Source organism: Hibiscus syriacus, unplaced genomic scaffold, assembly GCF_006381635.1.
Source record: "Hibiscus syriacus cultivar Baekdansim isolate YM2019G1 unplaced genomic scaffold, ASM638163v2 tig00110813_pilon, whole genome shotgun sequence".
NCBI classification, from domain to species: Eukaryota; Viridiplantae; Streptophyta; class Magnoliopsida; order Malvales; family Malvaceae; genus Hibiscus; species Hibiscus syriacus.
This window is the reverse complement of record NW_024062871.1, coordinates 1,117,835-1,189,923: the sequence shown is the minus strand read 5'-3', so window position 1 is coordinate 1,189,923 and position 72,089 is coordinate 1,117,835. Positions and strand designations below refer to the sequence as shown.

General features: G+C 35.3%; 3 protein-coding genes and 2 pseudogenes across 8 annotated transcripts; 2 read left to right on the top strand and 3 right to left on the bottom strand.

The window, feature by feature from the left end:
- The first annotated feature begins 1,139 nt into the window (after positions 1–1,139).
- LOC120141704 lies at positions 1,140–2,157 on the top strand (annotated as a pseudogene).
- Positions 2,158–18,833: 16,676 nt separating this feature from the next.
- On the bottom strand, positions 18,834–37,332 carry LOC120141701. Of its 5 annotated transcripts, XR_005517793.1 has the most exons (6): positions 26,425–26,718; positions 25,706–25,793; positions 25,549–25,613; positions 24,802–24,850; positions 24,422–24,471; positions 18,834–18,924 (listed from the first exon to the last, which is right to left on the bottom strand). XR_005517793.1 is itself a non-coding variant. In XM_039156496.1 (5 exons), exon 5 carries the CDS (start codon positions 22,412–22,414, stop codon positions 21,569–21,571), a length of 846 nt encoding a protein of 281 aa, XP_039012427.1. In that variant the 5' UTR covers positions 22,415–24,471; positions 24,802–24,850; positions 25,549–25,613; positions 25,706–25,793; positions 26,425–26,762; the 3' UTR covers positions 19,416–21,568. The 5 variants fall into 5 exon arrangements, 4 of the variants coding, with proteins under 4 accessions (XP_039012427.1, XP_039012430.1, XP_039012428.1 ...); XM_039156496.1 differs by lacking the exon at positions 18,834–18,924 and having other exon boundaries at positions 19,416–24,471; positions 26,425–26,762; XM_039156499.1 differs by lacking the exon at positions 18,834–18,924 and having other exon boundaries at positions 19,416–24,471; positions 26,425–26,759.
- Positions 36,092–39,196, top strand: LOC120141705 (annotated as a pseudogene).
- A 94-nt stretch (positions 39,197–39,290) lies between these two features.
- On the bottom strand, positions 39,291–42,537 carry LOC120141703 (F-box protein At5g67140-like). 2 transcript variants are annotated; one of them, XM_039156501.1, is made up of 6 exons: positions 42,524–42,537; positions 40,655–40,773; positions 40,431–40,577; positions 39,873–40,008; positions 39,687–39,785; positions 39,291–39,594 (listed from the first exon to the last, which is right to left on the bottom strand). In XM_039156501.1, exons 2-6 carry the CDS (start codon positions 40,741–40,743, stop codon positions 39,394–39,396), a joined length of 672 nt encoding a protein of 223 aa, XP_039012432.1. In that variant the 5' UTR covers positions 40,744–40,773; positions 42,524–42,537; the 3' UTR covers positions 39,291–39,393. The 2 variants fall into 2 exon arrangements, with proteins under 2 accessions (XP_039012432.1, XP_039012431.1); XM_039156500.1 differs by lacking the exon at positions 42,524–42,537 and having other exon boundaries at positions 40,655–40,826.
- Positions 42,538–42,578: 41 nt separating this feature from the next.
- On the bottom strand, positions 42,579–43,786 carry LOC120141700 (mitogen-activated protein kinase kinase kinase 17-like). Its single transcript, XM_039156495.1, has one exon. The coding sequence runs from the start codon at positions 43,708–43,710 to the stop codon at positions 42,646–42,648; it is 1,065 nt and encodes a 354-aa protein (XP_039012426.1). The 5' UTR covers positions 43,711–43,786; the 3' UTR covers positions 42,579–42,645.
- Positions 43,787–72,089: the final 28,303 nt, after the last annotated feature.

Genomic DNA, 72,089 nt, shown 5'->3' with positions numbered 1-72,089 from the left:
AGAAGCGAAAAAGGAAATTCAAGATCGAAAAGGAATTTGGGGTTTAGAATAAAATTGAGGGTTGTGTTGCAAGTTTTAAAAGTTGGGGGACCTAAATGTAAGCGCCTGAAAAGTTCAATGACTATATTACAAACGTACTAACGGTAGTGTAACGACAATGTAACGTCGTGGACCATATTGCAAACGGACTAAATGTTGGAGGAATATATTACAAGTTTTAAAAGTTGAGAGACCTAAATGAAAGCTTTAGAAAAGTTCATTGACGATTACTATACTTTACCCTTAAATTAATTATTATAATAAAATATTACATATTATTTTTTAAAGAAACCGACTTAAAATATTAAATAAAAAATCAATTGTTTTTTTATTTAGCTAAAGTTGATTAACAAAATAGTATATGTTCTAATTAACTTCAATTATTTGACAATAAACGCGCAACAGCCCTTGCAGTTGATGGTGCTCGAATATATAACCTCTAAAAATAATAATTCTTTTGATCATTGAGATAATAAACACTAAAATTCATACTAAAAATTCCTTATTTTTATTTGAAAATTTCACTTAAAAATATTTTTAAAAAGACAAAAGAAGCCAAAAACAAATCAACATAAAATTATATTATTGTTAATTAAAAATGCTTGAGAAAAACAAAAAACATTTCTTTTTCTTTACCTTTGAATCCCACTCCACTTACCCGCAAAACGATAACTCCCCATCCGCGCCTGCTAAATACATAATTATCATATTTGATTAATTAATTAATTTATTTATCAAACTATTTAAAATAGAAATCTAGTTAAACAAGAACCTCGATGACAACTATTTAAACTATTACCGATAGTTGTATTATTTATTGATATAATACTCAAATTTAAATTTTAAAAATAAAAAATGTAATATTTATTAGTATCGAATGATTTAATTTTATTATAACGAACTAAAAAGTCATGATGTATACATATAATTTTAATATAAATATCAATTTTATTTTCTGAATTTGAAGTTTATATTGAATAAAAAAATAATACAACCACATTTATTTTTTTTTAAATTATGATGGCCTTACATATCACATACCTTTTGCCTATTACTTATTATAACTCGCTTGCTTCACACAGATTTGTGTCGGTGAGTTTGGATTTTCTCTCTTTTCTTTCAAAGTTCTCAACATATACCTTGGTAATGTCTGGGAAAAAAACATTTCAACATGTAACGTAAAATTTAAACACACGACATGCCATCTCTAGAACTCAAACCTTCCCTTTCTTTGGTTTTATAGTTCTTCGTTCCCAGTTCTTACAAGAGAGAAAAAGAGAGAGAGCCAGAAACAGACCCAGAGCTGAGAAACATTGGATTTCTCGAATAGAAGCGATGGATAATGGAAGGGGGGTTGTTGGTTCAAGGGAGAGTTCCAGGAAGTCGACGGAGAGGCTGTACAAAGGGATAAGGATGAGGAAGTGGGGGAAATGGGTGGCTGAGATTAGGGAACCGAATAAGCGGTCCAGGATTTGGTTAGGATCTTATTCCACCCCGGTTGCGGCGGCCAGAGCTTACGACACTGCGGTTTTTTACCTGCGTGGGCCGTCGGCTAGGCTGAATTTTCCCGACCTTTTGGCGGGAGAAAAACTCGGTGGCGATTTGTCGGCGGCTTTTATAAGGAAGAAAGCAATTGAAGTTGGTGCTAGAGTCGATGCTCTCGAGTCAGCTCATCTTCATCATCGTCATGGTCATAATTATAATCTTAACCTCAATTATAGTAGTGGTTATGGCGATGAGTTGAAGCCAAGTGGCGGGTTTTTAAATCGGGTTGACTTGAACAAGATGCCCGACCCAGAGGACTCAGATGGTGAATGGGAAAGCAAGTAACAGAAAAAATAAGAAACAAGTTGATTCAATCATGTCCCTCCAAGTATTATGATTTACAAAGCTATAATTTTTTGGTTCTGGCGGCTGGACTAAGAGAGGGGGGAGGAAAGTGAAAAGTGGAGGAGGTGGCTGCTAACATGCACGGAGGGCAGTAAAAAACGAGCGCCGGAATGGAGGTAATGTAAGTTTAAAAAGTGACGGCTAAAGAAATGAAGTCTTTGTATTAATATAATCCAATTTAATGAAAAATCCTTGATTTTGCCAATTGGGATTCTTATGGTAAAAAAATTTGTCACCCTTTAATAAAAAAGGGTGACTATAAATTTGGCACTAATTCCCTTTTTTTTACTCTTTTTACTACTTTGTTCAAATAATTGTTGGGTGGGGTTTGCCATTTCCCCGCAAGCCTTTGCTTTTAGACGGGCCGGAGAGACAGAGAAGATCCGAGTATGATATCATATGAATATATTTGTGATAAAATAGTATAAGGTACTTGCAAGCTTATATATATGGAATTGGGAACATACAGGTGCAAGTGAGGGGATTTTCTTTTGGGGTTTAAAGCTCAATAAAAAAGATGTGATAAACCGACCATATGGTACAGTAATAAAAAATTCGTAAAAATAAAGTCTTTAATTAAGTTTCAGGTTCCCCTCCTTATGAAAGAAAAGGAAAAGAGTGGAAGTGGGGAACAGGGATGGGCCTACACAACCCAGTAGTTGGTGCAAAATGGGAAGGGTAACCACTAAAGTTATTAACAACTGAATTGATAAGATTTCTGAGTTAGGTATTTTTCTGCTTCCCCACTGTGTCTGTGGATGTGGGTCACCATTAATCAAAGCCCTGGGAAGGGGACTGCCGTCCTGGAAGTGGACGATGATGCCCCCCCCCAACTTGATCGGGGTTCCTTCAATTAATTATGTTTTGGGGTCATTTAGAACCGATATGGATAAAGAACTTGAATAATATTTTGGGATTGTTGGACGGAAATACGTTCCAACTTTGATTTAGCTTTGTAAGAACCGATCGTGATGACCTTTTTTTTAAAAAAAAAAATTAATCTCTCTTGAAATTGTATATATTCAATAGCAAAACGATTGATTTTTCATGCATGAAGTTCAATCTGTAGTTTAAAATATTTATTTTTCCCAAGATATATAAATATCTCAAATAAGAAATGAGATTATGGACTAAATAAACGTATTACAATCGGCGGCCCTTCTTGACAATACAAAAAACAAAGTGAACAGCAGAAGCAAAACAACAATAAGATGAAAGGCTTTTCTTTCTTTTCCTTAAAAGAAGGGGACTTGTTTGGGTGTTTAGTTAACAATTTGCAGGTCCCAACTTTTATTTCCCAAAAAGAGAACAGGACGCACACAACTCTAAAAGAGTACCGGCCTCAATCAGCGGGAAAAGGATTTTGTTTATTGTACACTTAACAACGTATTCTGAATAATCAATGCGCCCCCTAAATTGATCTCTTTCTCATCTGGATGCTGTATTGTTATACTATTAACCGTTTATCAATCAAAAGCGGGAAGGTCACAACAGATATTTGCGTTACGAAACAGTTGTACGAAAAAGTTCCGAATGAATACACATTACTTTTTCCATTTTTTATATCCATGGGAAACTAAAATAAGAAACAATCATTGTTGCACGAACTAAGTTATTTCATTAGTTAAAGATATGATTATTATTTTTAGAGATTTCAGCTTCGAGCGCCAAAGGCTATAAGAGTGTTGAGTTTTTATTGTCAAATTGTTAGAAATATTTAGAATAAATATTACCTTATAATCACTCTATATTAATAATAAAAAAAACAATGAACTGTTGCCGGCTGGGCTATTACAGCATACAATCAAATAAAGAAAAACGAAAACCAAATAAAGCACAAGACAAAGAAAGGACGCAGTTCATATACTATGTTCAATGAATCTAAGAGTTCCACGTATAAATCTACAAACATAGGTATCACTACGAATGAGGATATTTTTAAAAGTCCAAGTAATATTTGACAACAATTTCTGCTCCCATCCCCAGGTGTTAATCCTGGTATAACTGTAATAATGTTAAGAATGTAAATTGTATATAATATTATACAAAAGCAGGACAGAATTTGACCATATAAAGCACGTAATCACCTTTCTCCAAGCTTTTCCTTGACAAATGGAGAAAGGATTCCTGCACTGTCCCATCCAACGCCTAAAACATCATTGAATGATAAATCTCGAGGTTTGAGTTAAGATTTTCCTTCAATTTAACGCTTTATTTGAAGGGCAACTCTAACCACATTTCCTGTTGTGATGATACCCACCATTAGAAAAAGAAATGATGGCTTAGCAAACGAAAGAAGAAACCATAATAAACCAGGGAATTCTTTTTAAATGCTTCTCGACTTACCATCTACATCAACAACTGGAATTTGTCTCAAGCAATAATCTGGAATTTTTTATTAACCAAACAGAGAATGTTTGATGGTTCAAATGGTGGGATAATACAAACGAAAGTAAAGATTTTAAATTTGAATCTAGACACTTCCCTATTGTGCCAATAAATGAGAAGACAGAGGAAGCATACACTATGGAAGTAGTAAATAAACATATGGAAAAGCATGGGCAAGACAAGTTTAACAGACCTAGCAGCATCCTCGAGGTTAATTGTTGTAGACGCACATTTTTCGTCCTTACATAAAAAAATTATATATATATAATTTATTTGTTATTTTTTCTCTTCTTTACAAGCCTAAATAAGAAAGCAAAGCCCGTAACACAACAACCATGCCCACATGTGCCAGACCCAACACAGATCAACTAGGGTTCCCAAACCCTAACAGTTTCTCGTCCAGTGCCGTTTTCAGAACCAAGCCAGCAAGTCCCCATGCCCCACGTCTCTGGCCACGTACGCAATCGTCACCGAATTTCACAGCAACCATCAACAACCCCCCACAAGCAAACATGAGAGTTAGAGTTTGATTAGGACTCAAACTAGGCTAAAAATAACATGCATTTTTTTGTATAAATAATCATGTAATCTCATGGTTAAAGGGGACGGTTGATACGGAATACAAAACACAGATTACACAAAAACTACGAGTAATATCGGGTTGAAACCGAAACATTTTTCAAGATTCTCGAAAGTAACATAAGGTAAAGTCTATACCATTTTCGTTTTGAGGCTTGCATGCTTGTTGTTTTGTTGTTCTTAATTCGAAAAATACCAAAGAAAACTGTTTTGGCTGATGAACTTTTAGGGGAAGGATCGAGACTTTGATCTCAGATCTACCCTCCCCCGAGGCCTATTTCGAAAAACCAGTTTAAGATTTGGGTCGAGGGCAAGAAGAGCTTTCGAAAAAAGCCTACCTTTTCGTGTTTGGTCGTCGATGAACGACGGCCGCCGCGGATCCACGACGGCGGCGAGGCGGAGGAGTCGCCGGAATCTGGGTTCCCATGAACCCCACGGCGGTGTGTTCTTCGGTTTGGTGAACAACCGAGAGAAAATATGCAGGGGGATTTTTGTTTTGAAAAAGAGAAGAAATGAGAGTTAAAAAAATTTGTTGGCCTTTATAGTTGGCTCATCCGACCCGCGTCTCGACCCGACCCTGTTCAGGGGTCTGCGTGTTTAATAAATTTGGAGAAATCACCCTTTTCGTCCCCTTAACTCTTTTAAGAGCCTAATTTGACCCCAAATCAAGCTTCCTCGTGTTTGTTTTATTCAGAATTTGGCACCCAACTTGTCTATCTCCCAATTTGGTCCCTTTCCCTGTAATTCCTTTTTCCAAATATTATAATATATTTAATTATATATATATATATATTATTAGCATTATTTTTATTATTATTATTATTAATGCACATATTCATTCCTTATTAATTATTATTATGTTACATTATCTATTATATATATATATGTGTACGAATATTTCTTATACCTTATTTATATATATATATATATGATTAATTTATATATTTTTTTAATTGTTTTGTTTGGTTATTTCCTTATTTAAGTACTATGTCCTATAATTATATATATATTTCTATACATTTTTGGTTCTTTACTATTATATTATATGATATTATTTTATTTTATATAATTGTTTTATTTTATATTATTCTATTTTATTATTTTGTTATTTTCGTTTTTACCTTTATTTATACATTATATATATATATATTTTTTTTTACTTTCATATGTAAGTATTTATGTCTTTACTATTATTATACTTGCCTACATTTTGTTTATTTCATTTTTTTTCTCTTACCTTATTTTATTCTTTATTTATTTCTTATTTATTCTACTTTGTTCATTTATTCCATCTAATACGTTTCTTGACTTTTTAAGGATGATTTCAAACTGATCTAAGGTAAGCAATTTCGATCGTTGTTTTACCTTTTAATTTGAAGTTACGTTTTTCTTAACTAAAGACAACTGGAAATTATATAGTACCGAAAGGGCAGTTCAAGGGTGCTAACCCTTCATTGACTGTAACCGACTCCCGAATCCGACACATCTTTGGGAAGATGCAGATCAGGTAAGAAATAAGGTATCCGATCAACCCATTTTGTTTTAAATAAATGATCGGTGGCGACTCCAATCCACATTTTTCAAGTCGAAGCCCAATTCCGGGGACCCACCCTAAAGACGGTTACGACAGCTTGGCGACTCCGCTGGGGAAAGGTAAGTGAGTCAGGCCAAAATTAATTTTCAGTTGTCTTTTTATGCGAAAATTTTAATTTTAATTTTAAATTTATTTATTCGATTCCAATTATTTATCTTTGATTATTTTGTTTCAAATAAATAGTTGTACTGATGTTTTTTAATGATTTCAGATTTTTTTCAAAATTGTCATCTCTAAGCTCTAAACCCGAGCTCCGAACCCGTTTTAAGTGGGGGTGAAAGCGACGCATTCGTGTGAATTTATTCACCGCATATGCCTAGCAAGTAGCCTTCGGGATTCATATACCTTATGTCTTCGTGTGAATTTATTCACCGTGCGGGCATAAGGGAATGTGTCCTCTCGAGTTTAACTTAGTCCACACAAGCTTGTAATAGGCTTAGGACTAAGGGTCTGGCAACCCCTTTTTAGAACCTAAACCGGGAGAGTGCAGGGAATTAGAGCTCACCCCAAGACCTCATTCCAAACCCTAGGATGCTTTGTTTCCTGCTTTATTTTCTGTTCAAAGCATGCGAACTAGACAAATATGCGGCTAGGATTTGTTTGAAATTAGCATGCGAGATAGAAATCATGTCTATTAAGCATGTTCGGGTAGATTATCATGTGGGGTAGGATTTTTTATTATTTTTTATTTTGATTTACCTCACTAACCCCTTTTATTTTTTGTTCTATTTCATTTTGTTTTCATCATTCCCATCATTTAAAACTAGGTGTTGATCCACCAAAAATGTGTTTGTTAAACATGAATAATCTACATTAATGGACAAAGGGATTATAATACAAAGAGATAAAAAGCTCAGAAGCCCAGTCGTGGTCAAAGAATACTCGGAGGCAAAGGGTGTAGGGGCAAGACGAGGAAAATGTTATTGACCCTGTGAGTCCTTTCGAAAACTGTGAGATCAAGATGGCGAAACCCTAGCTAAGCTGGAGATCATTATTGATAAATTCTAGAAACAAGCCGATAAACTTTGGGTGGAGGGCTCCAATGGCACTTTCGTTTGGAACAACCCGACGATGCAGCCCTTTGAGACCTTTTGGAGCAAGCACAGCGAAGGGTGAGGGCCCGAGATGCAACCATCCGAGATTTCCTAGATCAAGTGCAAAAAGCAGCCCGTCATCTTCACGGCCTAGCAAGGGAAGCTGGAGTGGTTCGACAAGGCATTCAACCAGTAACAGATGAAGGCAGAAGACTCGTCAACCTACTAGAAGCCGTTCGGGGTCTAGAGGATTTAGTCTGAATGTACCTTTAAATTGTTTTTATGTCTCTAAAAAGATAAAACATTTTTGTCTGAATAAGGATTATTTATAATAGTGAACACTTTTCTGGATCAATGTCTCCAATTGCATACATCATACATTGCATTTCTTGCATTTTATATTTCATGTTTGTTTATTTTATATTTTCCATGTTTTTACATTCGTATTAACTAACAGAACATGTCTCAGACACCGAGCTTACCACCGCAAGCATTAGATACACATCACCCGCACAATACTCGAGCAAAAAAGAGACAAATGGAAGCCAGAATGGAGAAGATCGAAGAGAACATGTCAAGACTTCAAAAGGAATTAGAAGATAAGATGGCTCAGAATAGTGAAAGTACTCTGGAGTCCATAAAGAAAAATCAGGAGTCCTTGGTCGACCAAATCGTAGCCAAGTTGTCGGGTCTACAACAAGCTAGTGCATCAGGGGGCATTTCTTCCGAGGGGGTGGCCATACCACCAACCCCGCAAGTGGTTATCTCACCCGGAATATTACCCGGGGACGCATCTGCTACTAAAGGGAAAACAGCACTACCCGGGGACTCATTCGTTACCAAAGCGAAAGTTGCACCTACTGTGAAGATACAAACTTCTACGATCACCCCTGACGATCATCCGGATGATTATCATGTCCCAGACTTTGATGAGGAAGATAAAGCCAAAAAGATGGAAGAAAAGATAAAAATATTAGGAGATCAAATAAAGATGGTCCAGGGAGACCATGATTATTATGGAGTGGACGCAATGGAGCTGAGCCTAGTTCCAGAATTGGTGCTTCCACCAAAGTTTAAAGTTCATGAGTTTGAGAAGTTCGACGGGAACAGCTGCCTTTCAGCCCATATCACTATGTTCTGTCGAAAGATAACAGGATATGGTGGGAATGACCAACTCCCGATCCATTGCTTTCAGGAGAGCCTGTCCGGTTCAGCTATTCGGTGGTACAACCAGCTTAGTCGAACTCATATCAAGACGTGGAAAGACTTAGCCAAGTCTTTCTTGGAGCAGTATAAGCATATCAACAATATGAGACCAGACCGGGTTATGTTACAAAGCCTGGAGAAGAAACACAATGAGAGTTTCCGACAGTACGCACAGAGATGGAGGGATTTATCTGTGCAAGTTCATCCACCCTTGGATGAAAAGGAAACTAGAAAGCTGTTTGTACAGACCCTGAAGGCACCTTACTTCGGGCATTTGGTAGCAATCACGTCGGGGAGTTTTTCAGATTTAGTCATGGCCAGTGAAATGATCGAGTTGGCCATTAAACAAGGAAAGATTGAGGGATGAGACTCCAGTAAAAAGCCTCCCATGAAAAACAAAGAGCGAGAGATCAACAATGTGAACACCTACAACGTCAACAAGGGGGTTACGATCTCAAGTTCAAATTCCACAGCAACTGTACTATCCGGTACTTCTAGACAAAACCAGAGGGACCCAAGAAGGGAAAGGGAAAGGGAGCAGTTTGACCCCATTCCCTTGACGTATAAAGAATTATACCAACAGCTCTTCGACACTCATGCAGTGTCGCCTTATCCTATGGATCCAATAAAGCCCCCTTACCCGAAATGGTATGACGAGAGCGCTCACTGCGAATACCATGGTGGTGTGCAGGGGCATTCGATTGAAAGTTGTCTCGCATTCAAGAGACTTGTGCAACGAATGCGTAACAAGAATTGGATCACTTTCAACTTTGGAGCACCAAACGTCGCCCAGAATCCCTTGCCCAATCATCAGGAGATAGAAATCAATGTCGTTACTACCGAAGGGGGCAGGAAAATTAAATCGAGTGTTTCGGAGATCAAACCTCCTTTGGCTTGGGTATGGAGCCAAATGGTGAAGGCAGGGCTTCTTGCACCATGTCCAGATACGACAGAAAATGAAGATGGTAACCATTGTTGTTACCACAACAAGGAAGGGCATAAAGTGCAAGATTGCCCAGAGTTCAGATCGTTAGTCCAGCTCATGATGGACCAGAAAGAGCTGGAGTTTTATGAAGAAATTCAAGAGTCCTTGGAAGCAGATGTTTGTGCCACTGGAGAATCATCAGACAGAAGATTTGGTAGAGGTAGTCCTTTGATAATTACCCCTAAGGCAAGCATGACAGTAACAACACCAGCCAAGGTGGTAATCTCAGTACCTCGGCCTTTTCAATATAAGGACAATCGGCAAGTGCCATGGAAGTACGAATGTCAGGTGAGTACTTCCGGAGGATGTAATAGCAAAGTGGGGCAAAGACCACTTGAGCCGTTCAAAGAAGATGTGCTAGTTGTCAATGAACCTATAAAGGAGGAAGAAGCTAAAGAGTTCCTCAAGATCTTGAAGCACAGCGAGTACAACATTGTAGAACAGCTCCACAACTTACCTACACGTACTTCAATGCTAGCACTATTTTTAAGCTCGAAAGCACACCGAGAAGCACTGTTGAATGTCCTTAATCAAACGTTCGTGCCACAAGACATACCAGTCAGCAAGGTAGATCGACTAGTGAACAATATTCAAGCTGATAATCTCATATCGTTTTCAGATGATGAGATTCCATCCGGAGGAAGAGGCCGAACAAAGGCGTTACACATTACTACATACTGTAAGGGGCACGCTTTACCAAGTGTCTTAATCGATAATGGTTCGGCCCTAAACGTGATGCCTTTGGTTACATTGAAGAGGCTACCAATAGATACCTCTCATATGAGAGCTTGTCAGAATGTGGTACGAGCATTTGATGGGACCAAAAGAGAGGTAATCGGAAAGATCGAGGTACCATTGACCATCGGACCAGCCACATATGATGTTGAGTTCCTGGTGATGGATATCATGCCGTCCTATAGCTGTCTTTTGGGAAGGCCATGGATTCACCAAGCCGGTGCAGTACCCTCCATGTTGCACCAAAAAGTTAAATTTGTTATTGACGGGGCCTTAGTAATTATCAACGCTGAGGAAGATATCGTGGCAAGCGTGACCACGGAGGCTCCATACATCGAAGTAGACGAGGAAGCGGTATAATGTTCGTTCCGCTCCTTGGAGTTTGTGAATGCCACATTCGTGGCGGAAGGAAAGAAGATTCCAAGACCCCGACTCTCCAAATGCACAAAGATGGAGATCAAGCAAACCTTGGGCCGAGGCGCCAGGACTGGAAGAGGTTTTGGGAAATATTTGCAAGGAATGATTAATCATGTCCTTCCGATTTCAAAATTAGACCAGTTTGGGCTCGGTTTCCAGCCCAGTTATCATGAAAAGAGAAAGGAGATCCAAAAGAACCGGGAGAGAAGATTAGCCAGATTGATTGGAAACGAACTCCAATGGAAGCCTATGACATTCCCGCCGCTTTTCAGAACATTCAAGTCAGGTGGTTATGTGTTTGAGACCACCATATCCGAGTTAGAAATGGCTCTGGAAGATTTGAACATCAATGCCGTGACCACAGAAGATGTTGACAACGGAGATAGATCTGGGATATGCCCTCTGCCACATGGGTTCGTGTCTAGCAGTTGGTCGGTAGAAGAACTACATGTGGTTTACAAGAATCTTTCAGAGTAATATTCGAACTATCCCTATTTGCCTATACCCGGGGCAATAGGTGATCTTTTGTAAGGGTAAATAAACATTTTGTTTAAGTTTAATAAAAGATGCATTTTTCTTTTCCATGGCAAACAAAATTTTCTTTTATTTTTGAATTCATTAGCTATCTCCTTCATTCCAATACTTCATTTCCAGTTACTCTCAAAGTTAGTTCTTGACCGTTCCATGTGGGATATTATCCTCTCACACATGCACATCTTCCTCCTTTCAGGTCCCTAGATAACGATAATGTGGGCACTGATGATCCTGATCCGGAGGTGGATTTTGAATCAACCATTTGTCTTGGGGAATTTGATGAATGCGATAATGAAGAGGAGTACAACTTGCCTACCGAATTATTGAGAATGATAGAAAGAGAAGAAAAGCAAATACTGCCACATAAGGAGGCGATCGAAATCTTAAATTTGGGCAATTAGGAAGATCAAAAGGAGGTTAAAATTGGCACAACTCTTTCGACTGAAGCAAGAAAAAACCTGATAGTCTTACTTTAGGAGTACGAAGATGTGTTCGCTTGGTCGTATCAAGACATGCCGGGACTAGACACAGATATGGTAGTTCACAAACTGCCAATCAAACCAGAATTCAAACCTGTGCAGCAAAAACTGAGAAAAATGCGACCAGAAATGCTCCTTAAGATCAAGGAAGAAGTCAAGAAGCAATTTGATGCCGATTTTCTCCAAGTAGCCAAATACCCGGAGTGGGTGGCCAACATAGTCCCTGTGCCGAAGAAGGACGGGAAAATACGCATGTGTGTCGATTACCGGGACCTTAATAAGGCAAGTCCCAAGGACAACTTTCCTCTGCCACACATAGACACTCTGGTGGACAACACGGCCGGGAACGCCTACTTTTCATTCATGGATGGATTTTCGAGGTACAATCAGATCAAGATGCATCTCGAAGACATGGAGAAAATCACTTTCGTCACAATGTGGGGAACTTTCTGTTACCAAGTGATGCCTTTCGGATTAAAGAATGCTAGGGTAACATATCAGAGAGCTATGGTAACCCTGTTCCATGACATGATGCACCAAGAGATCGAGGTTTATGTCGACGACATGATTGTCAAGGCACAGACCGAGAATGAACATGTCGAGAATCTGAGAAAGCTCTTCCAGAGATTGAGGAAATTCCGGTTACGACTGAACCCTAGCAAGTGTACCTTCGGGGTGACATCCGGGAAACTATTAGGCTTTATAGTCAGCAGAAAAGGCATTGAGGTTGATCCTGATAAGGTTAAAGCTATCCAGAGTCTACCTCCTCCACGAACATAAAAGGAGGTCTGAGGTTTTTTAAGAAGATTGAATTACATAGCCCGGTTTATATCTCAGTTAACTGACAAGTGTGATCCAATCTTTCGCCTTCTCCGAAAAAATAGCCCTGGAACATGGGATGAAAACTGTCAGATTGCATTTGAGAAGGTAAAAGAGTACATGTCCCACGCTTCTATCCTGATGTCCCCTATCCCAGGAAAACCTCTGTTCTTGTATCTCTCCATATTCGAGAGCTCCATGGGGTGTGTCCTAGGTCAACATGACGAGTCCGGGAAGAAGGAAAGAGCCATCTACTACTTAAGCAAGAAGTTCACCGATTACGAGGTCCGATATCCTCCTATGGAGAAGGTTTGTTGTGCTCTGGTCTGGGCTACAAAAAGACTCCGACAATACATGTTGTATCACACCACTTGGCTGATTTCCAAGTTAGACCTATTAAAATACATGATGGGTGTACCTGCTCTATCCGGAAGGTTAGCCCGATGGCAGATGCTTTTGTCTGAATTCGACATCGAATACGTGAGCCAAAAAGTGGTAAAAGGCAGTGCCATATCTGATTTTTTGGCAAGCAGAACTGATGAGAGCTATGAGCCGATGGACTTTGATTTCCCATATGAAAACTTGATGGCCATATCTTTAGAAGAAGCAGATACTTTAACAGACAGCTCCTGGAGAATGCATTTCGATGGAGCATCAAATGTATTAGGACATGGCATCGGGGCAATCCTGATCTCTCCGGAAGGGAGTCATTACCCATTTACCAGCAGACTAAACTTTGATTGCACCAATAACATGGCTGAATATGAAGCATGCGTCTTGGGAATTCGGGCTGCATTGGGGCAAAATATAAAGACTTTGCGGGTGTATGGTGACTCAGCTTTAGTAATCTATCAGCTCCGAGGAGAATGAGAAACTAAGGATATAAAACTGTTAGAATACCGGAGACTAGTGTTGGATCTACTCGAAGAGTTCGACGAAGTCACCTTCCACTACGTGCCTAGAGAAGAAAATCAGATGGCTGACACTTTAGCTACATTGGCAACCGCATTCAGGGCTGGTGGAGAGTCTGAAATGATGCCAATTAACATGCAGTCGTATGAGTACCCAGCTCATTGTTACCAAATTGGAGAAGTGAAGACACTAAGCCCTGGTACTACGACATTCTGCAGTATATCAAGCATCGGAGTTATCCAGAAAAAGCCACCGAAACCGATAAGAGAACCCTTAGAAGGTTGGCAGCTGGATACATCCTTGACGGAGAGGTTTTATACAAGAAAAGCCATAACCAAGTTATGTTAAGGTGCGTCGATGCTGAAGAGGAAAAAATGATAGTGGAAGAAGTACATGATGGAGTTTGTGGAGCATATACAAATGGGCATATGATGTCAAGACAAATAATGAGATGCGGATATTTTTGGTCCTCGCTGGAAAGCGATTGCATCAACTATGCTAGGAGATGTCATAAATGTCAGATTTATGGAGACAAGATAAATGTTCCACCCCATCCGCTTCATGTAATGACGTCACCATGGCCTTTCTCTGTGTGGGGCATGGACGTTATCGGGCAAATCCATCCGAAGGCTTCGAATGGTCACCGTTTCATTCTCGTAGCAATTGACTATTTCACGAAATGGGTAGAGGCTGCGTTATATGTCAGTGTCACTCAATCCACTATTTGCAAGTTTCTGAAGAAAGAAATTATATGTCGGTATGGTCTACCTGAAAGGATTATCACCGATAACGCAACAAACTTGAACAACAAGATGATGAGTGCTGCTTGCGAACAGTTCAACATAAAAATCACAATTCCACTGCTTACAGACCAAAGATGAACGGAGCAGTAGAAGCAGCAAACAAAAACATTAAGAAGATAGTGGAGAAAACGACTGAAACTTACAAAGACTGGCATGAGAAGTTGCCTTTTGCTTTGTTCGCTTATCGAACCTCGGTACGAACTTCGACTGGGGCAACTCCATTTTCATTAGCCTATGGAATGAAAGCAGTGCTACCCATTGAAGTCGAGATTCCGTCTCTCAGGGTCTTGTCAGAAGTCAAACTGGATGATGCATAGTGGGCACAATCCAGATATGATCAGCTTAATCTGATAGATGAAAAAAGACTGAAAGCCATTCATCATGGTCAAATCTATCAGAAACGAATGATCCGAGCACATGACAAAAAGGTGCGCCCAAGAATATTCCGCGAGGGAGATCTGATGCTAAAAAGAATTTGGCCAGTCCAGAAAGATTTCCGAGGAAAATGGACGCCAAATTGGGAAGGACCTTATGTCGTGAAAAAGGCTTTCTCCGGAGGAGCCCTCATCCTGGCTGAAATAGACGGACCTGAACTGCCACATCCCATTAACTCGAACGCAGTCAAGAAATACTTCGCTTAGGATGAAAACCAGAGAGGGCGTCCTAAGTTGAAAAAAGAAGAAGAAGAAGAAAAGAACGTTTAGGGTGAAAACCCGAAAGGGCGCCCTAAATTGAGAAAAGAAAAAGAAAAAGAGGAAAAAGAGAACAAAAGAAGAGAAAATAAGGTGGGTTCAAGATGAAAACCCGCAAAGGGCGTCTTGCAACCAAGGATGAGTCCAAGTTGAAAACCCGGAAAGGGCGATTTGGATATTAACAGTGGAAACATCCCGACACATGAATCTTCTACGAACCCAACAAATCGGAGAAATGTCGCACTCTCCCAAACGTTGTCGCATTTTCAAAAATCCTTTGGCAAAGGCTGCATTCAAGGTCACCAAACGACTTTTCAGCTCAGAAGTGCCCACATTATCGAGATCTAAGACGTTCATTTACACATCGTTTTCTAGAATGTTTGCCATGTATTATTTGTTTTTCTCCTCCCTTATGAATAAAGACAATCTTTCCTCTCGAGCATCTTGAATTAGATTTAAACCTAATGATTTATTTATTTTTGGTGAAAAGATAATCGCATATTACTGTACAAGGATTCATTGAAAAGTACAGGTACCCAGAAGCCGATCAAGGCTCATGCACATACTTGAGATGGTTGAGGAGCATCTCCCAAATCAAGAAAAAAACAGAATGTGCACATCAGATTTAAACATTTGAAGAATTCAAGATCAGAAATCGAAACTTCAAGCTTTCAAAATCAAGAGTCAACAACAACAGGCCACCGGAGATCGAGATTTCTCTCCAGAGCCCAGGATAACATATGTTGCATATACATTTTAGGCATACCTAAGAGCATGACATCCATAACATCGCATATATGCATATCTTTGCAGGTCCTACCCAGAGTCAATTTCAACTTCACAACGAAGGATATTGGACTCCAGACAACGCAAGTTCAACTTCACGACGAAGGGACCGCTGGTTGTCAACAAACATTTCTCAATTTCAGAGCCAATTTCAACTTCACAACGAAGGATATTGGATTCCAGACAACGCAAGTTCAACTTCACGACGAAGGGATCGCTGGTTGTCAACAAACATCTCTCAATTTCAGAGCCAATTTCAACTTCACAATGAAGGATATTGGACTACAGACAACGCAAGTTCAACTTCACGACGAAGGGACCGCTGGTTGTCAACAAACATTTCTCAATTTCAGAGCCAATTTCAACTTCACAACGAATGATATTGGACTCTAGACCACACAAGTTCAACTTCACAACGAAGGGACGGTTGGTTGTCAACAAACAATTTCCCAGTTCCAGAATCAATTTCAACTTCACGGCGGAGGATATTGGACTCGGAACAATACTACTCACTTGGATTTCAACTTCACGATGAAGGATATCCAATTCCCAGGCTCAACCTCACGACGAAGGGGCCATATACAATTCCAACTTCACAAACAGATTGACCCAACTTCACGACGAAGGAGTCATCTGTAACACCCCAACACCAAAGTCTTCAGGTCAAGTTTCACTTTCGCGATGAAGTATCTTGAGCCAGAAGACGGTTCAGAGGCCACTTACCAAAAGCTTTGAACTCGTTTTCAACTTCACGACGAAGGATTTCGTGCTCGAAATATTCCAGTTTTGACTCAACCTCACGACGAGGGAGTCATTTCGTGATTGACAAACCAGTTTCAGCATCGGGTTTCAACTCTACGACTGAGGATAGTCGATGTGGACGAAATATGTGTCTTTTAATCTTTGCTCTATTTTTGTTACACGATAATGAGCAAAGAGGGGCAGCTGTAGACGCACATTTTTCGTCCTTACATAAAAAAATTATATATATATAATTTATTTGTTATTTTTTCTCTTCTTTACAAGCCTAAATAAGAAAGCAAAGCCCGTTACACAACAACCAAGCCCACATGTGCCAGACCCAACACAGATCAACTAGGGTTCCCAAACCCTAACAGTTTCTCGTCCAGTGCCATTTCCAGAACCAAGCCAGCAAGTCCCCACGCCCAACGTCTCTGGCCACGCACGCAACCGTCACCGGATTTCACGGCAACCATCAACAACCCCCCACAAGCAAACAATGAGAGTTAGAGTTTGATTAGGACTCAAACTAGGCTAAAAATAACATGCATTTTTTTGTATAAATAATCATGTAATCTCATGGTTAAAGGGGACGGTTGATACGGAATACAAAACACAGATTACACAAAAACTACGAGCAATATCGGGTTGAAACCGAAACATTTTTCAAGATTCTCGAAAGTAACAGAAGGTAAAGTCTATACCATTTTCGTTTTGAGGCTTGCATGCTTGTTGTTTTGTTGTTCTTAATTCGAAAAATACCAAAGAAAACTGTTTTGGCCGATGAACTTTTAGGGGAAAGATCGAGACTTTGATCTCAGATCTACCCTCCCCCGAGGCCTATTTCGAAAAACCAGTTTAAGATTTGAGTCGAGGGCAAGAAGAGCTTTCGAAAAAAGCCTACCTTTTCGTGTTTGGCCGCCGATGAACGACGACCGCCGCGGATCCACGACGGCGGCGAGGCGGAGGAGTCGCCGAAATCTGGGTTCCTATGAACCCCATGGCGGTGTGTTCTTCGGTTTGGTGAACAACCGAGAGAAAATATGCAGGGGGGATTTTTGTTTTGAAAAAGAGAAGAAATGAGAGTTAAAAAAATTTGTTGGCCTTTATAGTTGGCTCATCCGACCCGCGTCTCGACCCGACCCTGTTCAGGGGTCCGCGTGTTTAATAAATTTGGAGAAATCACCCTTTTCGTCCCCTTAACTCTTTTAAGAGCCTAATTTGACCCCAAATCAAGCTTCCTCGTGTTTGTTTTATTCAGAATTTGGCACCCAACTTGTCTATCTCCCAATTTGGTCTCTTTCCCTGTAATTCCTTTTTCCAAATATTATAATATATTTAATTATATATATATATATATATATATATATTATTAGCATTATTTTTATTATTATTATTATTATTAATGCACATATTCATTCCTTATTAATTATTATTATGTTACATTATCTATTATATATATATATATATATGTACGAATATTTCTTATACCTTATTTATATATATATGATTAATTTATATATTTTTTTAATTGTTTTGTTTGGTTATTTCCTTATTTAAGTACTATGTATATATTTCTATACATTTTTGGTTCTTTATATATATATACATTATACTTTATTTTATATTATTATTTTATTTTATATTATTCTATTTTATTATTTTGTTATTTTCGTTTTTACCTTTATTTATACATTATATATATATATATATATATTTTTTTTTACTTTCATATGTAAGTATTTATGTCTTTACTATTATTATACTTGCCTACATTTTGTTTATTTCATTTTTTTTCTCTTACCTTATTTTATTCTTTATTTATTTCTTATTTATTCTACTTTGTTCATTTATTCCATCTAATACGTTTCTTGACTTTTTAAGGATGATTTCAAACTGATCTAAGGTAAGCAATTTCGATCGTCGTTTTACCTTTTAATTTAAAGTTACGTTTTTCTTAACTAAAGACAACTGGAAATTATATAGTACCGGAAGGGCAGTTCAAGGGTGTTAACCCTTCCTTGACTATAACCGACTCCCGAATCCGACATATCTTTGGGAAGATGCAGATCAGGTAAGAAATAAGGTATCCGATCAACCCATTTTGTTTTAAATAAATGATCGGTGGCGACTACAATCTACATTTTTTAAGTCGAAGCCCAATTCCGGAGACCCACCCGAAAGACGGTTACGACAGTTATCTCACGTATAACTAATGGAGCTGGTGTCATCAAATCGCCAACCACCTGGCCGTTTGTTTTGCTGAGTAGCTTCTGTACATCATTGAAAGTCTGCAAAATCGAGGACCCAGCAGTAAAAATTAAAATATAAACACAAATGACTTCTTTTGGAGCCAAATGCGTTAAACTCAAATAGATACAAGTTAGGCGACCTTCAAAGTTTACAATCCGGTTGTTTTAAGTATTGTCAAAATGGAAAAGCTCTAATTTGCTCCACCGCATTGCTATTAATCACTAGAAGGACAGAGCACTTGCCTAAGTTTCCACTTACCTTCCAATACAAAGGTACATTATTTTTTCTTTTACAAAAATATCATCATTTGCAAAAAGTTATTGTATTCTTTTCTCAAAATACAATCACATCATTATAAAACAAATAAATAAAGCAAGCAGATTTAGAAATGCTCATTTGTAGGTAGTGAAAATCTCTGTGCTCGTAAAGATATAAGATATAATTTTTTTGGATAAATTGCTCATATTATTATCCAAGAAGCAGTAGACAAAAACACACTGCTACAACAAATACAGATCCCACAAAACAGACCAAAACAAACCTTCTAGGAGGTAGCAATCCCCCAAGCAAGGCAAAGATTACAATTAATCACACTGCTCTTAATCACTATTCTAGCAGCTTTTACTCTAACTATCTTTTTAATACAATTTATCACATTTACAATATCTCTACTAATCCCCCTAATCTATCTATGATTCCTCTCCTCCCAAACACAGTAAATGTAAGCACACCAAGCAACTCTAAGGATAAACACAGGGAAAGATTTTCCTTTAAATCGAGAAATTGCCCAGCTCAACTCCTCCTCCCAAGTCCCCACAGCTCTGTTAACGTTGCACAGTCGTGCAATTCCCTCCCAAATAGCCTTCGAGAACGAGCATTCAAAGAAAATATGACTACGAGTCTCAGGCACAACTTCACACAATCTGTACTTTTCATTCACCTCAATTCTCAAATGAGCAAGTCTATCAGTAGTTGGCAGCCTATCTAAAATAGCCATCCAAGCAATTAGCGAGTGTTTTGGTATGTGCATTGGAAACCAAATAATCTTATGCCAATCAACCTTCACACTTCTCCCCCTAATCTCCTGCCATATCCAGCGAGCATTTACCATGCCCCAATTCATAGTACCTAAGAACAAAGGTTGTAAGTCATCTCTGGTTTTCAGGATCTTCCGCATACTCCAACTGAAAGAAGGCTTGCTCTCAATAGACCAGAAGTCCACCCCCTTAAGAACATAAGATCTCACCCCAAGCAACCCATAAAGATCCCTCAGCAATAAGCAATTCCTTTACCAATAGCATAATACATGCTTTGTTCCAGCATTGTAAATGCTTAAGACCAAGCCCCCCTCAGACTTAGGAGTACAGATAAACTCCCAGCTCACACGAGCTCCCTTAGCTGGGACATCCCCTCCTTTCCAAAAGAATCTGACACAAAGCTGGTTCACTCTCCTAACAACAGCAGCAGGCAAAATTAGTTGCCTTCACCAGACGTTGGCAATGCTGAACAAAATAGCCTTCACCAGCTACAGTCTACCTACATAACTCAGCCATCTGTTAGAACAAAGCTCCAACTTTGCTTTAACTTTCTCCACTAAACTAGCACAATCTTTCTCAATCAACTTCCTGGGGACAAGAGGAACCCCCAAGTATCTTACTGGAAGGCAACCTATAGTAAATCCAGTGATCTCTTGAATCAAACTCCTTTGATTACCATTCACACCAACAATGAAAACTTCAGTCTTAGAGGCATTAAGCCTAATCCCAGACATCTCATAGAACCTATCCAATACACATTAAACTCCTACTATAGAGTCCAAACTACCTTTGCAAAAAATAAGCAGATCGTCTGCAAAACATAAGTGAGTTAAATGTACTCTTTTGCACTTAGGATGAAACTGGAATATTTTTTCTAAGGTAGCAGTGTTCAACAATTCGGATAGGATGTTCATAGCTATGAAAAACAAGTAAGGGGAAAGAGGGTCCCTTTGCCTAACTCCTCTTTTACCTCTGAAGAAACCCACAAGACTGCCATTCAAAACAATAGAGAATCTAGAGTCCATAACACATGCCACAATCCAGTTCCTAAACTGGTCAGGTAGCCCCAACCCCTTCAAAGCAGCAAGCAAAAACTTCTAGCTCAAAGAGTCAAAAGCTTTATGTAAATCAGCTTTTATGGCACATATGGGGGAAATAGAGCTCCTGCCATACCCTCTAACAAGCTCTTGAGCCAAGAGAGTATTACTTTCAATATTTCTTCCCCTCACAAAGGCTGACTGGTTGAGAGTAATCATCTCAGGAAGGTACTTGACCAGTCTACTCACCAATATTTTAGTAACAGTCTTGTAAAATACAGTGCAACAAGATATGGGTCTAAAGTCCATTGCTTTACAAGAGTTAGGCTTCTTAGGAGCTAATGCAACAACAATAGATTTAAAAGCAGGCAACATCTAGAGGTTTTAAAAAAATACCTAACAACAACTATAAAATCAGCTCCAACTATGTCCCAAGCAGATTGAAAGAAACCAGCAGTGTAACCATCAGGGCCAGGGGCTTTATCCTTGCCTTGATTCCAGATAGCCATTTTAATCTCATCATTAGTAACAGATTTAGTCAAGTCTTCACTAGCACCTTCAGGAAAGGAGTACCCCAACAAATCCTTCAAAAATTCATCAGAACACCCCTACACATTGTCATCAATAGAACCAATCTGCCTTGTAAAATAGTTCACCAATTCTGCAGCCATGGAATCAAAAGTTTCCAATTTATTCCCATCATCATCAACAAGGACTCTAATAGTGTTTTTCTTCCTTTTGACTGCTACCTGAGAATGGAAGAACTTAGTGCACTGATCCCCATCAAGTAGCCAGTCAACCTTAGCCTTCTGCTGATAGAATAATCTTTCAGCCTTTTCTAATTCATTCAGCTCTTGGCCTAGTTTCCTTTCATTTTCCATATCACTTGAATTCCCTCCAGTAAGAATCACAATCTGCTGCTTCTCTAATTGTTCCCTTTTATCAGCAACTTTCTTAGAAACGTCAGAGTAGCATCTTTTATTAAGGGCTTTCAATATAGGCTTCAATCTCTTCAATTTATAAAACAGGGCTTGCATAGGATCCCCCAGTGCAGCCTCAGTCCAAGATAGCCCCACCACCTCCTTAAAATCAAGGTGCAAAGCCCAGAAATTAAAAAATTTAAAGGGCTTTGGTCTTGAAGCAAGACTCTCATGAGTGTGCCAAGCTACTGCCATGCAGTGATCAGAAACTCCAGGGGCTTGAAACTCCACATGAGAGTTTGGAAACGCCTCACACCATTGATCATTGACCATAACTCTATCAAGTTTCCTAGCTATGAAACCCTCTTCATGTTTATTTGACCAAGTGAACACAGGCCCAAAGTAGGGGTGATCCACTAAGCCCAGACTTGTCAAACAGTTTCTCAAGTCTTCCATTTCTGGAGTGAAATGTCCATTCTCATTGTTAGAACTCTCCATAGAATCAGCAGTGACATTAAAGTCACCCCCAACCATCCAAGCATTGTTGTCAGTCAGTATACTAACATCAGAAAGTTGACTCCAGAGCTTTTTTCTAGAAGCACCACTATTACTGTCATACACAACAGAAATAATAACACTCTTACCCCCCTAACAACCCTAAATGGAAATAGACTGATCATCCACTTTCAGAACTGAAAACTACAAGTACTTCTTCCATATAACCCATATTCTGCCATTTTCCGGGCAACAATAATTCCATTCTCCAACAAACTGTGCAATAACATCAATGGCCTTATTCTCTTTAACCCGAGTTTCAAGCAAACATATAACCTCAGCTTGCATATTATCAATACGACTCATAATACTTTTCTATTTTTTGGGATGATTAAATCCCCTAACATTCCAAAAGACCACAGTCATGAGACAGAGATAATGTTTGTGCTTCCCACTTCACCAAGCTTCTTTGTCTTATCAAGATTATCTTTCTTCTTTACTTTCATTTCCTGGAGGATGTTAACAACACCTTGGGAAGCTAATCTAGGCCTCCTACCCACTCCCTCGACCTCTTCCAACAAAGAACCCAGAACTTTGAATTTGTTAGAAGAGCCAACATGTCCCTTATTCTTTTCACCTTTTTTCCCCTGCCTCTTCGATTAGATGCAGGATCAAGAGGCAAAGCATCATCCCCCTTAGAATTCCCTTGTACTAAACAGCCAGCAGCCTTGCTTAATATCATATTAGTCATTGTTTTCCCAACAACTGATTGAACCTCCATAGAAAGCTCCCCAGTCTTTTCATTAACAACTTGAACTGGCCTAGACATATCATTAACTACAACAATAGTTAATTGTTTCTTAAGAGACAACTCCCCTGCCTTCTCATTATTCTCAAAAACTAACCCAGTAATATCATTATCAGCAGCATGATTCTGCCCAACATTCTCCTTTTCTATAATAGCTTGCAGACCAGTTTCAACCAAAGGTAGTCCCACACTACTTTTTACTCTCCCTTGATCTGAATTACCCAACACAATCAATTTGTCTGACATTTCAGGAGCCTTATCCTTAACTCTCCACTCCTTCCTTCCTTCAACTCCACCAGCAGTGCACATCTTATCCGAGTGACCAAATATTCTACATTTAGAGCAGCACGAAGGGAACCAAGGAATGATCACCTTCACAGTACAAATAGACCCATCTCGCAACCTGATTGCAACCGAACGAGGCAACCTAGCACCAACCTCAACGCAAGCCTCAACAAATTCTAGTCGTTCCTTAGCAGTCGTGATTGAGTCCATGTACAATGGAACACCCATGGCACTAGCTATATAACTCAGCCCTTTCTTGGAGAACAGCTCAAGAGGAACATTGAAGAGCTGAACTCAAATTGGCATCCTTTCCAGATTAAAATCAAGCCGCTTTAGATTAGGCTCCCACTTTCTCAACACCAAAGGCTTGTGCTGAATATGCCAGGGGCCGTTCTCAAACACCCAGTCACGACTAGCCCCATTAACAAATGAGAAAACATAAAGGTTAGAACCAGCTATACTAACCTTGACCATCGATTTCCCCCACATAATCTCCACCAGTTTCTGCAAGGAACCAAAATTGGGAGCCGACCCAATAACTTGCCCCACCAGAGAGAATTGCCACTCCAAAAACCCCTCCTCAAAAACATCAACCGGAGGAACTACCGTCGTAGCACCCTCACAGCACTCCGGAGGGAAGAAGTCCAGCGATTGCTCCTCAACGCCAGAAAACAAACTCCTCCAATCTATGGCGAAGAGCAGTCAAACAGAATCCATCTCAGCAAATTTCAACATACTCGAACGATGAAAACCAGGGAAAGAAACCCTAAAACCCAAAATCAATAAACCTGCTATCGAGAGAGAAAACGGTTATTCCCGATATAAGATATAATTAACAGGAGTTAAATGTTTTAAAAGTCCTGAAAATGAATAATATAAAACTATGTGAAAGGCAACGAGTTCTGATAAAGCAAGATGCATCTACATCAAGAAGAGAGACAATTCTTGCTTACTTTCCAAGTGTTATCAACTTCAGGAAACAAGTCGTTCTCAGTCCACTGCCCTGGTTGAAAGAACAACTCATAAGAATTGACTATCATCACAAAAACATACCCCGGATTCATGGACAATTTCCACAAAGGAACACAGTGCTACTTAATCAGATTAAAGAAACTGATTTGATATCAATCAATACCTACTCCAAGGGGAAGTGATAAAAATCTAATGCTCAAATTAGACTGCCATTGTTACTAATATAAAGATTTCAGAAGTAAAAAAAGAAAGGGTTTGCTTCTAGGAGAGTTGTACATACATACGTTAATAATGAAATGAAAACTAACAAGAATAAGAAAGGGAAAAGCACGGTAAAATTGATCATATGACTATAATTTACCAGATATGGAGTCCAATGCTAGCAAGTCATAATCAGAAACAAGTCCAACCTGAAGCAGCAAAAAAATGATCTCATTATTCCAGAAGTAAAAGCTAATATTATCGAGGCCAAAAAAGATAAGGCAGTTTCACAAATCAAATAAACAAAGCTGAAGCATCTAACCTCTTGACACTTGAGACTTTTTTTGTTTGTATTCAACATTTCCAATTTTGGCTTATACCCCGCATCCTACAAAGAGAATTGTTTACATCATTACGTATAGTATTTACATTACAGAATTGAGATCACACAGTTGCAACAACCAATTTGAAATGGAATGTAGAAGCAATAATGAGTTTATCTATATTGGAGATGCGCACAAGCCAAGAAAGTCATCATATGGCCAGAACAATCTTTCCTTCATCCACCTCACCTTAAAGTCTTAGAATGGAGAAAGGAACGTACTGTCTATGCCAACAATCTCAATTGGCCAGTATTTCACTAAGATATTAGCTTAAACTTAGTGAACCTTGACTATTAATTGAAGTCTTGAAGAATAGCATTCTACCCTTCATAGGCAAGGTCCAACATCTAATCCAACACTCAGTTTAGGGACATTGGTCTAGTTGGAGAATACAAATGCTAGGACTCCACTTTTCTTGAAATTTCAAGAAATCATGACAGTAAAGAGTTCAGAGATTTGGTACTAAAAGTCAGCAAATGAATAGTTATAATCTCATGACAGAAATTAGGGGAAAGATAACATACCAGTTTTCAATCATCATCAATAACAGGAAAATCGGTGCTTCTGTGTTCAACAAGAGCTTCCAGTGCTATTGGTGTTGGCACAAGAGAGCCTTCTTTTTTAAACACGCACACAAATGCAGACACCATATTATAAGACATAAGCTAAGCAAGCAAGCACCTTCATCAACAGTTGTTGTTGGATTTACCAAATGCAAATCCTCTTTTCTTGTCATAAAATCTCCAACTGTATATACTCCACCTCTTGGCTGCATACAAACAAAACAAAGAAGAACAATTCATGCAAATAACAGGAGTAAAGCTTGAAAACCATATAAGTTCCATCTTCCAAATTACCAACGTACAGCAATTTTCCTCGTGAATCAAGTATGTCGTGATTAAATTGATTGAGTATGAATAATACAAACAGATAATATATATATTAGATGTAATCGTATTTATTTGAAGCTTTGATTTTGCACTATTATAGTTGAGACGCGTGCATATATATACACGCACACAGTTACATACAAATAACAACAATAAAATAAAATTAATGAAAGAGATGCTCGAAGAGGTAATTACTATCTCTGCATCCTAATTCGCTGAAGCTTACCACTTTTTTGCAGTAAATAACAGAAAGTAGAAAGATCGAAACATAAACAAGCCAATAATTATGAAATAAAATTGAATTAAACAGCCGAATTCCACGCATCTAAAAGAGAACTCTTTTTGAGATGTTTAGAGTCTAAATCTGTCCAAATAGAAAACTCTTTCTAAGATGTTTGGACTCTAAATCAGTTATGAAATTAGTGTTAATTTCAGCTAAGTTAACAAAATATGCATCCCAAGATTAAGAAGAAATATAAAGATAAAAATTGAACGGATAAGATAACGAACCAAAACGGAATTGGCGGTGAGAGTGCCGCTAGCAGCAACAACGGACCTGCGAGAACCAAAGCTAGCGTTGAGGGGCGATAACGGAAAGAGGAGGCGGTGGACGGGGCGGAAGATGAGCTGGCAAGGCATGTGGCGAGTGAAGGTCGAAGTGGCGCGTAGGCGAGTGAGGGATAGGGATTGAGCATGGAGAATTGAATCCATTTATTATAGGCAGTTTTCCCTTGGGCGACGGTGGGCGGTGGAGTTGGATACTTTTGGCGAGGAAATGAATTCGGGAAGTTGGAAGAGGAGTGGTAGAGTTGTTTCAAGGTAACTGATTACGACTTTAGAACATTTTATTAAAGCCAACAAGGGTTAAATCTTAAGAAAAATAGAATTCGTTCGACTTAAATAATGCAAAATTTAGAGATTGAAACAATTATCAAAAAGAATCTTAGTGGGTCCGAGGAAACTGTACGTCTTCCTTACGGTGGTGAATCCAACTTCAACATTATTCGCATTGGATGCTAAAAGTTGAATCGGTAATTAATACCGGTGGCAACTTGTAGAGAAGTTGGAGTATGATTATGCATGCTACTGGACATAATTGAGAACATGAATGAAGAAAGAGAAATCAATTGTCAGAAGCATCACACAAACAACATTTAGAAAGTAGGAAGAAAACTGTTAGGCTTGAATCCTAGAAAATGATTGTCAGATTTCTTTGGATGAAGCTAATGGGATCCTCAGACCATTGCAAACTGGATCGAATGGAAATGGTTGTTATTGACGAGAGTCAGGAATGTTGAATAACGAAATGAAGTGTAAAGGTTTGTTGCTAGTCATCTTTAGGGGATATATGGAGAGTCAAGTTGGAGCAAACTCATCTGTCATAATCATTTTTTTAAACAATTAAGTTTTAAAAATAATTAATTTAAAAATTTTAAATTAGAGTCGTCCTCGACTTTGAGTTAGGTGGATTAAATACCTAAAAACGTATTTTAAAATAATTTTAAGAAAAAATATTATTAAGACAAAAATTGATATGTATTATCCAAAAATTCATTTTAAGGGTTCAAAAGTCGATTACACGTGGAAAAACGATTAACACCCCACAGAGCCAAAAAATTGATACTTAGTCGCTTACACAACGTCGTAAATGGTGTAAATTGTGAATTTGTATCAATATTTAAATTATGTTCCTTTAATTGAACATCAAATAATTTACTTCGAATTAATTATTAGGGAACATTTCTTAATTTGAGAAGAAATCACGAGATTTGCACATCCTCTAATGGGAAGGCTATCACATTTATTTCTCCTTTATACGAGAAATGTTCCCTCCCTAACGTTATCAAAAAACTTAAATCGAATATAAATTGAATATCAGTAATTGCATAAAATAATTTACTATTAAAAAACATGAATTGCATCATTTGAATAAAAACGAATTAATTATCATTATTTTATAAAAATAAACTCGACTTATTTCAAGTTCACTTTGCGTTTGAATGCCGTATCAAATCACACTACTTCGATCAAGAGGTGCTTTTTACGCCCATTCTACGATAGAGTGTTCTTGAAAATATTAAAGCAAGAAAAACTGAAAATATTGAAAAATAAAATGAATATTTTGTAAAAATTTTCAAAAAAAACATTAGTTCTAAAAAAAGACAATATATGCACATTTATAAGGGCCAAAATATATTAAAAAACATATGCAAAAATAGCAATTCAAAATTAAAAGAAAGAAAATTGTCAAACATGGATTAAATCGAATTCAAATATAAATGCGCTATTGAACATCAAATAAATAGAATAATCAAATAAAAATTTATCTTATGACTAAATCGATAGGAAAAAACATGTTCAACTTGAAGAAGATAAATAAATATCTACAACTAACAAAGGACCAAAATATAAGTCAACCAAAAATTGAAGCATGAATCATAAATATTAGCAAATACAATAACGAGCTAACTAGGGCCAAAATCGAAAGATATAAAATACTAAGCTCAAAATAAGAAACTTGAAAATATACGAGTAAATGTTAAAAATTACTATTAAATATAAAGATATTTTAAATACATACATACATATGGTCCATACACATAAAATACATAAGAATATGAAACATACACATATATTAAAATAAACATACACATATATTAAAATACAAGGACCAAAATGCAACAATTAAGAAAAGCAATACCAAATCAGAAATTAACAGTGACTAAAATGTATAAATTAAAAATATATCACCAAATTTATGAATAAATAAAGAAAACAACACTGATTAGTGACTAAAATGAAACAAAACAAAGAAACAATAGTCAATCTCTAATAAATAACAGTGCAAACAGATGATTAAATTAAAATAAAATGAAATTTGCATGTTACTTTCAAAATACAATAAATAAGTAAAAAAGAAATATGGATAAAAACGAAATAAGAAAAGCAAGCAAATTATGACTAAAATAGTGACCTAAATAAAAATAAAAATAATAAAAACCAGCAGAACAATTCGAAATAAATAAATAACAACATGACAAGTGACCGAAATAAAACAAAACAAAACATGTAGCTTAAATCGAAACTAATAGATAAAAGATGAAATAAGTGACCAAAATATAAATATGTGGCTAACTATGAGGGACTAACAAGATATTTACCATATTTTAAACCTGAGCATTTTCTAAACAAAATAAATAAGGGGAAATATCACATTAGATCCAGAAATTCGAACTAAATATCAAAACAGCCCAAACCAGTGACTGAAATGCTTGAACTAAACTAACCCCCGGTTTCTTTCTCTCTTCGCTCTCTCCTTCACGCACGTGGCAACCATCTCCAAGGAGCCATGGCTTTCAATGCCGGCCACCACATGTGGTGGCACCACGACCTAAATCGCTCCATGACCGACCCTTAAAGCTCCTCACCGGCGGAAGCAACCCCGACAGGGCATGGTAGGCCGACTCATTCCCTCTTTTTTTCTTTTTATTTTCTCTTGATTAAAATACATGCATGCTAGGAAAATAAAGAGGAAAAACAATATACCTTCAAAACCAAAATTTTCTTTTTGATTCCAAAAAATATTCTTTTTACACTGTTTTTCTTTTCGGTCCCTATTTCCTTGCTGACTGATTTTTTTTCTCGAGATACCCCTTTACAATATGTTTTTAGGGTTTTATAACCTAATACATAATATAAAATTTCATTTCATTATCTTTTGTTTGGTGACCTACTGAGAATGGGGAGGTATGGGCAGTAAGGGGTGGCAGCAGTAGTTGATTGCAGGGCATGGTGGGCGTGTTGAAGCAGGCGGTTGGTGTGCAGGGTATGACTGTTGTAACAAGTATGACTGTGGTGATTTTAGGACAAAAAATGGTGAATATGCCATGCAAACAACAGGAAACACAACACTGTAGTTCGATCTTTAGCAGCAAAAACATGGTGAGAGTTTATGGAAATTGGATTATGTGATCTAAGATCGCCCAAACCTTGGTTCCATGTGTTCTAGTTTGATAAGGATATTTATTTTCACACTCTAATTTAGGGGTTAAATTATAAGTTTTCAAACTTTATAGACAGTTTTAGAAAGTGTTGGAAATTTTAAGATCAGTTTATAAGATCTTGAATATGTTAGAGTAGTTTTTAAAATTTCTGATGTTTAACCCTTTTTGCTAAAGGCAAATCCCCTGATCGTGAAACACCCAAAAGCTTCAAACCAGTATTTCACCCCCACTGGCCATCTTCGGTCACTCTTCTCCAGCCAGCGGTGGCATGCATCGACACCACCACCAGTTCCGACATCACCTCGCGAGCAAACCCCTGCTAATCGATTGTCGAAAGTTGTCGTTGATCGTCGTGAAAGAGCGTTTGAAGTTCTTCGGAAAAACCCAAGCAACCATTCAAATTTTTGCATTTTTCAACCGCCTCAGGCGTCAGCTCGCCTCATCGCCGGCGTGGTTGGACTCCACAACTCAGTGCAATCAAAACTCGATCGGGTTCATCGCCCATCGTCATCGGTTTTCTCCGATCACCGGCGTGGTTGTAGGAGAAATCGGCAGCCCGGAACTGCCTCCGTCACCGGCGGTGCACGTGGAGCTTATTTTTGTATGGGGAAATTTCCAGAACCGGGTTTGGTTAACCCGACCCGTCTACCCGACCCAGTCGTTGAGTCAATTCATTGATTTTGACCGAGTCAACCTGTTGATTGTTCTGACCGTTGACTTTAATCGGTCAGATTGTTGACTTTGGATTTGATAAAAAAATTATTTTTTTTCGAAAATGACATATTTTATGTTTATCGACGTTCTGAGTCAGAATTCAAATTCATTTTTTTTAAAATTCACACCTGGTAAGCCGTTTTTCAATGATTTATCTTTGGATTCAAGTTGGTTTTTTGATTAAGTTCAATTTCTGACATAAATTTATTTGCTATGTATCCGATGAATTATTAGACATTGAATTAAAGTTCGAGGGAGATCGAATGGAGTTTAAATGGTCGATCGATATGATATAAAAATCGAGGTAATACATTACTACCTATTTCATGCTTTATGGAACATTTTGGTATTGATTTTTGTATGGATGAGTATAATTGGTCACATGTATGTAGCAATCACTTCCTAAACTCGATCCGAATATTATAAAAAGTCGGTACCAAATATGACTTATATGGCTCGTTTAAAAAAATAGAAGATCAATCGGAAATAATAATAATAAGTTCAGTGATTTTATAATAAATGATTTGATTTTAAGATCCGTGAAATTTGATAAATTTTATTAAAGGTTAAATACCGAGGTTATTTGGATATAAAATTACCGAAAAGAGAACCATAGAATAAAATTATGAAGATGTCCTTGTAATGGAAAATGACTAAGACTTCCTCGATTGGTAAAAAAATAACTTCGAAAGTACATATTGGATCAATTATCAGAAAAACTACATAAGATTGAATTGAAAGGAATTACAGAAATGTCATCGAGCTTTGTAATAAATGTAATAACTTCCAATGATCAAAAGAACAAAATACCATAAAGCGCTAAAGGAACTAGAATTAAATCAAACCTAATTTATCGAGAGTATGCTACTGACAGATTTTAATGAAATGATGATGATACACTTAAGTGTTAAGCAATGGATGGCTATGATAATGGAGACGGCCTGAGAACTCATATCTTGATACATTTAAACCTTGAAATCATCGATTTAAATTTCAGATCTATATTGGTATGGCCTAAAGTGTAAAATGACCCAAAGAAAGTTTAAACACTGAAATAACTAAATACCCTTAAGCTTATAAATGATTAAATCAACCTCGAAGGCCAAAATGACTTTATTATAGACCAAATTGAACCAAACGGATGTACCATATGTATCCGAATTTCAGAAACGTCCGAATTATTTTGGAAAACTCTGAAGTGACTCATATAGATATGACTACTAAATATTAAGTAACCTCAATGACTGAGGATTAAGTAAGTGATTTTGATGAGTCTGGGAATCCTGATGAACTTACATGTTGTACTGTCCCTATCGGTTATGAACCACGAATTAAATACGCCGACAATTCCTGATATTGTTGCAATGTGGAAATGAAATAAAGACCATTGAAATATATATTCGTCTCCTAGAGATCTATTTAGCGATGATTCTGAAGATGATCTATGGACAATAATTGTTGGTATTAAATAGTGAATACCCTAGAAGGGCAACGAATTAATCAGTCGACATGCATCAGTTCTGGGAGTTGTTCAGCTCGAGTTATTTTGATAATCTGATAGATCGACATATATTGTAAATTTCCTGAATCTTCGTTTATCCATTATCATCTCAAATCACTCTGGTCATATTTGAAAACACAAGTAACTCGGATATAAAGGATCCTGAATACCCTATTTGGTTTAATTGGACTTAAAATCATGATAATTCAATTCATAATCCTGAATACCACTGATTGTTTGAGTAATGGAACCACTCTCTGCAAATCTGAATCTAGAATTATTCTGTATAAAGGTTCCTGAACATATTCCTGATGCACCTGGATCATAGCGGGTTTCTAAAGTATCAACTTTAAATGTCTGATTAAATCCATTAGTAATCGATCCCTTTCAATAGGATCTCGTTCTTGGAATCCGATCAAATTACATCAATTTCATGTTTTCCATTACTGATAACTGCCAAGTGCCTCTGAAAAATACTTGGATCCACTAGCGTGTTCCCCATGTACTGCATGACGGTCTTATATGTTTTGAAATGAGTTTTATTGAAATTATCAATTTACTGGTTTATGAACCATGTCAACATGATATGTGTTCTCTGATTACGGTTTTCACTGAAAAATATGATTGCTACTGATTTATGGAATCATGGAATTTACTGATTTATGAAATATGGTTTCCTGTTTTCACTTCATGTTTTCACTGGTTATACTTGAACAATTTTATTGGGACATTATCTGGGTAGACTGAAGGTTTAACTATGATCAAGCCGGTAAATCCTTACGGACATAAGGTGACCCTTGGGTAGGCTCTCAGGCCTCAAGGCACTTCCTTGGGTTAATAATGGGACTACATATGATGTATAGGTGGAAATCAGTTATATGATTTATTTCATTGTTACGTTCTGAGATTTTATTGGATCACGTTCCAGGTATTATGATTTATGGTTAAAACTGATTTCTACTAGAATTTATATGGGTAGAATTATGGAGTATGGATGTTCAACTCTGATCCAGCTGGTAAATCCTTACGTACCTAAGGTGAACTTTGTCTCCCTTTGTTGTGTGCTTAGGGTAAACCCTTATGGATGCAATTAGAGGGAACTGCATAACGGTGTTTGGTTGGAGTGTTCCACTATGGTTTTGAAAATATATTGTAAACAATTAATGTTTTAAAATATTTATATCTTTTCACTGGTTTTTGTTGGAACACACTAGACATCCTATTCGATCTCATGAAAACTTGATATTATGAATGTTTCCTATGAACTAAAATCTTCATGCATGTTACTCGAAGAAATATCAGTTGTACTGTAGATCATTCTGAAAACTTGTATAAGTCTGAGTCAATAAGAAAATTTTATGGCTTTCCATTTATCTACATGTCTTGTAGCATCAACTTATAGTATTGTATTACTTAGATTCATAAAGCTCACTCTTTGACTTACTATTTCAGGTTAAAATTATTAAACATGTGCAACTATCAACATCAGTAAGAGAATTCCTCCGGTGTTACTTGCGGAGTACGATGCATGTGATTAGGGGCATGTTGGTTGTATTTTATTTTATATACGAGTCTGAAAATCTGTTTTATTTCTGAATATTAATAAATTTTACTTTTGTATTTATATATTGATTTTATGATTTTACATGCTTTAATAAAAAAATTAATTTTTCTGAGATTTTTATGGTGAATCGCTCTGGTGACTCTAATGTGACACACTAGATCGGATCGAACCACCCACATGGGTTACATTTATTATTTGGAAAATGTAGACGGGACTGATTACTTTATTATACTACTGAAAAGCTACAGGGACATATTGTTTGTTTAAGTGTAACTCAGATTTATTATGGATTCACACAGTACATGTAAGTTTTGCATTTTCTGGTATATTCTCTACCTTTCAATCAGACATTTAAAATTGCTTCGGCTTAGACACTGTCAAACCCAAACATCTAAATCCCAAAGAATGGAAAATCATGCTTCACCCACCATATTTGAACCTGCTTAAATGCATGTCCTCAGCATAGGCACCCTACCCCACAACGTGAGGGGCACTGCCACTATAACCTTCCAATGTAGGGCAGTACCTAACTTTCAGAAAGAATTTTTTTTTTGTAATAACAGGATCAGTTAAACTTTTATGCGGTATTTTAAAACTTTAAACTCAATTCAAATTTAATTTAATAATATAAAATTAAATAATTTAAATATAACACAGTACAATGAGATATAATCTGAATTTAAATAACTCAAATTTAAAATAATCTACATATAATGGTCCAAATTTAAAACTATTGAACAAATAATCTCGAGTAAAATAGATCAAACGTAAAAAAAAAGATCACCAACAAAATAAATAATTTAAATTTAAAATTATCCTAGTTTAAAATAATTTAAACATAAGATACCCTTGATTTTTTAAAACATAAATCATCTAACCAGATTAAATAACGGGAATAGAACCTTTTATATCAAAAGCAAAACGATACCGTATAGATAAAGTGAAAACATAGAAAAAGAAGAGCACCACCTTAATAAAAGGTGGTAGCAATATAAAAAGCCCGCGTTAAGTATCCAAAAACCTTTTGTCACTTGTCACCGTCACACTCACATCACAGTAAAAATGTTCTCTTCAACTTTTACTTAGATGGGGTTTAGCGATAAAAAGTTTACGGTATGCGGATAATATTTACAGATATTTATAATAGAAGAGGTGAATCGAAAGTTTACAGTTTGTAAGAAGAATATTGTTTTTTTTAAAGTTTATAAATTGTTAAAATAAACTGAAATATAAATAAACTGATTTTTAAACTTAAAAGAGTTTTGTAATACTGATATTTAAATAATTTTAGTTTTACAATATTAAAATTTAAATAATTTATATAACTATAATAATAATTTTTTTAGAAAAACAAACACCACAATAATTATATTATAAGTTTCACATAATTACATGTATTATTAGTTTTATAAGTTTTATAGAATAAAATTTATAAATAATCATTAAATTATATGATTTTTTAAACATTAAATTATCTAAAATTATATAATAATTTTGAATTTTATTATCATATGACACAACAACATTAATTATCATTAAACTATTATTAATCAATGAATCATGCACCTCTCTTTTTTTAAACATTAATTATCATTAAACTATTATTAAATATGTAATTATGTAATACTTTTAATTTTTAAATATATATTCATAATTTATTTTTATAATTATATGATATTTTTAGAAAATATTTTTTAATTTATCAAATTATTTTATGATTATTTTTTACTTAATTGTGATTATATTTTAAAATTTTAAAAACATAATTTATAATTTTTTATATTTTAAAATCTTAATTATCAAATAATAAAATCATTTTTTATTAAGCAATGTGGTTTAAATACTTACATTTCTTATAAAAAAATTTAAATATAATTTAAAAATAACAAATCCAAAAAAATATTATATTTAAACTTAAATCAAAATAATTAAAATAAATATAAAATTTTAATAATATATAAAATAATTTATATGATATAAAATTAAATATCTATAATATAATATTAAAAAGATAATATTTAATTTATTTAAAAAAATTAATATTAAAATTAATATCTATAATATAATATTAAAAAATTGATATTTAATTTATTTAAAAATTAATATTAAAATTAATATCTATAATATAATATTAAAAAATTAATATTTATAATATAAAATTAAATATAAAGCTTTTCTGAAGAGGTTAGAAGACGTCTACAGACATTAGATCACATCTACATCACACAGATCACACACAAACATTAAAAGATCTTTTGTATTCTAAAAAACAAACAATTTACTAAGTTTAATATTTACACGACACAGACATAATAAATTTAAAAAGCTAAAACAATAAAAACAAACACCGCCCTAGTTTCTCTCATCTCTGCTCTCCTTCGCTTTTATATTTTGTTTTTGTTTTTTTCTTTCTCGAGCTTTGCATAAGCAGAAACAGAAGCCAAAAACACAAATGTTGCCGTGTTTCACGGACTACCTTAGCTTATGCAGAGCCACTGCTGCAATTGGGTACTTGTTCCTGTTACTCTTCTCTTTCTTCATCACCATTTACTCTGCTTGTTTTAATGGAAACTGCCAGGTTTTTTTTTCTGCTTCCTCTGTTTCTCTTTCATTTCCTTTTTTTTCTTCTCTATGATCCGTGTCGCAGGTTCTGGATTCATGTTCCCAGGCTACAGATTGTGGTCCAGGTCTTTATTGCGGGAAGTGGGAACTGCCTAGCTTTGGGCAAGAGTCAACCTTTTTGTACCAGAGGCCAAGCCATCATACCCACTTCTGTTGCAAGTGTTTTTGAGAATATAGTTTAAATTTGTTTCCTTTTGGTAAGGGGGCTCCTTGTTTCCATTTCTGTGTATATTATGGTGATGTGTTTTAGCAATTTTGTTTTTTCTTTTCATTTCTTTTGTATATCTATTTTTTTATTCTAAGCAAATTGCGTATGGACATTCAAATTTTTGGTGTGAATTTCGGGTTGAAGGTTGGTGGGTTGCCTTTCAACAAATATTCATGGCTGATGACTCACAAATCCTTCAGCGTAGTGGATGCAACATCTTTGCAAGGTGTTCAAAGACTGACATTTTACAATCAAGAAGACACTGTTACTAATCAATTGATGGTGTGTACTTTCTATTCTTTTGAATCACCTTTAAATGACCTTGTTAGTCATTGAAAATCTCAAGGGAAAGTACAAAAAGGAGGAATTGGAGATGATCTGCTAAATTACATATAGTCTAGTAAGTTGATAACATTAAAGTTTCTTTTTTTTTGGTTCATTTATGATTTTGTCCGTCTGGTATTAAATAGCATTTACTTAGCATCTTTATGGCCTCCTACCTAAACTATGAAAATGGTTTTTGCGTGCATCTTGTCTTACATTTTAAAGAAACAGATGAACAATAGATTTCTCTATATTCTAATTTGTTTGCTATGTGGTTGGTTTTGTCTAGAATGGAGTGAGGGGGTTGATGTTGGACATGTACGATTTTAACGACGATATTTGGCTCTGTCATTCATTCCGGGGACAATGTTTCAACTTCACTACCTTTGTAATGTCTTTCCATCTTAGAAATCTAGCAGTTCTAATGCGTGCTCTTCTTTTTAAGTTTTAAATTTCCAGTTTTCCAATACCAATTTGCAATGTGTTTTGATTGGATCTTTATTCAGCAACCTGTAATTAACACCTTGAGGGAAGTGGAAGCATTCTTGAGTCGGAATCCATCGGAAATTGTAACCATTATAATTTAGGACTATGTGCATACAACAAAAGGACTGAGTAACCATTTCATGAGTGCCGGTCTGAACAAGTATTGGTTTCCAGTGTCAAAGATGCCAAAAAAAAGGTGAAGATTGGCCAACTGTGAATGTAATGGTGCAAGCAAATCACAGGCTTTTGGTTTTCACCTCAGTTGTTTCGAAGGAAGAGGAGGAAGGAATTGCTTACCAGTGGAAGTACATAATAGAAAATGAAGTTAATGACTATATGCGTATGATTACATTTTTTCTAGGTTCATATTGCTGTACTTGCTATCGACTATTGATTAACATCTTCATGATATTTTGGGATTCAGCTGGAGATCCTAGGGTAAAGCCAGGCTCTTGCCCGAATAGGAAAGAATTGCGGCCGCTTAATTCAAAAAGTGCCTCTCTTTTCCTCATGAATTACTTTCCAACTTACCCGGTTGAGAACGAAGCTTGCAAAGAACATTCAGCACCCCTTGCTGACATGATTGGCACCTGCTTCAAAGCAGCTGGGAGCATGCTGCCAAACTTCATAGTTGTCAACTTTTACATGGTATTCAATTGTAACTTGTATATATAACTTTGTTCTAAAATGTGCAACGCACTAACACGGGATAAGTCATGCAGAGGAGTGATGGAGGTGGTGTTTCTATGATTTGGGTAGCATGAATGGACAAAGATTATGTGGATGCAATATACTATTGCAGCCTGCCAGGTTTGTCCAAAACTGAATTTAATTGTTTGGAAAGCATTGGCAACTTTAGTTCTGTCTTTTAGTAGTCATTTGACGGCTTATTTTGCATAAATCACTCCACTTACTAACATTATATGTCATTGCCATTGTATGGCAAAGGAATCTACAATTTTATTTTTACTTTTTGCATGTGAAACCTTCACCAAAGGTTATTGAAGTTGAGTCTGTAACATCTGGTTGTTGTTTGCTGTAGTTCATCCTAATTCAGCCGTATATAAACTTGATTTTAATCTTACTTCTGCATCAGATTAGCCATACTTGCAAAACTATTCACCAATGCAGGATGGGGAAGAATATTGGTGAACTTGGTCATACTTGCATATCTTTTGATAAAGGATAATGTTTTAAGTTACTAGAAGAAATCCCCGTGCCCGCAAAATCACAAATTTGAACTTAATTTTGCCATCCCTTTCTCCCTTTGACAACTTTTTATGGTGTTCCCCAGCAATTTGGGCGGTTGAAATTAAAAGGCTAGCATTTCACCGAAATTGGTCTGTCTCTTACAGTGACGCGATTGTATTTTGAAACCTGTCTTGTTATACAGGCTGGAGCACCATTTGGATCTTGCAAGAACATTTCTATGCCTTCTTCAAGTCCAATGACAAATACCGCAGGAAGCTTTTCTGGATCTGTTCAGTTCTCAAAATCTGCTTCAGCAGTCTATTATCCTAAACGCTTTGCCGTTGGCTTCTTTTCTATTGCATGGATGTTATTGTCAACATAATCGATAATTCTCAGGATAGCTTATATAGTTTTACGGGGGCTTATAATATGTCAGCATGCAAAATTTTTGATTCAAGGCCTAGTATACAGCATCCTGCCTTATTCGGTGGAAGGTCAAGGAATGCTTGTTTAGAGACAATACAATTTGATTATAATCAAAGCTCTATTGAGATTCTTCTGTTGAGGCAAAATTAAATGGATGTATGAGAACCTATTTTTGGAAGTGACCAGAGAGATTTGCAATGTAATGAATAGTAAGTAGTTCATGTATGCAATTTGCTACACTATAATATGATTTTCTTTAACAATATCAATAATATTTCAGGCATTAATCAGTTGTAATGATTATGGTTCAATTCCAAAGCTTGAAGACACTTTTTATTTATGGAATCGACAAATTCATATAATAGTGATTGAAAATACCAGAAAAATGTATTATGTACAGGCAACTATTGTCAATGCAATGATCACATGAATGAGCAGCTTATACAGCAGGTAATATGACATTTAATGGCAAACCTTGTGGTTTTATTTGAAGAGCTGGGCGGATGGTAAGCAACCCAATGAAACAATCTAAAGGAACTCTGGTCCCCCATACATTGATCGACTCTAGTTTCCGACATTTACTTGCAAGAACAAACAGCCCTGATTCTGTAACACGACGACAACTCCAAAGGACGATACTCTGATATCAGAAGATGGTGATGGCAAAACAATCAGTACCTCAAATGATTTTCTGATGAATAAACTTTATGAGAAAATCGACATGGAACTCACCTTTAATCGCGGACAGCTATCAGCAATGGCGGATAACGATTCATCTGTTATAAATGTACCCCCAACATTAAAATGTTGCAAGGAATTGGCTCTTGTTATCTGTTCAGATTATCATTTGAGAACCAGAAAAAATCATTCGGAAAAGGTTAAAACATTGCAAAACAAAACACACTCGGAACCACATACCAGTTGAACGACACCTTTGTCGGTAATCCCTGTAATACCCCAAAGGGAAATAGATGTCAAGTTGCTAACACACTTTGCCAATGAGATTTGATAAAGTCCATTGTCGGTTATTTGGCAACCCCACCGGCTCCTAGAACTACAATTTGGCGTAGTCCATTGTCAGTTATTTGGCAAACCCAAATTTTCAGTTGAAAAACTATAAATAAATTCAGCCATTGAAAAACAGGCTCATCTTTCTATTTTGTCTAATATCTGAATATAGCCTGTTCTTCAGTTTTGAAGGGGACTAATTCTCCATTAGAACCAATGAATCACAAGGGTCATCAGTCATGGAATGGGGCAATTAATGCTATTGAGAAACACTTGTAACGAATAAATTCCAAGGATTTGCAACAAGTACTAGCCAGTTCACACAATGAATTGTCTGGTTCATGTATTGCAAGTATTCGACACGAGTATATTTCTTAAACGTCTGCTTTATATAGTTGAAGGATATATACAATAATACAAATATGTATTAAACAAAGAGAAGCATCAAAGAAGAGAATAGATGAGTACATATCGAGTTCTTTGAGGCTATAAGCATGACGAACGAGACGAGCGGTGGAATCATCATCCATTTTACAACCAGCAAAACTCAGAGTCTTTCTTCTGGCTAAAGCCTCTTTCACCCCTTGTTTCCATTTCCTACAAACTCCACTTGTTCTACATAAACCGTAACAATTAGAATTTCAAGCTCATCATCAACACACACCAAATCTATTTTTTAAAAAGAAGCTTACTGGGCTAAATCGGTGAAAGAAGTAATCATCATCAATATATGAGCCAACAAGTCTATCGGCAAACGATCGATCTCTGCCTCTTGCTCCATAATCAGAGGAAAACAAGAGAGTTTCCCTTTGGTTTCTTACGTGCGTTAAAAAGAAACCGAGAAAAGGTCGTTGAAAGTAATCAATTGTGATTTTATACTCGACCAATATAAACTAAGGAAGATGTGGCCGTGGTTTTTTCTCATTATTTCTTCAGTTTATCGTAAACTAAAATAAAAATTATTTTAGTAATTAGATATTCAGAATATATTATTAAATTTTGGGTCACCTTTTAAAGATTAAAAAAAGAATTCTCTCCTTACTTTAGGATTAAGATTAAAAGTTTGCTATTGTTTTACGTTATTCATTTTTGTGGAATTATTATAAACAAATCTAACCGGATTATTAACTTTAATTTTATAAATTCATCCTACAATTTAACCTGTTTTCTTTCATCTTAGAATTTTATAAATTCATTCCCTTTTAAAAGTTTAGAAATTTATCCTCTTATATAACTTTAAGAGTAGTCATCTTGATTTGGTATAAAGCAGTAATAACATTCAAAATTGGTTAATTACCCCATTCAAATAGACTGTCCTGTCCATAAAAAGCCCAAGTTCTTCACATTATTTGGATTGTGGCCTACAACCAAAACTGTATGCTACTTGAGTTCTGTCATATTGATCCATGCTGTAGATTAGAGCTGAAGATATTGCTGAATCTCAGCTTTTTACTAACACCTTCATGATTTTCTCTGGTTTATAACTATACTTCGAGGGAGTTAAAACAAAAATGAAATGGTCTGTATGCGTGTACATTGCACAATTGATGAAAATACCCATTAAATCTCTATTAGTTCTAAAAACATGCAAACTGATCTCTCTCAACCAACAAAAAAAAAATCTTCAAAATTTTTCAAACTGACCTCTTTTGATACTTAGGGTAGTTGCCCCCGTCGGCATCAAGAAAGATTGAATCGAATGTTCCATCCCTGCAATTCTTCTTGCAAATAAACTCGTGTTGATCCAAATTAGATTAATAATATATTGATGGACCCATACAAGTTGATAGATTTGCTGCAAGCCAGCTCAACCATGCCTTAAATTGGCAGTCCTTTGCTTCAAAGTTCAAAGTGACACCAGCCATTCCAATTTGATCATAATTAAAGTATAAAACTAACTCTTAATTATGTCCAAGTTAACGCAACTCTGATTTTCTTGCAATAATCAAAGACAAAAACAACAAAATAGTATGCATCACTCGTGAAATGAGGACATTTTGGGTTGTTATTATTCGTTAACTTATGAATCACATTTAACACGTTGATTTAGTATACCTACATTTGCTGGAATGGCATTGGCATACCAATCATGTGCGTGGAAGTGATCCACTAATTTATAATGTGGCTATCATGCCTTCAATTCTTTGCATTCTCGTGTCCACGTGTCTGTCTAATATATTAATAAAGTAATATCAAGATTTAGTTTTGATATTAACCTTCGTAATCCCTTATTAATTCGCATTGAGTTTGGTGAGTGAACAAATGATATCCAACCAAATCATTTTATCCTACGGCGACAGGCATGTATTTTCTGGATGCCGAGAAATCATTAGTATCAGAATTCAAAATTCAGTTTAATTAATTTATATAATACTATTTTAATGAAGTGTATTAGGTAAAATTTGAGACTTGAACCGAAGCATGCCACAAAAAATCTTGCAAAATGCCATGTTTTTAATATTTGTTGGGAAAGGAATTGAGAATTTGTTAATGAATCAACTGTACACTATGTAGCCAAACTTAGTGGCCAATAAGAAGTCTTGACCAGGAAAAAAAAAGTCAGTTTCTCTCTGTTTTTACTAAATCATTTACAATTAAAAAATATAACAAACCACCACCAATTTGATCAAAGCCATCAGATTTGATTGAAGGCTGTGAAACTCTAATAATTTTCTTCTTTCTTCTACCTCAATGTGATCCAGCTCTCTGAAATTGTCCAATCGGCTGCTTCATCGCAAGCCAGTTTACGAATCCGATCCCAGGGTGAGGAAATGGAGAATGAAGGAACAGAGCTTGATTGGGAAGAAGCTGTTGATTGAGTTGAAACCCAGTCTGGGAATTCAAAAGCACATCTTGGTGAAGCTGAGAATTCTTCAAATGAACATCTTGGGGATGTTGATTCTTCTTCTGCTTCGCATCGAGTCAGTGAAACGAACTCATCATCACCGGCCACGAATGGATGATCCAGGAGCATCTCAGCCGTCCATCGCTTCTTTGGATCCTTAACGAAGCATTTTCCGAGAAAATCTTGTCCTTCCTCAGATAAAACTTGAGGAATTCCAGGCAATTCATCGCTAACCCCAATCTTAATCAACAAAGCCGCCAGGTTTGTCCCTGGTTTGAAATTCCAAGCTGGTTTCCCAGTAAACATCTCAACAATGGCACATCCAAGTGCCCAAATATCTACCGCTGAATCATACACGTTTTCATTGATTGATTCTGGTGCGATGTTCAGAGGAGTTCCCCTGATTTCCACCCTCCTCTGTTCTTCTCCTCCTTTTTCCCCATTTCTCTTCGCCAATCCAAAATCAGCTATCTTCACATCACCATTACCGAACAAAAGAATATTTTGAAGCTTAATATCACAGTGAACGAACCCGTTTGAATGAACAAAACTTAGCCCTTTAAGTATCAATCTTGCGTATCTTCTAACATCGGATTCCATCAAATTCCCGCCGCTTTTCTTCACCTGATCAGCCAAGTTCCCTTTATCAGCGTACTCCAAGAACAAATTATACAACTTCCCACCCTTTTCGACCGTGTAATCATCACCTAAACAGCGGATGATTTGCGGGCAAGAACCGATTCGATCAAGTACTTCCTTCTCGTTCTTCAGCGAAACAGAGTCGGTGATTTCACAAGACTTGACAGCCATTAAAGGAGATTTGGAAAACCCAGTTTTGGGTAGTACCAAATTGACAGTACCGAAACTCCCAAACCCAATCGTATCCCCTCGAACCCACTCCATTACAACTTGCACTCAAGAATTGGACTTTGTGTTTCGGGAAAAAGAAAAGGAATGCTTTTGAGGCAAAATAAGCAAAACAGAAGTTACAGGACGTTATGGTGGCGCAAAGGCTCCTTTTATGCATAAGAGAGTGAGATTTTTTTAATAATTTTGTATGCAACTTATTTTATTTGGTGAATCTGGTAGGCGCTCCACTTTATTGTATGGATGAATTGATCTTTCCTATGATTAATGCACGATATAGGTGAGGATATTTTACTTGTTTTTCAGTCTTTATTTGCCTTCCTCTGCCTTGAAAATTTTGAATTTTCCTGCTTGAAAATTTTAAAAGATATTTCCATGATATTTTCATATAGCATTACATCAATGGGAATATCGTCTTTGAAAAATATTCTAATCCAGCTCTATGAATAAGTTTAATTTTTTCTTTATATTTATATATTATATGTATAATATCTAATATAGTTTGATAGAGTTGTAATATTTGGATTAATGATATTTTCCAATATTTTTTTTATGTGAAAGTATACGTGTGTTTATATAATATTATTGAGATGTGAATTATACAATTCAATGATTATATGTATATGTTTGACACGCTTATATGTCTAAAGGAATGAGATAAGATTAAAACATAAATATGAAAATTTTAAAATTATTAGTTACTAATAATTAAATATGTTTGTTTTTTTTATGATCTAAATGATATGAGTATGAGTATATGAAAAATTATAGTCATTGTGCCCAAATGTATATATAAAATATTTTAAAATATGAAAATATTATTATATATCAATTGAAAATATATTCAATAGATAGAAGTAACTTAGTTTGATGAGAGACTATCGAGACATTTTTGAAAAACGTTTAAATTTGTATTCGTCAAAAAAGTAATATTAACAAAATGTATTATAACAATAATCATTTTCTGGGTGCATGTTAGCAGGTCTAACGTTTTTGGGATTTTCCATCGTGTCCTCCGTCGTTTCTCCGGTGGTTCTGTTGTTTCTTCTCATGGTTACTTTATGCTTTCGTTCTATTGTTGTTTATGGGTTGATGATAAATTGGAGGAAGCTTTTTGAAAGCTCTACTGGACAAAACCTAAGTTTCTTCCCTCTGAAGTTCTGCGATGGTGTTCCCACGGTTCACCCACCCTCAGAGATTCTGGAAGCTGGCTCTGCTGAATGGAAGCTATCTCTAGTGGGTCAATTTCTCGGTCCAACCCCAAATTTCATCACAATGCAGTGCATCGTTGACAATCTCTGGAAAAAGGCTCTTAATGGCTCCCGAGCTCATGTGAGTATTGCTGGTAATAATCTCTATATATTCTCTTTCAATTCTGAAGAAGCAAGAAACTGGGTGCTTGAGAATGACCCTTGGCACATTCTTAACAAGCCGTTGATTCTTAGGAAATGGGAATCGAACCTTAAACGTCTTAGCTTCGATTTATCTAAAATTCTTGTTTGGGTGAATTTGTTCAATATTCCTCTTGAACTTTTTCCCCAAATAGGTCTTAGTTATATTGGTAGCGCAATTGGAATCCCCTTATCAATGAACTTTGTTACTGCTTCGAAGACTATATTAGAATTTGCAAAACTGTGTGTTGAAATTGAGATTAATGATGAAATTCCAAGTCAAATTGAGGTAGTTCTCCAGAATGGTCAGTCCACTGTAATTTATGTGGAGGTTCCTTGGATGCCACCAAGATGTAGAAAATGTAGTGTATTTGGCCATACTGATAAGGGCTTCTTGGTGAAATCATCTTCTGCTCCTACTGTTACCCAAGTATGGAAGAAAAAGGATGAATCATTAGTTGGTACCCCATCTGATGGTGGCTCTTGAGGTTGGAACTGTCTCTGATACAATTTGTCTTGAGTCTGCTGTAGTTTCTACTATTCCCCCTGAAGTGATCACTGACTCAACTTCTGACGCCCATCATAAGTCTACTGATCATACTGATGCTGTTGGTCCTTCTGATAATGTCAAACAATATACTCAGTCATTAAACCCAAAATGTGGTCGAGGAAGACTTGCAAAAGAAAAATAAATTTTAGCTGGTTCTAAGAATATGTTTGGTGTTTTAAACTCAGTTGATGAATCTTCTACAAACCTAAAGAGTCTTCATAGGAAAACTAGACATCCATCTGATGGTGGAATTGATGTTCTTCAGATACCAGAGAATTCTGGAAATTTAATCATTGCTACTCAACAGCAAAATGATAATAATCTAGGATCAACCTCTTCTTCTGCTGCTCTTGAGGTTGGAACTGTCTCTGATACAATTTGTCTTGAGTCTGCTGTAGTTTCTACTATTCCCCCTGAAGTGATCACTGACTCAACTTCTGACGCCCATCATAAGTCTACTGATCATACTGATGCTGTTGGTCCTTCTGATAATGTCAAACAATATACTCAGTCATTAAACCCAAAATGTGGTCGGGAAGACTTGCAAAAGAAAAATAAATTTTAGCTGGTTCTAAGAATATGTTTGGTGTTTTAAACTCAGTTGATGAATCTTCTACAAACTTAAAGAGTCTTCATAGGAAAACTAGACATGCTTCATTGGGTGTTGTAGGATTGGTTAATGAGCTTAAAAAGAAAAAGAGGGACAAAACGGAAATTGCTAAAAGCCCTTCAATTGGTGGTGAGGAGAGTACATTGGATTCTTCTTCCCAATGATTTTAAGCTTTTGGAACGTTAGAGGATTCAACAATCCTCTAAAGCAAGATAGAGTTCTTAAAAGAGCTAGCCTAAATAAAGTTGATATTTTATGCTTATTAGAGACTAGAGTTAGAGTTGATAAAGCCAAGGACATTTTTTATTCCAAACTTACTAACTGGAATGTTAGCTCAAATTATGAGCATCCTACTAATGGGAGAATTTGGGTTTTATGGAAGAAAGGTTTGGATTTAACCATACTTCAGTCTACTGACCAAACCATTTCGGCTAAGGGGTATTTCCTTGGTAGTCCTTTTTTTGTTACTGTTGTTTATGGAAGTAATGATGCTATCACTCGTAGACATCTCTGGCAGCATCTTCATGATTTGGATAGAAATTTTGGCTACTTTCCATGGATCCTTGGTGGTGATTTCAACATCATTTTACAGCCAAATTAAAGCTCTGAGCCTTATTTCTTAAATTGAAGCACCTTAAGTCTTGCCTAAGGAACTTAAACAATTCCTACTACAGTGATATCTCTACTAGGGTAAGACATAAGCAAATTTAGCTGGAACAACAACAACTAAACTCTTTAAATGGAGTTGATCCTTTCGATAAAGAGCTTCAAATTCAAAAAAGAACTCAACATCTTGCAAGAAGTAGAACTTATGTTTCTAAAACAAAAGGCAAAAGTTCAATGGATTAGAGAATGAGATAAGTGTATCAAATTATTTCATTCTGTAGTTGCTTCCAAAATTAAAAAAGACACTATTTGAGTGCTTATTGATGAGCAAAGAAATAAAATTGATTCTTATGATGCAATGTCTGCTGAAATTATTAAGTATTTCACAAATCTGATTGGGAGTGCTGATCCGAATGTCATAGGAAGTGATTCTGGATTCTTGAAAGATATTTTACAGACTGTTCTGCCTCTGGAATCTTCTTCAAGTCTGGTCAAGGACATTTTTACTGAGGAAGTAAAGAAGTTGTAATCTTTCAAGCTAATGATAAAGCTCCGGGGCCCAATGGCTTTGCTCCATGTTTCTTTAAAAAAAACTTGGTCCATTGTTAGTATTGATGTGATTGCAGCTGTTAAATTCTTTTTTCAGTAGTCTTCTCTTCTGCCTGTTTTCAATGCAACCACAATTGTTTTGGTCCCTAAAGTTCCAAACCCTAGCAATATCAAAGACTTCAGACCAATCTCTTGTTGTTCAGTCATCTATAAGGTCATCACAAAAATTATAGTCAAAAGACTTAATAGTTTTATTCCAGGAATTGTTACCCTTAACCAAACAGCCTTTATAAAAGATAAAAACATTGTTGACAACACTATTCTGGCACAAAAAATTGTTAAGGGTTATGGTAGAAAAACCATTTCTTCTAGGTGTACCATGAAGATTGACATCCAAAAGGCTTTTGACATGCTCTACTGGGATTTTATATATGTTGTTCTTAAAGCCCTTGATATTCCCTTGTTGTTTATATGTTGGATTGAAGTTTGTTTCAAAGAGGCCAGATCCTCCATTTCTTTTAATGGCAACCTGATTGGTTTTTTTAAGGGAGACATGGATATAAGGCAGTGAGATCCTCTCTCTCCTATTCCTTTTGTCCTATCCATGAATGTTCTATCTAAATTGCATAATTTGGCTTCTGCTAGAAGGTTGTATGATTATCATCCAAAATGCAAAAAAGTCGAGCTCACTCATTTATCTTTTACAGATGACTTATTAATTTTCTGCAAAGGAAATATGGAATATGTCCTTGGAGTTTGTACTGTTCTGGAATTTTTCTATGAATTATCTGAACTTAAGCTCAATGCATCCAAATGCGATTTTTTTACTGCATGAATCTCGAGGAATATCATTGAATCTATCAAACACTCCACTGGGTTCAACCACGGTTCCTTGCCTGTCAAATACTTGGGAATTCCTTTAGTTTTCAGGAAACTAACTGAAAAGGATTGTGAAGAGCTGATCCAGAAAATTAAAGCAAGACTTCTCTTCTGGTCTGGTAAACATCTGAGCTATACTGGTCGGTTGGAGCTCATCAAGGCTGTGCTATTCAATGTTGCAAATTATTGGTGCAGACAAGTAGTGTTGCCTCAAGCTATCATTACCAAGATCGAACAACTCTGCTCCAGATTTTTCTGGAAAGGATCTGATAAGACTACTGCTGATGCAAGAATTAGATGGTCTAAGATATGTCAAAAAAAGTCAGAGGGAGGGCTTGGTCTGAAAAATTTAAAATCCTGGAATAGAGCTTGCATGATCAACCTAATCAGGAAAATTCTAGCTAGAGAAGGTTCCATTTGGGTTGCTTGGATCAAAGCATATGTTTTAAAGGATAGAGACATCTAGCAAATTGAAGTAAGCACTAGTCACAGCTGGAGCTTAAACCATATGCTTAAAACAAGAATTGAAGCTTATGCAGTTTTCTCAACTGTAGCACAGAAAATTCGAGAAATATGGGAGGAAATTAGGGAGAAAGGTGATAAGTCCCCTTGGCATAAACTGGTATGGTTTCCTTTACATATTCCTAAACATAATGTGATTGCATGGATGGCATTATTGGATAGACTTCCCACTCGTGCTCGGTTACAAAAAATGGGAATTGCTAATGATGTTAACTGCTCTCTCTGTAATGAAGCTATTGAAACTAGAGAACATTTTTTTATTGCTCTTTGGTTTCTCATGTATGGAATCAGTTACTGCTCCTTACTGGACTGAAAAAGTCCTCCTTGTCTTGGGAGGATATGATTGCTCAAGCTTGCCAATCATGGAGAGGTAAATCCCTACTTACCATTATTTTAAAGCTATCGTGGTGCGCATTTATCTATACTATGTGGGAGGAACAAAACAAAAGAATTTTTCAAGGTTGCTCCAGATCACCTGAAGAAATCCTCAAAGCTATCAAAGAGATAATCGGGATTCAACTTAGAGGAAGAAATATTAACCGATTAGATAGTGTTAATATTAACCTTTGTAATGCTTGGGGTATAGTTTAACCGATCATTCTTTTTGTATGTAGGCTGTAAATATATAGTGTTGTAATCGGTGATTGGTTATTTTGAGCCTGTAATTGTCTTTGGTTCTTTGGATAATAAAAGCAATTTATCCAAAAAAATAATCATTTTAATTTAATTTATTTCATCTATAATATTATTATTTAAAACATCTAACATCATATTTTGATATATTAATTTATAGTTGATAATATTAAATATAATTTGATTGTTTGATTTTAGGATTTAATTTACTGCCATCCATGATCCATGTGAGGCCATATCATATTGACCCTTTTGCCATTTTCTAAGATCTTCATATTAAACATCTCACCGAGTATGGCAGTCTGGCTTAAACTATTCCAAAGGATATCCAATAGTCCAAAATCATGTAAATAACGATACATCTTTGCAGTTAGTTTCAAATTATTAAAAATCACAATCACCTAATATCTACATAAAATATAAACAAATTATATTAAACAAAAGAATAATCTGAACGGCAAACCAACATTTAACTAAATGAAAAACATAAATCAGATTAATGAAAAATATTTTTTTTCAAATCCTTAATCAAGATTAATGTCGTTTAACGATTCATGGATTGACCTACAATCTTATATATATCAAATTTGATATATATATATATATATATTAAAATGATTATATGAAAGAGTTAAAGTAAACCTGAATCTGGTTATAGGACCCATGATACAGTCTCTAAATTACTTTCTTAGAACATTCTGCTTATTTCCTTTGCAATCATAAAAAAAGATATCTTTTTATGATTATATATAATATTAATGAGTTGGGGAATGCAAAATATCGGGTATAGTATAATAATAACAAGTGAATTTAAAATAAAATAAAATATATGGAGATGCAATGAGACAATTCAAATGGCATGAGTGCCAAGAGAAGGCGGTTCGGGTTAGAGATAACCCTGGAATCCAGCTAGCCCACAACTGCTGCACATATGAAAACATTACCAACGCGCTTTTAATCAAAATTCTCAGATTCAATTTGCCCAGCTTGTGCTAAACAAACCATATGTATGCATCTCCTTGAACCACGCGCATTAACTAGCTTGGAATCCGGTTCTCTTTTTTCTTAAAAACAAAAACAAAAGAGGTAAGGAAACCCTAGGCATCACATGTAGGCACGTTCTAAGCCCCTGAAATTTGTTGGCCACCGCCCTTGTTTTTTATCTTCAACAGCCAATGCATTATTCTATGTTAACGAGATAAATTCATAAAATATTTAAAAAAGATAAATTTATACAATTTTAAGAATAAAAATAGATTTTCAATTAAAATATTTAAAATATATAAAATTTAAAAAAATTTAAAATAAATGATCGTATCCACCCATTTATTCTGGGTCGTTCTGCGGTGCGGCGCCTAAAAAACGGCTAATATACGGCGTGACCGGTTAAACAAGTGACCGGTTAAAATTTAGACCGGTTATGTTATATTATTTAACCGGAAATATTATAAAGTACAATAACATACTAGGTAGCGCTTATATAATGTAATAGGTAGCGCTTATATTTACCTATTTTATAAGTAAACCAGTATATTTATACCGATAGCATTGCAAATTTACCTATTACATTATATTATATTGAAAGTGTCCATACTTTTTATAAAAAGGATCGATACTTTAACAGTGTTTCATGTTTTCCACCTACAATATTGATTTAATAATTTCATTTGCACAAAAAATTATTTGATTGTTTTGATATTTTATAAAATATTATTTAGAATTTTAATTTAATAATAATATACCGTAACGTAAAAAATAAATCATTAGACGCCTATAATTACTAAATTAATATCTTAAAACTCACTCAAAAGATAACCTTAAATTAATGTTTTCCACAGTGAAAAAAGTATGGACACTTTTATAAAAAGGATAGACACTTTACAATATAACCATTACCTATTACATTATATAAACGATACCTATTACATTATATAAGGGCTACCTATTACATCATATGTTTACCTATTATATTGAAAGTGTCCATACTTTTATAAAAGGATCGATACTTTTTTTTAAAACTTATGTAATTTATGTTTCAATTTTTTTAACAGTGTTTCATGTTTTCCACCTACAATATGATTTAATAATTTCATTTGCACAAAAAATTATTTGATTGTTTTGATATTTTATAAAATATTATTTAGAATTTTTAATTTAATAATAATATATACCGTAACGTAAAAAATAAATCATTAGACGCCTATAATTACTAAATTAATATCTTAAAACTCACTCAAAAGATAACCTTAAATTAATGTTTTCCACAGTGAAAAAAGTATGGACACTTTTATAAAAAGGATAGACACTTTACAATATAACCATTACCTATTACATTATATAAACGATACCTATTACATTATATAAGGGCTACCTATTACATCATATGTTTACCTATATATTGAAAGTGTCCATACTTTTTATAAAAGGATCGATACTTTTTTTAAAACTTATGTAATTTATGTTTCAATTTTTTTAACAGTGTACTGCGAATTTAAAATGATAATATACTTGTAGTTATTGTACATACCTAAATATGTACTGCGAATTTAATGTTGTACCCACCCTTTAACTACAGAAACATGTTCAAAATGAACCTTCGTTTACATATCCATCAACTCCTGGAGCACTGAACTTGCACAACAAAATTTTTGCCATGGATAATACTGATGTAGACAATGTTAAGCCAACCGAGGAATGCCATGAAGTACATAATGTTGATGAATCTGACAGATTGGTTGGTCAGCTCTTCTGTTCACGTGATCAAGCTTGGCACTTTTACAAGGGATTCGCACGGGAACATGGGTTTAGTGCACGTAAGGGAACAACACGGCTTGACGTGGAAGGGAATGTGAAGACACAAGAATTTTGTTGTTCCAAAGAAGGGTTTCGAGTATCAAAAGTCAATACTGTTGATCGTCAACGTGCTCATACGCCAGTCCAAGAACAGGATGTAAGGCTAGAGTCGTAGTTACAGCAACAAATACAAACGATCAGTGGGTTATAAGTAGTCTGATCAGAAACATAATCATGCATTGTGCACATCTGCTATGACACCATTTATGCGTTCTAATCGAGCTGTAAGTAAGGCTGATATCGATGAGGCAACAACATTGAAAGAGGTCGGTGTTGGCACGTCACAAGTAATGAACTATTTAACGCAGCAGGCAGGGGGCTATCATAATGTTGGATTTACACATAAAGACCTCTACAATGCACTTCAAAGAGGTAAAGCAAAGGAAATCGTCGATGGGGATGTGAATGCGCTTATTGCCTACTTTGATTATAAGAAACATGATGATCCCGGGTTTTTTATGACATACTCGGTAGACGAATCGGGGGCATTGTATAATCTTATTTGGTCGGATTCTACATCGAGATCGGATTACACATGCTTCGGTGATGTAATTGCGTTCGACACAACGTACAAAGATAATTTGTATGGTCGACCAATATGCCTATTGTTGGTGTCAATCATCACCATAACAATTGTGTTTGCCACTGCCATAATCGCTGACGAAACGTCTCAATCTTTCGAGTGGGTGCTACAGAATTTTTTAGAAGCCATGATGAATAAATCACCTATTTCTGTTGTAACCGATGGGGATAGGGCAATGCAGAGGGCTATCAAATCTGTTATCCCTTATGCTAAGCACAGATTATGTTCTTGGCATCTTTCTCGCAATGCACAAGCTAACATTGGTGACCCAAAGTTTACAGCAGCATTCTCAAAATGCATGGCTTCCTGGTGGACAACCAAGGAATTTGATATTCAATGGCGTTCGATTGTTTCAGAATTCAACGTCCAAAAGCATCCATGGGTGATTGAGAAGGGAAATACACGACACTTATGGGCACAAGCATATCTAACCGGTCATTTCTTTGCCAATATTCGCTCAACACAAAGGTGCGAGTCTATGAATGCTTCACTAGCTATTGCACTGAAACACAAGAAGACATATTTAGATGTTGTTCGTGCAATTGAAGATGGAATTAGTAGAATGCGTATGAACGAGTTGAAAGCGGATTACTTAAGTTCCCATACGAAGCCCTTCCAGATCACAAAACTGGTCGACCTTGAAAGCCATGCCGCTGCGATTTTTACCCGCGAATCTTTTCGTGTGTTCCAAGATGAACTTACACGGGAGACATTGTACCGGATTGAGGCAGAGATTAAGTCCTTATCAGATGAATGTCAACATTATATTTTGTCAAAGTACGCAGAAAAAAATAGGAAATTTGAAATTAGTTTTGATTCTCGTACGAAAACTCTAATTTGCTCCTGCAAAAAATTCGAGACGTTGGACTTCCGTGTCGCCATCACTTCACATTTTGAAGCAATTGGACTACACATATTTGCCCGGGACTTTGATTCAAAGTAGGTGGACTAATGATGCGAAGGCTTCTGCACCCAGCTATGTTGATTTGAATGTGTCTCCAGAAGTGATGCAAATGGCAAGGTTCGCTGCTCTACGTTCAACGTCAAGTAGGTTATGCTACATTGCATCAAAGACAGACGAGTCTTTCAAAACCGCAAGAGATGAGATGAAAAAACTAATAGAAGAATTAGAAAACTCGTTTGGTTTGAATCATTCAGTCAACCAGAGCATTGTAGTAAACAATGTTCGTGACCCTCAACGAAAACAACGCAAGCGAAAGAAGTGCCGAAGAACAAGGTCGAGAAGCAAATTAGGCGATGTGGGTACTGCAACGGTGAGGGGCATAACAAACTAACATGTCCTCAAGTCAAGCTTAGTTTGAGTACAAGCACACAGCCTACATCAACTGATTTTTTCGAAGACGGAATGGAATGACAACGATCTCCATATAATATATCGTAAGTATCAACATCACTCCTATTGTATGTACATATAAATATTTTGAATGAAGGAAGAAAAACCGCGTTACTTCAAATTACCGACACTTTTTTAAATGGTATGGACATAAAGTACCGACACAATATTAAAAAGTGTCGATATAGGTTGTAGACCTATTCGCTCATAAAACCGGTATATTTATACCGGTTATATTACAAAATTATCTATTACATTATAATTATGGGTTCCGATGTGTAAAATGTCGACACTTTTTTAAATTGTATCGACACATTTTTCTTCCAATATGGACATAAGTACCGACACAATATTAAAAAGTGTCGATATAGGTTGTAGACCTATTCGCGCATAAGACCGGTATATTTATACCGGTTATATTACAAATTATCTATTACATTATAATTATGGGTTCCGATGTGTAAAATGTCGACACTTTTTTAAATTGTATCGACACATTTTTCTTCCAATATGGACATAAAGTACCGACACAATATTAAAAGTGTCGATATAGGTTGTAGACCTATTCGCGCATAAGACCGGTATATTTATACCGGTTATATTACAAAATTATCTATTACATTATAATTATGGGTTCCGATGTGTAAAATGTCGACACTTTTTTAAATTGTATCGACACATTTTCTTCCAATATGGACATAAAGTACCGACACAATATTAAAAAGTGTCGATATAGGTTGTAGACCTATTCGCGCATAAGACCGGTATATTTATACCGGTTATATACAAAATTATCTATTACATTATAATTATGGGTTCCGATGTGTAAATGTCGACACTTTTTGAAATCGTATCGACACATTTTTCTTCCAATATGGACATAAAGTACCGACACAATATTAAAAAGTGTCGATATAGGTTGTAGACCTATTCGCGCATAAGACCGGTATATTTATACCGGTTATATTACAAAATTATCTATTTTATTATAATATGTTGAAAGTGTCCATACTTTTTATAAAAAGGATCGAAACTTTTTTTAAAGATATGTAATTTATGTTTCAATATTTTTTAAGTATGTTTCATGTTTTCCACCTACAATATTAATTTAATAATTTCATTTGCACAAAAAATTAGTTGATTGTGTTGATATTTTATAAAATAATATTAAGAATTTTTAATTTAACAATAATATATACCGTAACGTAAAAAATTAATCATTAGACGCCTATAATTACTAAATTAATATCTTAAAACTCACTCAAATGTATATGTACACATAGAAGCAAATATGGAATAATTAATGAAAATATACATACAATATAATCACACCAAAATTTAAATACACAAGAATGTTCAAATAATGTACCGACAAACAAAATTAATCCGATGAAAAAGGGTTGTTTCTAACGAAGTCCGGAACATTAGAGGCCTTCAACAAATTTTCCAAATACTCTCGTATGTTTCCGCCTTTTTCTGAGGACATACAATAATTTCAATTATCAAACTAATGAGGTGCAATTTTACTAACAATAAATTAAATTCGCATAAGCATGAATAAATTTGTGTCATACCTAGAGCTTTGTCGTTCGAATGGGAAGCAGCGTCAAAGGTATGGACATATGTAATTGTATTTCTATATAAACACATAAGTTGTTAAAATAATCAATGTCTGAACACCTGTTCAACTGATCAGAAACATATTGCATAAATGCAACCTACCGGATTATAAATCATTTTTTCCGCTGAATCATCGACCAAAAGTGTATTTAGCTCGTTAAAATCTGGACACGCGTTCCAAACATCATTGAGATCTTTACAATAGGTAACAGAATCGTATGTTTTGCATTTTTTTTGATCCTGTTCACAAACAGTCGAACATAAATATGTAGGAATCATAGACAAGGAAAAGTCAGCAAACTGTAATGACATTCATCTTACCCACACGAATAGAAAATGCTCGGAAAATACAGGTAGTTTCTCAAGTACACGGTCGACGTTATGCCTGAGATTGTAATCAAGATTGAATGTTAACATTCAAATGTATATTAACGATTTTGACTACAGTAATTCAATTGCCTCAAACATGTTCTAACCTCATCTTTGAAGACCAAAGGGCAACAACAAAATTGTCGACACAAAATTGCATAAATTCAAATAATCCTCTTCTGAGGACAACATCTACAACATGAAGAAAATGAGATTAAAGTTCTACGCTTATATGTTAAAATAATGGATACAAAGAATAGAATTAAAACCTGCCGGCAGTCTTGGGATGTAGGCAAGGACACCATTGAGATCAAAATTAAAAGTTTTCTTGAAGGCGGCGTTGCAGACACGATATACTTGTTTGGATCATCATCTTCATCATCATCGTCATCATCATCATCATCGTCATCTTCATCGTCAGCTTCATCTTCTGCGACCGATTGGTTGTCCACATCTGTTAAAAGAAATAAAATAAAGTTCAGAACGTGTAAATGTTAAGAAACATAGATAATGAATTACCTAACTCGTTTGATGTCGTTGACGTAATTCGTTACGCAACATGGAGACTTCACGTTGCAATGATGAAATATCGGATCGCATTCCACTCACAAGGGAATCAATATGCTCCCGAAAATTGACCATGTATCCATCACGGTCTTAATTGTGACATCCTCTGCAACTGTTGCTTCTTCCATCATTGCGTCTCCACTTGGTTGCTCTTCTTCATGGCCAACGGGGTCCATTTCCTCCCTCTCTTGATCTAATCCGACCTCCTTGACACGCTTCCAACCGAGTTTTTCAACAAAATCATATCCCGCTTTTTTAATAAATACCATGTCAATCTTGCGGGTTAATCGAACAGGGGCGTCATGCGAAAAATCAACTTCCTTCTTCTTCAACAGATGGGTGATGACACATCCATATGGTAGTGTAGTTGAAATTGTTGCTCCCTTTGTGACCATATATACAATTGTATTAAATATGAGTTTTGCAATGTGTGGAGCCGTTTTGGATTTATACTTTGCTATCCACCAATAATCGCTGTCTCGAAGCGTTGAATGTTTTCCCCCACTAGGCCGGATATACCATGTGAGCATTTTGTGAAACACTCTCGACTCTACATCGAGGTGAATTGGGCTATTTCTAGTAACCCGTTTAATTGTAGACCAATCTACACCATTTTCATCTGAATCCCCTGTATTCGCTACACCTAAACCCTCCGCAATAGACTCTGGAGATATATATATCCTTCCCCATGACATGTGTATTAATTCCTATTATATTAGTCTTATTAGGCTCGTGCTGTAAGGAAGCATTGTTGTAGAAGACTCTAACTAGGTTAGGATAATATCTTGGTTCTACACCAAGGAATTCAAGCCAACCCCAAGATGTAAATGTGGATTTAAAACTAAATGCATATTTATCATCAAACAAGAAACCCAGGTCAATGACACGTTCGGGACGAATCTTCCTTACTTTAAAACTCGTCTGCCATCTTTGTTTCTCCATGTCGGATCTAAAGTTCAGAGTTTCGAAGGACCTGATTTCCTCAGAAGAATCGTTTGTTACAGAAGGAGGTGGTTGAGAAGAACTGGGTTGAGAAGAGCTTTGAGAAAGACCTCGCTTCTGACGCTGACGTTTTGGAGCCATTTTGGTTGGATGCTACCCCTATTACAATGGAACACAAACACATTCAGGATAAAAACTCCAATATAGAAATCAATCAAACCCATAAAATATCGATAAATTTACCTGAATATCTGATCGTCACTTATGATAACGGTAGAAGGAAGAAAGAGGAGAGGAAGATCTGCCTGCTTGCATTTATGTTTAGGGTTTCTCGATTAAGAGTACTATATAAACGGTGGAAAACACTTGATATTTAAATTAGTATCGACACAAAATATATTAGTGTCGACACATTATTTAGACATATTCTCTCATAAAACCGGTATAATTGTACCGGTTAGATTAAAAAATTACATATTACATTATACTTTTGGGTTCGATGATTTTGGGATCGACACTTTTTATATATGGATCGACACTTTATTGATTCACCTTGTAAAAATTCATTCTGGAAAAAAAATATCGACACAAACTATATTAGTGTCGACACATTATTTAGACTTATTCTCTCATAAAACCGGTATAATTGTACCGGTTAGATTAAAAAATTACATATTACATTATACTTTTGGGTTCGATGATTTTGGGATCGACACTTTTTTATATATGGATCGACACTTTATGGGTGCACCTTGTTTTTAATTCATTCTGGGAAAAAATATCGACACAAACTATATTAGTGTCGACACATTATTTAGACTTATTCTCTCATAAAACCGGTATAATTGTACCGGTTAGATTGAAAATTACATATTACATTATACTTTTGGGTTCGATGATTTTGGGATCGACACTTTTTATATATGGATCGACACTTTATTGATGCACCTTGTAAAAATTCATTCTGGAAAAAAAATATCGACACAAACTATATTAGTGTCGACACATTATTTAGACTTATTCTCTCATAAAACCGGTATAATTGTACCGGTTAGATTGAAAAATTACATATTACATTATACTTTTGGGTTCGATGATTTTGGGATCGACACTTTTTTATATATGGATCGACACTTTATGGGTGCACCTTGTTTTTAATTCATTCTGGGAAAAAAATATCGACACAAACTATATTAGTGTCGACACATTATTTAGACTTATTCTCTCATAAAACCGGTATAATTGTACCGGTTAGATTGAAAAATTACATATTACATTATACTTTTGGGTTCGATGATTTTGGGATCGACACTTTTTTATATATGGATCGACACTTTATGGGTGCACCTTGTTTTTAATTCATTCTGGGAAAAAAATATCGACACAAACTATATTAGTGTCGACACATTATTTAGACTTATTCTCTCATAAAACCGGTATAATTGTACCGGTTAGATTAAAAAATTACATATTACATTATACTTTTGGGTTCGATGATTTTGGGATCGACACTTTTTTATATATGGATCGACACTTTATTGATGCACCTTGTAAAAATTCATTCTGGAAAAAAAATATCGACACAAACTATATTAGTATCGACATGACCCTTAATGTGTATAAGAAACATGTACAACAACATACTGCTAACTTTTCTCATCTCATTCATAATTATATTCACATAAAAAAATATAAATCGTATACAAAATTATAAATCGTATACAAAATTATAAATCTTATACAAAATTAACTCGACATTTACATCATTGCATCCTTTTGTTATTCTTATGTAATATTGCGGCTTTTGTTATCTCCTGTCTTCGTTCATTTTGATTGTGGCTTACGAGATCATTTAATACTCGCGATCGATCCCAGTCTCCAACAACCTATATTCAAATTGTCAGAACGTTAAGTATTGTCAACTACAGCATTCAATCTACGACTTTTAACAATTTTACCACAAACAATTTTTTCTATCCACTTACAAAATCACCAGTTGCCCCTGTAGAACCGATCGATTCCATCCACATCATCACATACATGCCGCAATCATATCTGTTACAAATTTGAAAACCACACATGTCAATTATGATGAATACTGCATAAATTAAGCTTTCTATTTGTGATAACATCTCATACCCATTCAATTGCTTATTCTTCTTATGCTCCACAAATTTGAAGTTTTTCAAGGGATACTTTCCTAGAGATCCACATGACTCAACCCAAATGCGTTTCTTATTATAAGAATCTAATATTTTAATCTGCATTAAAATAGAAGAAGTTATGCACCAAAAAAATTATGCATTATAATTTACATAATGTCCTTTCATACATACATACATACCAATCTCTTAGCATCCTTCACTCTCTGTTTAGCTGCTTCAGTTGTAAACATACTATCATATATTGTTACAACATGATCTACCATATCCAACACCAACAGATACCAGTGTGAATTATGGTAGTTTATTGTGATCATTATCTGCAACAAATTTCACACCCAATTTGACAAAATTCAACATTCTATATCCGAAAACATCATTTGCAATTGGTATGGTGTCTTACCTTCTCACAGTCCGTGAATTTCACATAGTTATCCAATATGACACCCCAGAAGGTAGAAATATTCTCAACACTTTCTTTATTGTTGGCTTCCAACGCCTGTTGCTGTAATTACGCAACAAACATTATTAATTTACCGTCTATAACACTACTTTTCAATATTATTAATTTAACTCACCACTAAGAGGTATGGAAGGTAGCCAATCCTCCGTGTGACTTTTGAGAATCGTAGCATATGGTCCAGGCGAGCAAATCGATAACCTAACAAAATTAATTACACAATCAGAACATATTCAATAAGTTTTATTTATTTTCTACTTTCTACTTACCACACCGCCAACCCATTCTGTAGGCTTCAACGTTGCAACGTCGTATACAGTAGCGAATTGATTTCCCATTGATATTACAGAATATCTGTATGAATCATTAGGATTAATATCTTGTCATGAAATATTTAAATATCACTCACAAAACAATATATTTCACTTACCCCGATTCTAACTCGCTATTCCATAAATAATCACAAATTGCAGCTTCGATGTCATCAATTCCAGTTGGAATGTCCGCTTTTTCAACCTACAATTTTGCATACAAATTTTTGTCACAACAACATAATAAAAATCAAATTAAGTATTCTTTTATTAAACTTACCTTCTGCTTCTTCTTCTGGGGTGCAGGACATTCCGAATCCAAAACTGCTGCTATGACACTCTCCGGTGTATAAAGCACATTGGGCCTCTCCTTCCTCCTCATTTCTTCCATCTCTTCTTCTTCCTCCTCCCTCTTTTCTTCTTCATATTTTTTCAGTTCATCGTACTTTTTTTCTACATAGCTCTTCATATCTTTTATTTCACCCTTCAATTGAGCTCCTTCATCCGAGTATTTATCAACCACCCCCTTCACCCCCGTAAGTTCACTCCTCAAATCAACAACCTCCTTCACCACTCCCTCAAATTTCTCTCCCGTCACCATCTTAATATCACCCCTTAACACCGAAACTTCTTTCACCACTTCACCCCTCAACACCTCTACTTCTTTCACCACTCCATCTATTTTTCCTTCCACTACCCCCTTATGCCTCTCGAGTTTCTCTACGACTTGATCAAGTTTCTCTTCGACTCTTGATTGTCTTTGCATGATTTCAAATTGGATTTTTTTGATATCAGCCAATTCAGACATCAAAATGTCGAAGTTACTCTGTTTTGCTTCACCGTCGTCCCACTCACCTTCATCCCCCAATACTTCTTCCCTCAATACAACCATCCCTCCTTTCTTCTCCTCTGCCTCCACTGCCTCCTCTACATCCTTGCCAATAACCTTCAAAAATTAAATTACAATATTAAGACATTGATTATATTCTTAATATTATTTAATTACATTTATTACCATTTCTTGCTTCTTCCCTCTATCCAACTTCAACTTCACCATCACTCTAACCACCTCTTCCTTCCCCCATGCACGGATGCGTGCCACTCCGGTTCTTTCATAAGCCGGCACTGCCTCACAGCCCGACCAAAAATCGAACAGTGCAACCTGCATTTATAATAAAATTAGAATTTTTATATAAAAACACAAAAAGTGATTCAACTCATTTACCTCTAAGATTGCTATGCACCCTTTGAGGTATCTCTGGCTGCCCTTTTTAAAGGTGATAATTGATTCAATCAATCTCGAATGGATATATTCAGCCCAATTGAATTCACCCTTCAAGCCTTCATCGCAAATGAGCTTCATATATTCCTTGTTCGTTGACGTATCACCCGTTGGACAAAGAAATATACCGACAAGGTACAATAGAACTCGGGCCTTCAGCTCATCCCCCAAGTAAGATCCACTTTTGATATCCTCTTCAACTTCAGTATATGTCACCTTATGATTCAAACCATATTTGGAGGCAAGTGCTTTCCAGTTCTTACTCCTACAGACTTCTATAACACTTTTGCCTTTGTTTTGTACCCCCAATACGGCTGCAGCAGTCGATACCCCCAGAGGGAATGAATAATCACCATACTTAGCCATACATTGACTGACGTCAAATTGTGCCATCAAGGATCGACACAATTCCCTCCGAATAGGTCGATCCCTTACTCCGATCAACGATCCAAAACCTATTTCTCCCAGCACATTCAACTGACCCTTCTCCTTAAGGTGTTTAATTAATAAATTCACCCTTTTAATGCTGCATCTTGTCGAAACTTCCTACATTTTTTAACAATATATAATGTTATAGTTCTTATATATTTTGTATCAACGTATTTACAAGTTTAATGAATACCTTATTTTCATGTGCTTTCCTCCGTTCTTTGTATTCTTTACTATCATTCCTTGACTGTGTGATGTAAGGTTCCTTTTCAGCATCACTCATGAATTCCATTTGGACCTCACATCTTTTTTCACCTAATATTAAACATAAACGTTTCTTAATCAATACATTAACACTAAATACTAATACTACTCAATGTCAATTTCATTTTACATACCGAACCGCTCTGTGTGCCATCTCCCTTCATCCTTTTGCATTCGGCCATACTGTTAACATTTAAAATTTGTAATCAATTTAAAGTTTATCGATACTTTAATCCAATTACCATTTCAACAATAATAACAAAAAGACATTGATACTTACTAGAAGTACATATATCCACCCTTTGGTTGCTTTCGAGTCTCGGCCTCAATTTCAAAGTCATCTGCTCCACCAACAATTTTCCAACCCATTGACTCCATTTTTCCTTCATATATCAGTTTACGCAAATCAAATTATTTTGTTACATACACTTTTCAATATACAAATATAGATAACTACTCTTGTGGTAAAACGGTTTTCTTCAAAAGAATTTGAATGGCCACACCAAAATGTGTCGGCACATTTATACAACCTATAATATCATTTTCTACCTATAATATTTAATAAAAGTATCGACATTTATCGTTTCCTTGAATATCTATTTCTACCTGCAATCGGTCCCAAATGCTTCCTTACTCCAAAACCCCAAACAACACATAAAAAACCCTATCGCGATTACTGTAATAATAAAAAATTAGGGTTTCGACAACATACTTTTCGATTCGACTGCAGCAACAAACAAACAAACTTCGCTTTAGAAACGCCTTCTGAAATGCAGCAACAATTACTCTTCGATTTCAAAAACTCGTCCGTTCTATCTATTTTCAGAGGATATTTAGCTTATATTTCATCGGATATGTTATTTATATTTAATCGATACAAATACAAAAGTGTCGATACTTTTATGTCAGGTGTCGATACTTTCGAAAGGATAATTACCTATTTCTTTGAAAGTGTCGATAATTTATTACACGTACTTACGAAAGTATCGACACTTTCAATATATCCGGTATCATTTTACCGTTTTTATCATTTTGATACCGGTTTTATCATATTTTTACCTGTTATATCGTTGTGGATCGATATTTTTTTTTAAAGTATCGACACATTATAGGCGCTATAACTGATTCTCTTTTAAATTCACAAAGTGTCGATCCTTATATAACGTATCGACACTTTTAATTTTACCGGTTTTATCATTTTGTTACCGGTTTTATCATAATTTTACCTGGTATATCGTTTTGGATCGATATATTTCTTAAAAGTATCGACACTTTTTAGGATTTAAAACTGCTTTTAAAGTTATGTAATTTATGTTTCAATTTATTTAATAGTGTTTTATGTTTTCCACCTACAATATTAATTTAATAATTTAATTTACACAAAATTTTATTTGATTGTTTTGATATTTTATAAAATATTATTTAGAATTTAAATTTAACAATATTAACCAAATATAATAATAAATATGTTTTCAACAGTGAAATAAGTATGGACACTTTTATAAAAATGATATATACTTTTTTGAAAGTTATGTAATTTATGTTTCAATTTTTTTAATAGTGTTTCATGTTTTCCACCTACAATATTAATTTAATAATTTCATTTACACAAAAAATTATTTGATTGTTTTGATATTTTATAAAATATTATTTAGATTTTAAATTTAACAATATTAACTAAAGATAATAATAAAATATATTTTCACAGTGAAATAAGTATGGACACTTTTATAAAAAGGATAGATAATTTACAATATAACAGGTAAAAATATGACAAAACCAGATTCATTATGACAAAACCGGTAAAATTTACTTGATATGTTAAAAGTATGGACACTTTTATAAAAAGGATAGATACTTACCGATAACCAAAGTTTACCGGTTACCAAATTTTTTAATAGTTTTTCATATTTTCTACCTAAAACATTATTAGTTGTCAACATAATAGGTACCGCTAAACCGAATTTATTAAATACATTTTAATGTATCCGGTAATGCTGTATATTAGCCGTATATTAACCCGCCTTTCCTGAGACATTCCCATTTATTCTTGATGCATCCTGATATTGGCCATCCAATCATTGTTTACTTATCTCGTCTTTGCTTACGTTACAATTCATTGTTTTTCTCCTATTTCTATAGATCTACTTTGCTTATTGCTTTTTAGGGAAATGTTTGCCGCTATAAACCTTTTTAAAATAACTGTACACAACACAAGTTGTGTAGCAGAAAGTCTCACAAAGGGAGTGTGGGTTTGAAGCATTGCTTAAAATGTGTGAGTTCCAAGTTACTTAACTGGAAAAAAAGAAGGTTAAAATCACGTCAACATGCATACATATATTAATATATTATATATATCAAAGGCTGCACTGAAAAAGATGCCTGAAATCTTGGCCACCACATCTCTCTCCTTGCCTTTTATTTATTTATTTAGTATTTCATTTTCTGGGCATTCAACTGCTAGGCGGGTGGGATTTACTGTTTAGGGTTAGAGCTCACGTGTTTTTTTTTTTAATTTGTTATTTTGTTTTTTTATAGGAAGCGTCCAAGTCACATGAATGTGATGACATATAATATTAACTCCTTTTACCTTTATAAATTAAAACATAAAGGATATTTTATAATATTTCTAATATTTATTTATTTATGAAATTTAGTAGAAAAATGTAATTATGAGACACTTTACAATAACAATTTAATATCTCACCCACTATAAACAGAAAGTCATCAGCCACTCTATGTCTTAGACTATATAGTTCAAGGTGTAAAACATTAATTTTTCATCCACCCTCTTCTAATAAAAAGCAACACCAAACTAAAGTTAAAATTAACTTTCTCTATTTTTAAGGTTTTTTCAGTCCTGACATTTGAGTAATTATTTGTTCTTAAACGCCTATCATATTCAAGGTTTTTTTATTTTTATAATTAAATGTTTCGTGAAATCAAAAGAAATAAATTTTTTTAATAAAAATTACAACTACCATCTCTTCATTGCACAACAACAAAACTCATAAGGGAAGTTAAATAATGAACAACATTGCTAGTTGCGTCAAAGTTAAAGATAAATTGATGAGGATGGGCAAGTTGTGTGATTGAGATCTATACTAAAGGTAAATTAACTTTTAGAGTTAAGTTCAGGAGCGTTCAAATTGTTTACAATTTTCATCTAGGAGAAGCACAAAGGAGCCTTAGCTTAGCTAGTCTATTTTTTAGATTAAAATAATCATTTTTATAATAGATATTTTTAATAATTTAAATTACTTAACTACTAAATTAAATAGTAATAATTACAATAAATATATATATATATATTAAACTGTTTTTTTAATTCTTTATTTAATTTGATAATATGATGTAAAAGTCAAGTTTCAGAAATTTAATTTATGTATTTAATATTAAAATTATGGATTTCCATTGTGATGAAAAAAGTGAATGATTTAAAAATAACAAAAGAATTTAAAAAAGAAAAAGGCAAAAACTGACATTGGATTCAAGGATCCGACTTTCTCATCTTTCTTCCTGACCTGTCCTGATACATCTTGGGTATATTTTTTTTTAATTTTTTTAATCATTCACTTTTTTTATGTCATCATCTTATCATTATTATCTTGCAAATGGTTAAAACCCCCTACTTTTAAGTTAAATAATCAAATTTAAAGTGTCTAGATAAATAATCTTTAAAATAGTGTATTTTGGTATATTTTTCTAATTTGAGTTGTGTGTAAAAAAAAACCCTATTTTTCTAAACCATATGAAACTACAACATTATTATTATAGTGAAAAGTTTTACATAGGGGTGGAGTCAAAGTATAAATAAATGAGAGTAGGAGGGTTTTTTGACCTAAAAATCACCCTATGAACCTAATATACTCTAAATAACACCCTTTGACTAATATTTCTCTAACTAACATCCTTTCGTGTGAGGTGACACAAAGGCGCACCCTGGTAACGCGCTTTAGCGGGGTTTCTGTTGACGGAGATGTCACGCGGGTAATGTGCGTTTCAGGGGGACACTTTCACGGGGTTCGGTGACACATGGGTAAGGTGCGTTTCCAGGAGCGCGTCTTTCATTAAAATACATTTAATTCCCACCCGTTTTCCCCACCTAACACCCTCCTCCTCCCCTATATAAACACCTTCAACCCCTCTCATTCTTCACACCAAAACATCTCTTCCTCTCTAATATAACTCAAATTATTCCTTTATTTAAGTTTAAAATTTCTTATTAGTGGTAACAAATTTATTTTTAAATTAGTATATTTTCTAAATAGTTGTTATATTTTTTTATAAATAATTTTTAAAATAATATTTTATTTTTTATTAAAATAATATTTATATAATTATTATTTATTTAAATTAATTAATTATTATTTGTGCTAATTATATTTGTTTGTCTACAGTTATAATGGAAAGCGAAATGTTGTTGCGATTAGATGCAAATCATATCTCCAGACATTTTAGTGATATTGTAATTTTTTTTTTAATTTATGTTAATGTTTATTATTATTTTTAATTTAAATTTATCATGAATTTATATTAATTTTAAATTTTTAGAATGCTTATTAATTAGGAAAATGATCGTATTTTGGAGACATTTATTAAAAACACGAAGATACCGATACCGATACCGACACCAACACGTATTTTGTTGTATCTGTCTTCTGACGTGTTCGGGTATATTGTAAAAGTTATTGGCGGTTGCAAACTCGAACCCATCCTAATTTCCGCATTAGTTAAGAGGTGGAGACCGGAGACACACACATTTCATCTTCCATGTGGAGAGTGTACAATTATTTTAGAGGATGTCTCAATGTATTTGGGGTTTCCCGTTGACGGAAATATTATGTGTGGTGTGGCCGATAGTGATTGCATTCAATATGCATGGAGTATTTTGGAGCTGCTCCACCAGATTTCAATGGAGGTAGAATAACTTTATCATGGCTAAAAGCCAATTTTGAAGTTTTGAATGAAAATACTTCTAAGGGTGAAGCAAAGGCATGTGCTCGGGCTTATATACTACGAATCATTGGAGGAATATTGATGCCTGACAAATCTCGCAACCATGTGCATTGTATGTGGTTGCGTCATCTTATTGATTTTGATAAAGCAGGAAGATATAGTTGGGGCGCTGCAGTTTTGGCATTTCTCTTTAGAGAAATGTGTCGTGCAACGAATTATAAAAATATTGCTATCGGTGGATGTCTCCTACTTCTCCAATCATGGACAAGGTTCCTCATGCCTTTCTTATGCCCGATCGTTAATGAGTCATATGTATTCCCCTTATTATTGAGGTAATTTCTGAACTAAATTTTGATTTAAATATTTTTAATTAAACAGGGTGATATTTAGTTTATATTATATTTCATAGGTGATCGATGAAAAGGAAGAATCATAGAGATATCCCTACTGAACTAGAAGAAATCTGTTAAATTATTGATAAAAAAACTGGGTGTGAGGTATGTTTTTAAATCTGTTTAAATATGAATAATTTAATTTAAAATGCTTGATATAATTATAATATTATATTTATTAGAATTATATATTTATGTTTCAGTTTTAGTAGATACCTTATGCGAGCGATGAAGTAAAGGCTTGCATCCCACCCCACCTGAGTGGGTCATTAGTTGTTTGGATGTCAGTTGTACCTCTTATATGATATGCTATTGTTGAGTGACATCCGGTTGATCGTGTGCTCCGTCAGTTTTGTTGTACGCAATATATTTCTGGAGCACCTATGAATTTAGACAACATGCATAACATAGATAGACGAGGAAAGAAAGAGGTCAACTGGGTGGTGAAACACAGAGATTGGATTGTGATTTGGGAGAACCGGTATGAACACTTGCCCCCTCGATAGTTTTACGCTGAAACTGGTCATATGGTTATGGATAACTATATGGAGTGGTTTAATGAAAACGGAAAGTCGTTTCTACTTTCGGTGGAAGTACGAGGGGTTTGCATTCATAGGCGTCGAGATAGACGTCCACCGTCACAATATCATCGTCCCCCGACTCATGGACGGAGAGAAGCCGCTACCAGTTCGGCATCAGTCGCACCACCAGAACCATCACAACATCCATATCCACCGATGATAATGCCACAAGGGTACATGCCCAGCCCACAGGTTCATATTTCATCTCCACAAGGGTATATGCCAAGCCCACTAGTTCATATGTCATCTTCGCAGTATTACATTCCTAGCCCACATGGGCACATACCCAGCCCGTAAGGTTACATGCCCAGCCCACAGGGTTTTATGACACCTTATGGAGGTGCATATATGGCTATGTTTAATGATCCATTGGATCACAGAAATCGATGTCAATATTTTCACAATTTTCTCAATTCTCTATGAGCGGTGGGATTATTAGTAACACTCCTCCAGGGTCATTGTTTTATACAGACCCTTCATCATCATCTATGCCAAATGAACAAAATGTCGATGATGATGATGATAATGAAGATGAGGAGAATGAAGAGCAAGTTATACGAAGAAATCCTCAGCGAAATAGATAACCACCGCCATGTGGAACTTATTCGAGAAGACAACATCGTTGATCCAATTGTATTTAAATTATTTCACAATTTTATGTAAGTTTGCAATGTTATTTAAATGTTTAATGGTTGTTACAACAATATTTTTAAAATTTAAATTCAACATTAAATGTTTTTAAAATGTAAATCCAAATTCAATTTAATATTCCAATTAAAATTAAAAATTGTATTTGAAATTCAGAGTTATATTCCAATTATAGTTCACCAAGAAAGTGACATTACAATTGAAACTTAAATTACATTGTCTTGTAAAAATTATTTAAAAATACTTCCACAATAATTAATGAGCATCATTATAAAACATATACATTACAAACCACGTGTTATAATCCCATTAACATAGGCTCACAATGGAAAATATTTCGTAAAACTATTTCGATGCCCATTCGATACAATTTCAATGTCACAACATAAATGTTGACTTTATCACTTCAACCTAACCATTCTAACTCCTTTTTATCCAATTTATTCAAACTTCGCATAACACTTTAATTTAAGTTAGGAACTTAAATTTATCCATATAGCATGATTTTATCCTTAACTTGCTCAACTTCAAAAAATAATCCAATTTCACATTCTAACATCAAATTCAACACTCTAACATAAATTTCAAGCATAATAGGGCAATTATAACCTATTCTCTGGAAAAAAAGGGAAGACACACCCCCTGAAACGCGCTTTCACCACATTGATGCGTCCCCTCAAACATGATAGGTACTGACATGAATAGTGCCCTGACGGGGGACATCATACATAATAGGGCAATTATAACCTATTCTCTAACAAAAAAAATGAAGGTGCGCCCCCTGAAACGCGCTTTCACCACTTTGTTGCGTCTCCTCAAACATGATAGGTACTGACATGAATAGTTCCCCACAGGGGGATATCACACATAATTGGGCAATTATAACCTATTCTCTAACACAAGAAGGGGAAGGCGCCCCCTGAAACGCGCTTTCACCACTTTGGTGCGTCCCATCAAACATGATAGGTATTGACATGAATAGTACTTCACCGTGGGACATCACACATAATAGGGCAATTATAACCTATTCTCTAACAAAAAAAGGAAGGCGCCCCCCCTGAAACGCGCTTTCACCACTTTGCTGCGTCTCCTCAAACAAGATAGATACTGACATGAATAGTGCCCTACGGGGGACATCACACATAATAGGGAAATTATAACATATTCTCTAACAAAAAAGGGAAGACGCCCCCTGAAACGCGCTTTCACCACTTTACTGCGTCCCATCAAACATGATAGGTACTGACATGAATAGTCACATGTGATGCCCTTTTTGATATTGTTTTAATTATAATGTCATGCTTTCATAATTTAGTATTTTTAACTATTAGTATATTTTAGGTTCACTAAAATGGAAATTATTTTTAGGTCCCTTGAATTTAGGAGCATTTTTCTATTTTTGTCACTAACATAGTTTAATTTATTTCAATTCGAATGCTTCATTTTCACTTTACGTTAATTTAGTCACCATACTAAATTTTTATGTTTCATTCACATTACGCCAAAGGGCCCATTTCAATTATTCGATTAAAAAATTGGCTCTCACAGACATCGACGCTGGCTACCACTTGACTGGGGTCACTCCCCTTCGACAATTCTTAAATCATAACCGGAACACTTTACATAATAAATTACTAATTTATAATAACTCTAAACCATAAACATTAAATCTTTATTAAAAAAAGCAAAGGCGAGTTTCCTGAAATACTCTTTCAAAGGCACGTTCCCTGAAATGCTCTTTCTAGCGTGGCGCCACATCAACTGGAAAGCGCTTCCCCAGAAACATGCCTTATGTCCACATAAGCAAACCCCGCTAAAACGCGTTACCGGGGACGCGCCTTTGTGCCACCTCAGATGAAAGGGTGTTAGTTAAGGAAATATTGGTCAAAATGTGTTATTTAAGGTATATTAGGTTCATAGGGTGATTTTTAGGTCAAATCGCCGAGTAGGAGCCCATGTGCCATAATTTATCCCAAAATATTTATAATTTTATTTTAGTAAAAACATCGTCGGATTTCATTGAATCTTCTCTACAAAAATGTAACCATTGGTTTTTCTCAAAGCCTCATCTATTAGTATTTTTCTGTTAATACACGAGGTAAAGAAAAACATAGAAATACTAATTAGGTACTGTTAAAATAGTTTGTTTGGAGTCTCAAGTCGAAGTCATCTAACGATTCTTGAAAAATATATAGGCTAACAGAGAGTGATCACGCAAGTTTAGTTAAACCTTCAATTATTTTCTTACCCTAACGAAGTGTATAAACAAATTTTAGATGCCACACCCATCGAAGTAGTGCATCTATATGCGGAATCATAGGAGAGATATTATCCATCGTCGTACCTTTCATCAATAGAATTAAAGTATCCTTACTGTTGATTTTTACGATAATTGATCTTAACTCTAAATCCCATGCTATTTTCAATCCTACAAAAACTCCCCACAATTTTACGTTCAACACCGAACAGCAACTTATTATTTTTTTTACCTTCCGGTTTCTAAATCTTTGTCTTGACTAATTCAAATTGACCCGAATCACACACTTGACTGTGGTAGGTGAGTCTCTCAGCGAAAATTTTCTACATACACAAGAAATCGAGATATGCTTAAACGATATCAAACTACTAACCAATTGAATCAATCCCATTGATAATAACTTTTTTTTGGTAACAAATAACCTCTTATTTTCGTGAAATATTTAATCCATATACCTTGTGAGTCACATAGTATACCGCCACAAGTTGTCATTCTTGTATTAGTCTTCCTAACCTCACCGGTGCTAATTTGTCATTTATTAATAGATAAATATTAAAAATTAAATGTGAAACATATAAAATTTTAAGTTTCACTTATATTTTAACATGAGTTAGGATTTACTTATATAATGTAATTTTACTT

Excerpts from the sequence above, each read along its gene's own strand:
- LOC120141701 (XM_039156498.1), bottom strand. The coding sequence starts at position 22,414 with ATGGTTGGGGGTGACTTTAATGTCACTGCTGATTCTATGGAGAGTTCT.
- LOC120141703 (XM_039156501.1), bottom strand. The coding sequence starts at position 40,743 with ATGGAGCAAGAGGCAGAGATCGATCGTTTGCCGATAGACTTGTTGGCT. Across the intron at positions 40,578-40,654 it reads TCTTTCACCGATTTAGCCCA|AACAAGTGGAGTTTGTAGGA; the intron begins GTAAGCTTCTTT and ends CGGTTTATGTAG. Across the intron at positions 40,009-40,430 it reads AGCCTCAAAGAACTCGATAT|TTCTAGGAGCCGGTGGGGTT; the intron begins GTACTCATCTAT and ends GCCAAATTGTAG.
- LOC120141700 (XM_039156495.1), bottom strand. The coding sequence starts at position 43,710 with ATGGAGTGGGTTCGAGGGGATACGATTGGGTTTGGGAGTTTCGGTACT.